The sequence below is a fragment of the Carya illinoinensis genome, chromosome 11 (assembly GCF_018687715.1).
Source record: "Carya illinoinensis cultivar Pawnee chromosome 11, C.illinoinensisPawnee_v1, whole genome shotgun sequence".
Lineage (NCBI taxonomy): Eukaryota > Viridiplantae > Streptophyta > Magnoliopsida > Fagales > Juglandaceae > Carya > Carya illinoinensis.
The window spans coordinates 23,843,809-23,915,897 of record NC_056762.1 but is presented as its reverse complement, the minus strand read 5'-3'; the positions used below and the strand labels follow the sequence as shown (position 1 = coordinate 23,915,897).

Sequence of the window (72,089 nt, the reverse complement as noted above, 5' to 3'; positions counted from 1 at the left end):
CATAGCTAAAAATCTCACTTAAAACAATTTAAACACTAAATCCATCCTTAATTTTGAATTAAGCATGGTAACATTTTTCTAAATTCAACCAAATTTCACTTCAACACTTAACATCAAGACTTGATATGAAAAATAAGATCCAAGGCAAGAAAGCTTACAATTTTCGTGGCCCTTAAAGCTCTCAAAACAACTTCACTCAAGAACTCTCAAGAACTTCAATCGATTTCACTCTATTGCTTACTAAGGGAGAGAAATGCTCTCAAGACTCAAGAGAACTCTTGGAGGAGAGGTTTGGAGAAATTATGAAGTGAGGTAGGTATTTATAGGCTTCAAGAGGGGAGGAGGACGTTGGTTTTGGCTACAAGGAATTGAATGTGAGTGGTGGAGGTGGGAGGTGGAGTGCTTGAGTGAAAAATGTCAAGGGTGACATCACTTGGTTCAGTTCAATAGTGGTCTAGAGTGTCATAACTCATTATGTAATAGGGATAGAATTTATAATTGGGTGCAAGGGTTGCTTGATTCAGATTTTTTAAACAAAAATTTACAAGACAAGCAAGTCATAGCCACGGTTTTGGGCTTCCTTCAAAGATGTTCAGATATTTTATCCTCTTTTGTCAAATCCTTTTGGTTTGATTTGGGGGATTTATGACCATCATTTCAAGGCTTTTTTAGGTGAGGAAGAGAGGCATGAGTAGCTGCCAAGTGATCATGTTTGAGCATAAAATGAACGGGGCGAAATGGGTGATGGTTTTTCTACCTCTATTTGTGTCAATCGGTTGGGCTGCTTTGGAGAGGAAATTGGCCATGTAAGCATTTGAGTACTTTGAATCATTTCCAAGAGAAAAAAATACAAGGGTGGTGCCCAGTGGGAGTGGCTGGTTTTGGTGCAGAAAAATCCTTGAAGAAGCTAAGGGCACTCAGTTTGATTCCAACTAGATTTCCAAAGGAAATGGTTGGATTTTGGTTTGGTTTCTTGGAGGTACTTTGCCCAATGCTAGAACTGAACTAGGAGGGTTAAGATGAGCTGTAAATGATGAAATTTCTCTTGAAAGAATGGTGTAAAAGGTGTGGGCTAGGGAGTGATTTGGTGCAATGTACATGAAGGTGCACCTAGGTGTTGATTGGTGGTGAGTTTAAGGATTGACATGGCTTTGCTTTTATTGACATGTATTGGGTTAAGGATTGACATGGCTTTGCTTTTATTGACATGTATTGGGTCAAGGTTAAACTTCTAAATTAGTCTGAGAATATTGCAAATAAATAATAAAAACCAAAATTTCAGATTATAAAAGTGAAAAAAATAAATTAAAGAAAAATTAAGCTAAAAACATGGTTTAGAGGTTACTAATCAAGTGTGAGATGATTAATGCTTCTTAACTAAATTTAGAAGCCTAACCATGGTCAAGTGGAAACCCTAGGGGCATGTGGCACATCTTTGGCTAGAGGGAAACTAATGGTATGGTGTATGTGGGCTCCAATTAGAAGAATGAAAGAAAAAACAAGGCGTTCAGCTTCAAGGGTTGGGCTTTGGTTGGGCCAAGAGTGCAAGCCTTGGTTGTGGGCTTTGGAGTGGACTATTATATGGATCTTATGTCTAGATTTGTGGGGCCTATCTATGGCCTCAAAGGCCAACTAGGTTGGGTCCTAAACTTTGGGTCTTCTCTCAATTGGGCCAAAGTCTTGAGTCTTCCTAAGTTAGGCCCAATGGCCTTACACTTACTAAGTTGAGCCTAATAGTTTGGTTCTAATAAGTTAGGCCATAGTATTGTGTCCAATAAGTGAGGACTAAAATCTTATGTCTTCAAACTTGGGCCTAAGGCCTTCACTCTTACTAAGTTAGGCCCAATGACTTTATGTCCTTTACACTGGGCCTACTTTCTAGTGTCCACCAAGAAAGGCTTAAAATTTTATATCTCCCAAATTGGGCCTAAGGCTTTTTAACATGTCATCCTTAGCCCATCACATCCTTATTGAATTAGAGCCCTAAAGTCTTATGTTCATCAAGTAGGGCATCAAGCCTTATATCCATCCAGTAGTGCCTGCAGTCTTATGTCCATCAAGTTGGACCTAAGGCCTTAGTGTCTCTCTTAAGCCTTTATACCCAAAATGCTTGGGCCTTAATAAACCAATCTCTTGGGCCTTCTTAAATCCATAAAAAATTTAACCCCAATTACTTAGCCCAATAAGGTGGCAAAATCTCCAATATGCCACTTTAACATTGGCCTCTTGGCACCTTTTCTCAAAAATAATTGAGCACTAAAAGATCTTTGACATAATACTACTAAACCAATCAAGATCCAAAAATTTGATTTTCCTCAAACTCAATATTGCACTAGAATCTTAATAATTCTAACTAAACCCAGAGTATATGGTCATCTTGCCAACTCAAAAATCTAAAAATGTTCTTATTCCCAATAGCCTAACTCCTAATTAATTAGGATTAAGGCTATTAAGGTCAAGGCCTTAGGAGCTTTTTAGGCGGGGTGGTACAACAACCCATGATAGTAAAATTATATTCTAAACAATACTTTGCTAATTGTTGAATATTACAACATAACAATTTTAATAATGTAAAAAAATATCATGCAAAAACCAAAATTTTGGGTAAAATGGAAGATAAATGTGCTTGACCTCTAGCAAATCTTCTTTTATATGTCTTGCGGATGTAATAAAGGAACTAGCTATCAATACAATGAAACATTTTTGTGTTACCATTGTAAATACACAACCATGGTATGTACTTTCTTTCTAAACTTCAGTTTACATCACTCGCTTAAAAAATTTAACATATTCTTTCTATGCATCCTAACAGATAACTATATTTCTGTTGCTAATAGTTGTCGAGCTACAGTGATATTTGGTGGAATTATAGAAGAAGCACTGGGTTATTCAACAATTGATTTTATAAATCATACTAGCGAGGTAACATATTATCATATTTTTTTAACTCTTTCAATTCAAATGATAGAATTATAAATCAAAGCATGAATTTTTATAATTACAAAAATATGCCTATTTAGAATCTTTTGAACCTTCAATCTTATACATTTAGATTTTTTATTTTTTTTACAAGACCATCTACCATTCTTGGAAAACATTGCAAAAGAAACCAAGCAAAAAGAGTGGATAATCTAGCTTGGCCTAGATATAGACCAAATGAAACAATAGCGCCATAAGAAATTTAATAACTTGTCAATTGATTCTACAAACAAATATGAAACATGCTGATCAGCTGGTAATATGGTACAATTTTCTAATGTTCACTTCATTTTCAAAACTTCTATCAAACTACATTTTGTAAACTTGTATCAAATTTCTTTAGCATGTAGAATTTAAAGTAGCCAATGTATTCTACTATTTATTAAATGTTGTTAGTATTTTTAAATATTTTACAATATCTGTATTTTTTTTAAAAACAGAATATTTATTCGATTATTTTCGATAGTATGAATTTGATTAAGTGGATATTCATAAATTTAGAAAGTGATATTTTAGGGTTAAGAGAATTTTAGGCTTTTGAGGAGTTAAAATAGGTGATTTAAGTATTTCAAATAATATTACGAAGTAACTGTTCAATTGGAGATTTACTCAAGTTGCATGAATTTTCTATAGGTGACAATTGATATTTCTCTATCGTTGTTGTAAGGAAATTCAAAGAAACTAAAAGGTACATGTAAGGAAGGTTATCTAAGTTTTAGAAACCATATATTGTGATCTCATGTTATCTGAGTTTTGTTAACTGGGAGAGACGTAGCTGTAAATGTTTTACAGATGTATTATACCATATTATTTTTATTGATAATAATATTTCATTTTTTGTGGTGGTGTTATTCTTGTTCCCTTATTGAAAATGATTTTATGGCCTTTTAACTCTTAGATCTTTTTTTTTTTTTTCAAGTAGGATATGAATGTCAACTGATCACTGAGTATTTTTTTTCATTTCCTTCTTTTAATTTTGTATTATTTTTTACACATTAATTTTTTTTTCATTTCCTACTTTCAGGAATTTTCAACACTAAGTTTATTATATACTTTTTTGGAGTGAATAGTAATCTCGATAAACGCACCAAATATAGTGTTTTCAAAATCACATGTGGAATGTCCAAATTAGGTTAAAGAAGTTTTATTTAACCACTTGGTAAGATCTTAGCCACACTTGATGTATAGTAGACACTTATCATCATAAGGAACATTTTATGGATTTGAAGGAATCAATATATGAGATCATGCCACCTAAGAAAACCCTATTCCATCCAACCAATGAAATTGTGTCAAACCAAAGAGGATTTACTAGGGTATAAATTCTAGGGTTTTACTAGGGTGTAAATCCTTTTTGGTTGGAATCCAACTGAGAACCTAAAAGCATGGTTGAAATCGAAATCCAAAACTGTTTTATCCAAATCTTACAGTTGACCTCAAAATCCTAACTGAATTGATTCCTTGCATTGTGTTTAATCACTTAATTAAATCACTTCTACATGCTATTAACCCTTAAAATTTATGTTATGACATTATTATCCAATCCTTTTAACCTTAAATATTTGATTGGGCCAAGAGAATTAAGATTTGGGCTTGATAGCAACCCAAACCCTCTTGAAACTGGAAATTGAGGCCTTTTTCGGTTTAGATCAATTAAGGCCTACGAATTTGACTAGCTTGGCATTGCGTCTTGGCTAAGTAGTTACACCCCCACATGGCTGATTAAATTTTTTTAAGAGGGCCTAGAAGGCACTTGAATTAAAAAGCTACAAGGCCACCTCACTCTTTCCATTCCACACTCCACTTAGAGGAAATATCTTGGGCTGATTTTTTTTTTTTTTAATTGGGTAAGAAAAACTATTACTCAAGTTTCGTTTTAGACTTATCATCTTCCATAACTTGTGCAAGAAGCCCTCCAGCCCACTTCCCAAGAAAAAAAATCTTCTTTCCACTTTTCTTTGAATGAACATAAAAGACACTCTCAGACAACTTTTCTTAGTTCTTTTACACGCCTGATTCGAAGCTTTTGTAAGTATTTTCTCACAAAGATTTCTAATGAATGTTGTTTCTTTTTTAGTGAAGTTTATATGGATACCTCATTTGTTCCATTTGAAGATCATTTGGTTGGTCAAAAGGTGTTTAAACCCTAGAAAGTTCATTATGGGTAATAAACTAGAGAGTATGTTATATTTGGGAGTTTTTGACAAAACTAATGGATAGGTCTTGGTCCAAAGATTTTATGAAGTATTATTATCATGTTTATATGATTTTTTTTTGAGGATTTGTTGCTTGAACAAAGCTTTTGGGGAAATATTGTTTTAAATCCAAAACCTAGAAACTGGAAAAGGGAAAAACAGTTTCTGTTTTGAGAAAGTTTAGATCTTTTGTGATTTAAACTTATTCCAATGGCTTTGATATTTTTATTTTATGATATTAAGTCCCTTATATATATGTTAGAATATTATTTTGAAAACATTTCATGTTATATTTAAAGATATGAATTTTTATGCAAGGAGATATGTGGATAGGTCGAAGAATTGATGTTCATATCTAAATCCATGTTTTGGTTGATTTTTAACCATGTGATCTTGAGTTTGAAGCTTGGATATATTTTATGACACATTTTTAAATCATGTGATGTCTTGGTTTAAAGATCACATCTTTATAAGTCATGGATCAAGTGGTTGATCAAAACTAGTTAAGAAACAAAATATGTTTTTGGACTTAGAGGGAAGCCGAAAACTTCAAGTGTTGTTTTGGTGATTTTGATGACTTTTGCTTGATGATTCAAAACACGGTTATTCTTATAAATATAATATGAATATGTTAGAAGTAAAATTTGGATTTTTTGAAATTTTTGGAGATATTTTGAAATAGATCAAACCTTGTTATTCAAGGGTTTGCATTTTTAGTTAAAACGTTTGGATTTTTTTACTAAAACATTTGGTGTTGAGGTTTTAAGAATGTTTTAAACTTAGGATAGGAAGATCTTTATTGCAAAAATGTGATTTGATCAGGAGTTCTCAAATTGGAAGAATTGCAACAAAATCAAGGGGAATAGCCTATACATGTTTCGTCCCTAAAAGGTTTACATGGTTGTGTTTAGTGTTAAATATTTCTGAATTGATATTTGTATTTAGGACAAAATTTACATAAATGTTGGTGACTTTTTGAGTTAGTGATTAAGTTTTTAACTTTTAAAATCACTACTTACAGTTCTTTGTGATCGTGTTTGAGCTTGCATGAAAATGTGGAAATGAAGGTAAGTTAGGTTTTAACTTACTATTAGTATACTCTGTATGTGTGATGAGTAAAGGAACTACAGTTTATCTATGTATGTTTTCATATATGTCATGTATTGTCACGTCATTATTTATTCATCTGTTACACAGACTTTATTCTATCACGAATTATTCATCTGTTACACAATATATTCTATCACGTATTACTATACATTGCAAGTATGTCATGTTATGTTATGTCATTTGTTACATGCATGTCATGTCATGTCATGTTCACTATTGCAAGTACGCCATATTATGAAATGTTGTCTGTTACATATTATGTCATGTTACAAAATATTTCTATCTCAAGTAAGTCATGTTTTTCGATTTGCGTTCATGTCATGTTATACTAGAATATTTAAATAGGTGTGAAATTTCCTTAGTTAACGAAATAATGTCAACTGGTAGCAGGCGGGGGGCAAACTAGCTGTTCATCGGAGTGCACTAGACACTAACGCAGATAGAGCTACATTTCATTTCAACAATTCATGTGGCCACAAAAAGTGTGGAGCATGAAGTATGGGGTCACAATTATTGTAGCGCATACACTACGTGAGACATAACAATTGTGACATGTAGAATACATGGGGCCACAACGACTATGGAGTATGTATTAATACACTCACAGCTAGTCCAGATACTTGTATTCTTATTTAGTAGTTGGCAAGGACACATGGCTCTTGGGGACACATGTAGCACCCACATATTCACATTTAATCAGTTAAGGAATAAGATTCCAAGTTCATATTAAGTTCAAGTTCATGTCGAGTTAAGTCTCAGATCAAGTTCATGTTATGTCAAGTCAAGTTTAGTTCACGTTTTAGTTTAATTTATGTCAAGTTATGCTATGTTGTAAGTCAAATTATTCTATGCTTACTTATGACTTTGATTATGCATTCATGCTTTTATTGCCATGCATACATCATTAACCTTTGTGGAAGTTTTCTGTTAACTTGTTGAGAGTTGTAATCAAATCTTATTGTGGTAGTCACAACTACCATTCATACCTGAATGGTAGACCTTGTTACAGGACTCGAAGGAGAATTGGGACTCGACCAACTAGATACGGTCGACTAAGCGATAGTGCGATGTCGATGATAGCATAGTAGTTAACATAGGTTACTACTTATACTTATGGATTTATATCTCCATTACTCTTTTGATCACAACCATTTTGAACTAGTGTTGTGATCATGGATGTTTAATATGCCTTTATGTTCGAAGTATATTTGAAGTATTTGGATATTTTCAATTTAGTACATAATATTGCTAAAGAAAAAAATCATTCGCTGTTTATATTGTATAATGCTAGATGCATATTAGGGACATTGCATCTTATATGTCATGAACAAGGTAAAATCTTGTGTTGCATGTCTCAAAACTATAAATGTCTGTCTGATCTCAAGTGGAATTTGGAGGCGTCACAAATTTTCTATTTCCCTTTCTCCACCCCCTCTTTTGGCAGTACAGACTAGGAATGTTAATACAAGACGAAAATTAGGTGAACTTCCCTAGTTTGTTTCCCTCAATATTCTTGAAAGGATCTCATCATTTCCAAATCTTGGAAATTCTACCAGTATAGTTTTGGATCTATTGACAGAATGGGGTAATGTTTTTCCCTACCTTAATTATTTATAATGATTCTGATAATTGTCACCATAAAACCAATTGTGTTTGTGTGCTAAGGCTACTGTATTGAATGGAGAAGAATTTTTGGATTTTCTTTAATCTTTTTTGGTTAGTGTATGTAGGTATTTCTTCTTGCATACCTCCTGTGTACTTGGGTTTTGACTATTCGTAGTAATAAATCTCTTATTAATTAAAAAAAACAAATTTTCAATATAAAACCCCTAGGGTTTGACTCAAGTGGTAAAGGCCTTGGGCTTGAAGGCATACTCCCTCAAATCTAAGGTTCCAATCGCTTTGGGTGAAAACAATCTCTAGGGGCCATTGTGTGACGCCCCCAAATCCCCACGCCCGAACACGGGAAAATCGAGACGTCTGGATGGTGACAACCCGGGTCACCATCCCATCGACGGGTGCCGAGTGTGTGCAAGGCAACAGATGTGTACAGAGAAACACGCAGCGGATAACGAAAGTCATAACTAAGTACCAGAATTTTTCTTAACGTAACACAAGCTGTTTAAAACATACATAAATAAAATATTACAAAACACAAATACAGTTTTAACAAATATAAAAGATAGCATCAGCAACCCGGCAGAGCCGCATCCTCAGGCTCAGCCTCCTCCTCTTCGTCCTCTAACTCTGCATCAAAAGCTACGGAACCACGAATGGTACCGCAGGTAAGTAAAACCCAAACACTACCAGATAAAAATACATAAAACTCAAACAAGATGCATGATACATGCCCAATGCACAAAGCCCATAAAATACAAGTTTTCCACACACGCCAAAAACCCATTTGGCCCAAAAACACATCCTTTCCGAAAAACACGCCAAAAGTCCATTTGGCCCAATATCTCGCCAGAAGTCCATCCGGCCCAATATCTCGCCAGAAGTCCATCCGGCCCACGCCAAAAGTCCCATTTGGCCTCATAAACCATTATCCAATTTTAACCGTATGCACCATGACCTCCCCTAGGGGTCATCCGCACACCCTGGCTCCAGTGTCACACCGTAGAGTACCACCACGCATGTGACACCTAACAAGCGATGCCCAGTTCCGCGCCCCGCACGTGCGTAGCCAAGCATCCTCTAGCCCTCGCCAGCGAAGGGCCACGGAGTCGGTGAGTAGGGCGATGCCCGGTTCCGCGCCCGGCGCGTTCGTAGCCAAGCATCCCCTAGCCCCGCTCCCGTCATCGCTCTCGACAACTCAGGGGACATCACTTAGTTTATTCCGCTCCCGAGTGACCAGAGGAGCTCCACCGAGATAATAACCAATCCCGGCTTGGGCTCATGATACACACGCACCAGTAAAACCACTCACGCCAATACACAGGCTTTTCACACAAATCCCACAAACACACGTGCATGCACCATGTAATGCCATAACAATGCATAATAAAATAATCCAACAATCATAAATCAAATAAACAGGCAACTCCGTCCTCCATCCATCCGACCCCCGAAACTCCTCGGACTCAGTCTGGAATCAACAACCAACAACAGTAAATAATTGAATGAGCAATATATATTAAAATATGAAAATAGAGTTTGGAAAATACTTACAGCGCTATATGGCAATTTTAGAAAACAAGCGGCGTCGCAAACGGCGCCGGAAAAGCAACGTCACAGTGAAAATTCACTGTGGCCGTGGGTTTGAAAAACTCACTTTTGAACGGGGACAAACTAGGACATGAGATTGATAGGGGGTGGTCTAGGGATGGTTGTGAAGCTATTGGAAGTGGTGGTTGGCCGTGGGTGGCGGCGGAATCGCCGGAAATGGCCGGATTACCCAAAACGGAAACTAAGCTCGTAGGAGCTGTTCCGGTGGTCGTTGGAGGCCGGAAATGGGTGGGTTAGGACGGCAAGGAGTCAGTGATGAAGTGGTGAAGAAATGGTGGCCGGAGGTGGAGCGACGGCGGCGGATCGGAGCCAAAACCATGCGGCTTTGTTGGGCTTTTTCCGGCCAAATGGCCGGCCGGTTGGGGGTGAGCTTGGGTGGGGTGGTGCACCGGAGGGAGGGGAAGAGAATGGGACCGGTGGGGGGCCGAACGGTGGCCGGACGGCGGCGGTCTGGGCTGTGGAAGGGACGCCGGCGTGAGGGAGAGGGAGGAGAGAGAGAGCTCGGGGGGGTCCGAACGCGGGGAGAGAGAAGAGAGAAAAAAGAAAAAAGAAAAAAAGAAAAAGAAAGGAAAAAGAAAAGAAGAAGGAAAAAGAAAGAGGAAAAAGAAAAAGAAAGGAAAAAGAAAAGAAGTGTAGGGAAAAGAGGAGATCTAATCCTCATCCGGAAAACAAAACTAAACTGCCAAAAAGAGATTAAAACCACAAAACAACTAAAAGAAATAAAACACAACATCAATTAAATTAAATTAAATTAAAAACCAATTTTAAAACGCAAATAATTTAAAATAAATAACTGATATATTAATTAAAATAAAAACAATTATTTCAGCGAAAATACACTCAAAAGCGGGTCATCACATCCTCCCCTCCTTAAAAACAATTTCGTCCTCGAAATTGCAAATCAACCCCCAATTTAAAGCAAGCCACATAAACGCTCATAAACCAACTGAGATCAAGGTTAAAATACATACCTTCATCATTCGAACAAATACGGGTACTGCTCCCTCATGTCCGCTGCTCGCTCCCAAGAGAAGTCTTGAGCTAACGGATCTCCCCAAGCCACTTTAACTAAAGGTATCGTCTTGGACCTCAACTGCTGCTCCTTCCAATCCAAAATCTACGACGGAACAACTTCGTAAGTGAGATCCGGTTGCAACTGAATACCTGCTGGGTCGATGAAACGTGGCTCTTGCTGTCCAAAACTCTTCTTCAGGGATGATACGTGGAAGACATCATGAACATCCCCAAAATAATCTGGCAAAGCAACCCTATAGGCGACGGACCCTACTCTCTCCAGAATCTGAAAAGGGCCGACGTACCTCGGATCTAGTTTCCTTTTCTTACCAAAACGCTTAACACCTCTCATGGGAGAGACTTTAAGATAAACCCAATCACCAACTTCAAAAGACAACTCTCTCCTCCGGGTGTCAGCGTAGCTTTTCTGGCAACTCTGAGCTGCCGCCATTTTGTCTCTGATGATCCGGACTTGGCTTTGCATTTCTTGAATTATTTTGGGTCCAATTATCCTACTCTCCCCAACTTCATCCCAACACAAGGGTGACCTACACTTTCTCCCATAAAGAGCTTCATAGGGAGCCATCTGAGCGGCAAATGATTTTCCCAACTCCCTTGGAATTCCAGGACACATGCTCGCAACATGTCTTCCAGGGTCTGAATGGTACGCTCTGACTGGCCGTCTGTCTGCGGATGATAAGCAGTACTGAACTTCAACTTAGTACCCAAAGCTGCCTGCAAACTCTTCCAAAACTGCGACGTAAACCTCGGGTCTCGATCCGACACTATACTCTTTGGTACGCCGTGTAGTCGCACTATCTCTTTGACATACAAACGGGTCAACTTACCCAAAGAGTCAGTGTTGTTAACAGGCATAAAATGAGCACTCTTCGTTAACCGGTCCACAATCACCCAAACAGAATTCTTCCCACTAGGCTTTCTCGGCAAACCCACAACAAAGTCCATTGTGATGTCATCCCATTTCCACTCAGGAATAGGGAGGGGTTGGAGCATACCTGCAGGTCTCTGATGCTCGGCCTTTACCTGACGGCACGTGTGGCATTTCTCCACATATAAGGCAACGTCCTTCTTCATTCCATCCCACCAGTAATTTTTCTTCAAATCTTGATACATCTTTGTACTGCCGGGATACATCTTAGCTTTAGGTTGAAGTAAACGCCTAACTCTTGCTTGACAAATTGCAAAATTTTTGATTGATTTTCCTGCCATCTTTGATGTTAAAAGAGTAAGATACTAGAGATGAAATCTAAATTCATAAAAGTTTGGTGAGTGATGATACTTCTCTTTCGGGTCGAGTCGATATTACCTAAACTATCATTTATTTTTCTTTTTGTTTGAGGACAAACAAAGTTGTAAGTTTGGGGGTATCTGATGACTTGCAAAATTTCATATTGCAGATTTTACAAGTTCGCTCGAGCGGAGGCTTTTGGCCGCTCGAGCGAATTCAGGCAGATTCAAACGCTCGACTGCCGCTCGACAGGGAGCTCGAGCGGGTTGCTGAAAAACGAAGATCGCTCGAGTGGAGACATTGGCCGCTCGAGCGAAATCAGGCAGAGTCGAACGCTCGATGTGCGCTTGATAGGACGCTCGAGCAAAATCAGGCAGCGTTGAACGCTCGACTCGCGCTCGACACCCCGCTCGAGCGAACATCGTATTTTGACAGATTTTAGGTTTTCCGCCGTGGGACCATATAAAAGCCATTTTTCACTCTAGAGCCGCGAGTTTGGACTGGAGAACACTCTTTGGGACAGAAAAACACAGCTAGAAGGATTCAATTCATTTGTTTTGGAGACGGAATTCCAATTATTGCACGTACGTTGGAATCATACACGAGCACGGACTAGAGAAAAGCGTTGAATCGTTCCTTTGAGCTTTTGACGACGAGTTGAGGCTGCAAAGAGGATTTTTCAGTGTTTATTTTCTTCTTCCCATCTTCTCAGAACAATTATGGTGAATTCGTTTATGTTGAATTTCATTTCTAGCATGAGCTAAATTTTCTTCATTCTGGGAAAATGATGTAACCTATTTCCGAAATATGCTTGATTGTCTATGCTAATTTAATGCAATTCTCTCTTTGTTTATCTGATTTATTCTGAATTTATTGCTTCTAATTAACTGGCCATTGATTAGATGATAAGTAATCTTGTGATTTGCTATCGAAAGAGGGAATCATAGGGTAGATCTTGGATATTTCAGCATAGGTAAGTATAGAGATCGAAAGACTTGTATGAACCTATGTAGTCATTAAATCATTGATCTTATTGCATTCTTGATTATTGAATTTGCATATTCTTGTGTGAATTGATAACCAAGAATCAATTCCAATTGACTATCGAAAGAGGCTTTTGGATGAATTAGAGATTTGCTAATAGACAAAAGAGGTTTAAGTTAAATTAGTTGGATGAGAAAAGCATAGTGAAGAATTAGGTGAAATCGATTTCTTAGAAGTTTTCATCCCCATTGAATTTGATCTTTGAACGTCAGTTTTATTTTCTTTGCTTATTTCTCTTTGAGTTGATCTAGTTTTATTTGCAACCACAAAAACCTTAGCGATTCCTCTAGATAAAATTGAGATTAGTATAATTTTGGTATTTGGCAAGAGTAAGGTACCAATCCCTGAGGACGATACTCTTCTTATTACTTTACTATAAAACTACGATACTGTGCACTTGCAGTTTTGCACCGGTCAATCATCATCACCACCACCACCATCATCATCATTATTATTAAAATTTTATTTAAAAATGTATTTAAACTCTTCATGTTCTCCTCATCTTCCAACAAGAGCCCCATGTGCGTTTCCCTCCTCTTTCATTAGGGTTTTGACTATTTATATATAAATATAAATAAGTATATATATATATATATCACATACAGTCATAAGAATATAAACTTCCACACAAATTCCACTCATGGCAGTTTAGCCAGTCCCATGTCACAATCTCTCCACTATCACACGTTCCACCCCTGTTAGTAATGCACGGCCTCCCCGTGAACTACCCCACTACAACCACTATATATATATATATATAGACCCGTACATTTTGCAATGTTCATCTCCTTCAAGCTCTATAGTTTCCACAACAACCGCCACCCCTTGCGTATGTTGCCTTACACCAGAACCCACAACCAACTCACGTGGCAATTCTGTCCACCGCAAGCTCCTCCCTGTAATGAGCCCACTTTAGTAAAGACGTATTCTAGGTAGTCACCCTCCAAGAATCTAGAATGGAAGAAGGGAAAGAGATGATCAGAGAGAGAAAGAAGAGAAGGAAGATAGAATAATTGAGCAAAATCCAGACTTGTCCTTATTCCCAACCCAAGGAGCTCTTTTATACTTTATTTCTTTTATCAAAACACATCATTTTTTTTTTAGAAAAGAATACGGTACCCTAATTTTATTAATAAACTCTCACTTATAGCGGAGGAATACCGTGAAAACAACCAGACACCTAAGAGTTAACAAATATGCAAAGAGACCAAACCTAGGTGTAAAAGATTACCTAAAGAAAGCAAATAAAAAATACAAATGTAACAAGTTCGCTAAACTACAAACAAAGCCAAGAAAATAAATTCCTTACAATCTTATTAACTATTTCGAAGATAAGGAAAATTTCCTTTAGCAAGTCTTATTAAACCTCTTATTAAAGAAGGATTTGCTGAAGATAAAAACCACACAAACCATTAGATCCATTAGCTCCCTTTTTTGCCAAACCATTCGCCATTGCATTTCTTTCTCTGAATGAGTGAGAAATTGAAAAATGAATCTCGTCTAACCTTTTTAAAATTTCTTCCCAAAAATACTTCAAGTACCATAAACAACAATGTTTCTTTCAGAGCCAAGTAATCACAAGCATAGAGTCAATTTGTATCTCAACGTTTCTAATACCCAACAATTCAATCTGCCTAAGAACATGAACTAGACCCATCGCTTCAGCAGCATTATTGATACCCAAACCCAAAGAAGTTGGAAAACAACAAAGAACCTCACCATATGAATTTTAGATGACCCCCCCAGAACCAAATTCTCCTGAATTCCCCAAGGAAGAACCATCTACATTAAGCTTTACTGAGCCTTCCATCAGACAAAGCCATCTCACTAATTTCTACACTCAATTCACTATAGGCTTAATCATAATCTGTAGGCTACGCAATGCGTCTTCATCTCTCTGAGAAGTGAACTGGCAACCTTGAGTTTAAGGGCAACACAAGTCAACTAGTGTTTAATCGAACACCATATAGATATAATAGATTCCATTCGATCTTCCATCCAAGCCTTCCACCATCTACACCACAACCTCCAAGTAATTAAAATTGGCAATAAACCAATTAACTAACCTTTTCTAGATGAAATTTTTGCACGTCGATGCCAGCATTCTACATGCTCTTTCCATGTGTTACCATGCAATCTCAGCAAGCTAACATGTAATGAACATAGAGACCAAACATGTTCTGCAAAATCACCTTCAGCCAGCACATGATTGAGGTCCTCAATGCTCTTCACAACCTCCATTCAAGCAACAATTACACTTTGATACTGAAGGAATCCCCACTCAACGAACTCGATCATCAATTGAAAGGCAATGATGCATGGCCTTCCACATAGTTACTGAGATTTTATTTGAAAGAGTCGGATGCCAGATCCATTTTGCCAGAGGAAAATCTGGAACATGAGTACGAATACACACCCAAGCACTCCTAGTAGAAAACTTTCCATTAGGATTCCCATATCAACACATCTGAACTTGTTTTTATACAACCCAATTTATCAATCATTTCCACTACCTTTTCATTACCAAGCAACCGAAAAAATAAATCCATATTCCACCCACTGTCAGATTTACATTCTTCCAATAAAAGATTCGGCAACTCGATGATTTGTTCATGAGAAACCAAAGGTCCATTCGTAGACCAGTTATCCTTCCAAAAGGAAATCTTATCATCCATAATTTTCCATCTTGCGTTCTTCATCACCAAAGGAATACATTTCAGAAGCATCCTCCAGAAATATGATTATCACCAACATACTTTTCAATGAAGAAAGTGGACCATAAAGAAGATTCATGGAGTAAATTCCAAGCCAACTTCATATGAAGAGAAGATTGTATGTCAAATAGGTTTCTAAGACCCAAGCCTCCTTCAATGGTCAGCTTAGAAAGCACTTGCCAGGTGCGCCATTCTTGTTTAGGCTTTCTGTTGATGCTTCCCTAGAAAAAGGAACTCATAACATTATGAAGTTTATTAATCACCAGTTTTGGAGTTTGCAAGACTAAACGACATTGAATGGGTATACTTTGAAGACCATGCTTTAATAAAAGAAGCCGAGCACCACTAGAAAGCAGTCGAGCTATCCATCCTTCTAGACGAGATCAAACCTTTCTTATAATATCAGCAAAGTGAATAGAAAGTAATGTCCATCCTTCCAAACGAGATCAAACCTTTTTTATAATATCATCAAAGTGAACAGAAAGTAATCTCCCTGAAACAAAAGGAGCTCCCAAATAATAAAAATGAAAAACCCCTTTGACTCACTGAACAGAAGAACGCCAAGGAGGCCTCACCCTCTGAAACCCAACTCTGTTTAGCAAATTGTACGAGTCGCTGCTCCTTTCTTTCAAGCTATCAATTTTGTATTCCTCATGTAATCGTTTCTCCAACCTATCAATTTTGTTTTCAAGTTTCACAATATGAACCTCTGTTTGGCCAGAAACAGTTAGATTTTCACTTGCTTCCCAACCCAAGCCTTCTGCACACAATCAAAAAAAGACTCATGCAAGACCCACATTTGCTAAAACTTGAATGATGGAAAACCATAATGCTCAATCTTTTGCTCCAGTGTTATCAACATTGGAGAATAGTCAGAGAAGGTGCCTGATAAATAGGACATTTGTGCATCCGAGTTTCCAAATCAGCGGAATTCATTAACACACGATCCAATCTTGCCCATTGTTGAGTAAAGTCAGAATGTCCATTACACCAAGAAAATGACTGACCAGAGAACTGCATCTCAAGCAAACTGCCTACATCCACCCTATAATTAAAGTCCTCCATTGCCAAAGCAAGTATCGGGTGCCCTCCGCGTCTCTTCTAGTCATGCCTGATAATATTGAAATTCCCAGCCACAATCCTCAGCATCTGAGAAGGATCAAACTAAACCAAATGTTGCGACTAAACTTTGACTCAAATTAATGAATCAAAAATCTAGTGCAGTTTTACCTGCAAGTATACAGGCGTTGTAGTATCTTACAAGATCGAATCCACAGGGAAAGTTGCTTAAAATTAAACTTGTTGAAAAAAAATGTGAAAAACTTCACAAAGAGAAAATAAGAGGATGATATGTACAATGGATGGAAAAGTGCAATGAAAATCAAAATTTACTGGTCGTGAACCAGATTCATGTTTGTTGGATTTAAGTGCAGCGATGAAATGTAAGGAATTAAAATGCAAGAAAGTAAATTAAAATTGCTGAAATTAATAGACTGAAATTTAAAGGAGAAAGAAAAATAAATGACATTGATTTAAATAGAGGAATTAAAGGTGCAAGGAGAAATAAATGACAGTAATTTAAATAGACAGAAATTAAAGGTGAAAGGAAAAATAAAAGACATTAAACTGAAATTAAATAAAAAACAGGAATTGTAAGGAATAAACTTGATGTTTGGAAATCGAGACTGCGTTCTCCAATCCAAAGATCTGAACTTCCAGATAAAATGATTTCTCAAATAAAATGAACTCTCCAAATAAAATGAACCCTAAAATAAATTGAACTTTCAAATAAAATACACACCAAATTGAAATTCAACTCGAAATAAAATAAACACTCAAAGAAATTATTCCCTAGAGGAACTCAAAGAAACTGAGATTACAGAAAATAAATTAAGAAAACAAAAACTGAAACTAAACAGAAAACAAAAACTGAAACTTGCTGCTCGAGAACAACTCTTCAAAGTCTGAAAGAAATAAGAAAGATAAGAAACTTCAAGCTAAGCTACCCGAATGAAAGAGAAAAGAAAAGATTTTAGCCCCTAAACTAAGCTACTGCCCGACTCCCCCCTTTGACGAAAAACTCTCCATTCCTTTTATAGCCGTGGTGATCTTCTGCTGCAGGTTATCCGAATGTTCTGCTTGTGTGCATGTGTAATGTGTTGGTCTGCATGTGCTGCATGGTTGGCTGTCAAAGCATGTCCGAAAGTGTTATGCATCTGCATGTGCTTCTGTTTTTGGCTGGTCCGAATACAGCTTTCTGCATCTGCATGTGCTTCTGTGTTGCAACGTGCATGTGATGTCTACTGCATATGTGTATTGCCGAGTGAGTTTCTGCAGGTTATGTTCCTGCTGCACATGTGTGAGTGTTCCTGCATGGTCCGAATGATCTGCTGTCTGCTGTGTGAGCTGGTGTCTTCAACGTGCTTCTATGCAAAAGCTAAAACCGAATCTGCTGTTCCAGCTCATCCGTCCATCGTGCTGCCTGCTGCTTCCAAACAGTGTCCAAACGAAAAGCCAATAGCTGTCCATCTCCCCACCACTCGGCTGCATCTACCATCAACCACCTTCTTTTCTTTAATGACCACGTTCAGCTTCCACAGCTTCCACTCATCACTCTCCCACGTTCAGTCCACTCATTACTCTCCCTCTCTACTCACTTTTTCTCCTTTCCGTGCCTTTCCTTTTTTTACTTTGTCGTCCCACCGTAAATGTTGACAGGGTTGTTGAAATGTAAATGTGCCTCTCGGATGTGCCTCTCGGATGCTGGCTGTCTTCTTTTACTTTTTATTTGTTTTACTTTCCGAATTCTCCTTCACTCCACGTTTCCACCAGCTACTTTCATTTCTCTTCTTTCTTCCAGCTCAACTTTGCTTTCTCTTTTATTTATTCCATGGGATAAGCTCAACAATTCTTTTCAACAGCCACCTTGATTCCGTAAAAATGCTTTGTGTGTTCCACTAATGTTGGTCCCGCGTGTATCTATAAACAACCACTGAAAAGTCATCTTGTCTTGGATCCCATGTGAATTTTATTCAAGCTGAAAATAAGTAGATAAAAATAACACTCAAACATAAATTAAAATAAAAAAATAGATTATCAAAAATATGTTATATATGTGAGGAAATATTGCCCCATTAAATCATAGTTATAAAATTAAGCATAAACATGATATTAATCAATTAAAAATCGCAACTCGTATTTATGCTTATTAACTATTTTTCCATCTAAAACCAATAATAATGTCATGATGAATTTAAAATACCTTGGTTTTAAATAGCTAAAATATGCAATATTTCAGCTCAATCACACCCCCCAACTAGCATTTTGCTAATCCTTGAGCAAAATAGTGAAAATTAATTGAGATGAACATTGCATAAATCTCAAAATTCAAACAAAAACAATCAAACATAATTCTGAATTCTCACAAAATAATTGATTCATGACTACTCAACACCATGAGTTGTATCCACAAGGAAAGTCTCAGTAATTGTTCACATAGAATTGGGACAAATGTATCAGAACTCGAATATGTGTGTGTGGCTAAACCTCTGTATGTTCCTCACTAATAAACATGATTTATCATAGGATTTTTCAACCTTAAGATTAATCATTATTGATTCTAACTACCTCAAAGCCTAAGGGACTAGCAGTTTTCACGCCAACTCTGTTTAAAGGTTGAACATTCAACCCCCAAAGTATTGGGTAACTGTTTCTAGCCCTTTATTTAGGAAAACTTACACGATCTTTTTCTTTTTAATATAAGGCTCGGTAGTCCTGCAGTTTACTTCTCCTGTTTTAAATCAATGAACATTAATGAGGAACACTACAAGTGTAAGCATGTGCAAAATGTTCTTTCAAAACTTGCCCTTCATTCTATATAAATCATACTAATTCTCATTTTTGTAAATATCGCATCCCGGTGTTTCAAGTCACTCCTCAACAAGATATGAGGCATCATAAGTCATGTTCTATGCTTAAGGTTGAAAATAAATCTTCACAAAATAATTCCGCTCAACTACTCCACCAAGATACTCAAATCTAACAAACATGCTAGAAGTGTGTGTTAATGCACCTCACAAATTTTATTTTATTTATTTATTATTATTATTATTATTATTTTTAAAGGATTTTAACACATTTTTAACAGAAAACCCTCCCCCCAACTAAATGTGACATTGTCCTCAATGTTCAGCAATGAATATTCGATGATGTATGTTATACAGACATGAATTTGAGCAAGATAAACACTGTAGAACATATATTGAGACGAAAATGATTAAACAGAGAGGAAACAAATTCACCTGAGATATTCGAGCGTACACAAGGAGTAGATTTCTGTCAAAGTTAAAAACACAAAAAGCAAAAGAAAGAAAAACAAAACAAACAATGCAAAACAAGCAAGAAAGTAAATTTTTTTTTTTTTACTTTTACATAAACTTGAGGTTTTTAGCCTCAAGTTTGAGACGCTCATGTTCTTCATACAACATCAGGTCATCCTTAGCCATGGGAACTGGCAAGCGGAATGAAGAATCTAAAAGAGACTTCATCTGTCTATTCTTCTGCCGTTCGATTCCTTCCCTTATGTGAGCCTCTTGAGCAATTCGTTGAAGTACAACGATTTGTTCTTTAAGCCTTTCAACCTCATGGTTTTTGGCTTGTACCCGCTGGGAAAAAGCAACAATGGAGGATGAGTAGCGAGTCCCAAGGCTCACCAGGTCGTAAATAGCATCGGAGTCTGACCTATTAGCCATACTATTATTTTCAAGTTGCAACACGGCACTAATAGTAGCTGCTGAAAGAACAGGAGGTTGAGATGTAGAAGGCCTCATGGATTGATCTAGAGGAGTGCTAGAGGAATGAGCCATTGACAGAAGAATAGAAAGCTTAAAATAAAAATGTTGAAAGAATGCAGATGAGTTTATAGAGATGAGAATGAAAACTTGATGCGGATTTGATGAAGTTCAGGACCGATTTTATAGAGATAGCGCAAAGAACCAGACGAGCTATCATCCAAGTCAAAAAGTAATGTGATTTCGGTGAAATGACAACTCGGAGCCTCAAATCCCGTTTTTCAACAACATCATGTGATTTCTTTTCAAATCTCCAGCCGCTCCTTGTCAGATCACGGACGGATCCAATCATTTTGTTTTTCAAGTTTCAAATCTCCAGCCACACTTGTCAGGTCACTGGATCCAATTATTATTATTTTTTTCAACTATCTACAGTCACACTTGTCGGATCACGGACGGATCCAATTATTATTTTCAACTCTCTACAGTATCTACTAACGCACCGTTTTCTTCAATCCACTCCCCCCAACTAGTGAGAGACATAATCCTCAATGAATTGAACGAAAGAAAACAAAGTGCACAGAACTAAGCAAGCAAAACAAACAATCAATATGAAATATAAAATCAAAGCAAACGAACAAATAAAAACAAAGCAAGTAAAGAAAACTGTAAAGAAGGAAAAGCAAATCAAGACACTTCCCTGGGATTTACAATGTACGGCCCACTCCATCGGGATTTGCAAAATTTTTGAAATTGTTTTCTTAGCTCGGAGAGAAACCGACGTTTATTTTGGGTGGACCATTTAGAAGGTATTCGCTCAGTTTCTTGAAATGGTAAAGAAAAATCTGCAAAACAATCAAAAAATTTAAAATCATCTTCATTATCAGAGAAAGGAGAATTTGAGCAAATAAACTTTGTTGGTGTCAAACTCTCCACAGCATTCAAACCACTTGTGTCATCAAAATTTGCTGGCATCTTGCAAGCGTTGAAAACGTTTAACTCAAGTGCCATGTTCCCAAAGGTAAGTTTCACAACTCCACTTTTGCCAGCTGCCAATCTCTGAGGATAGGGTACCACAGGTTGGTATCCCTTACTAATTTCAGCATCTGCACTCACAGGTTCCTTCTGTTCTGGTTTTGCTGCCTCTGGTTCTTTTTCAGCTTCATCCGTTTCTGCTGCATCTTTAGGCGTAGGAGCAATTACCTCTGTGTCTATGGTTATCTCAGGTCGGGAAATTTCCTTCCCACTTCTCAAGGTAAGAACAGCTTTTGTTGTCTCAACAACGTCTCCTGAGACATTATGCACTTGATGTTGTTGTTGTCTGTATACTTGAGGATTCGGTTGAGGCTGTGCAGGAAATTTTCCCTTTTCTTGAGCATGTAATGCAGAGGTCAAGTCGCTGATAGAACTTCTCATCTCAGAAATGGCCTGCATTGTCTGAGCTTGTCCCTGCATAAAAGCCTGTAATGTTTCCTCAAGGGTTTCCTTATGTGGTGCAGATGATGAAGGCTGAGGACCTTGTGCCGCTGCATGAGGCTGAAATCCAGGAGGAGCTACATAAGGATAGCTCTGAGGATTTTGATATGACGGATACTGATGCTGAGGAGCACCTTGATTAAATGGCTGCTGCTGAGGTGGTGGGGACCAACCAGGCTGATCAAAAATCTAGTGCAGTTTTACCTGCAAGTATACAGGCGTTGTAGTATCTTACAGGATCGAATCCACAGGGAAAGTTGCTTAAAATTAAACTTGTTGAAAAAAAATGTGAAAAACTTCACAAAGAGAAAATAAGAGGATGATATGTATAATGGATGGAAAAGTGCAATGAAAATCAAAATTTACTGGTCGTGAACCAGATTCATGTTTGTTGGATTTAAGTGCAGCGATGAAATGTAAGGAATTAAAATGCAAGAAAGTAAATTAAAATTGCTGAAATTAATAGACTGAAATTTAAAGGAGAAAGAAAAATAAATGACATTGATTTAAATAGAGGAATTAAAGGTGCAAGGAGAAATAAATGACAGTAATTTAAATAGACAGAAATTAAAGGTGAAAGGAAAAATAAAAGACATTAAACTGAAATTAAATAAAAAACAGGAATTGTAAGGAATAAACTTGATGTTTGGAAATCGAGACTGCGTTCTCCAATCCAAAGATCTGAACTTCTAGATAAAATGATTTCTCAAATAAAATGAACTCTCCAAATAAAATGAACCCTAAAATAAATTGAACTTTCAAATAAAATACACACCAAATTGAAATTCAACTCGAAATAAAATAAACACTCAAAGAAATTATTCCCTAGAGGAACTCAAAGAAACTGAGCTTACAGAAAATAAATTAAGAAAACAAAAATTGAAACTAAACAGAAAATAAGTTAAGAAAACAAAAACTGAAACTTGCTGCTCGAGAACAACTCTTCAAAGTCTGAAAGAAATAAGAAAGATAAGAAACTTCAAGCTAAGCTACCCGAATGAAAGAGAAAAGAAAAGATTTTAGCCCCTAAACTAAGCTACTGCCCGACTCCCCCCTTTAACGAAAAACTCTCCATTCCTTTTATAGCCGTGGTGATCTTCTGCTGCAGGTTATCCGAATGTTCTGCTTGTGTGCATGTGTAATGTGTTGGTCTGCATGTGCTGCATGGTTGGCTGTCAAAGCATGTCCGAAAGTGTTCTGCATCTGCATGTGCTTCTGTTTTTGGCTGGTCCGAATACAGCTTTCTGCATCTGCATGTGCTTCTGTGTTGTAACGTGCATGTGATGTCTACTGCATATGTGTATTGCCGAGTGAGTTTCTGCAGGTTATGTTCCTGCTGCACATGTGTGAGTGTTCCTGCATGGTCCGAATGATCTGCTGTCTGCTGTGTGAGCTGGTGTCTTCAACGTGCTTCTATGCAAAAGCTAAAACCGAATCTGCTGTTCCAGCTCATCCGTCCATCGTGCTGCCTGCTGCTTCCAAACAGTGTCCAAACGAAAAGCCAATAGCTGTCCATCTCCCCACCACTCGGCTGCATCTACCATCAACCACCTTCTTTTCTTTAATGACCACGTTCAGCTTCCACAGCTTCCACTCATCACTCTCCCACGTTCAGTCCACTCATTACTCTCCCTCTCTACTCACTTTTTCTCCTTTCCGTGCCTTTCCTTTTTTTACTTTGTCGTCCCACCGTAAATGTTGACAGGGTTGTTGAAATGTAAATGTGTCTCTCGGATGTGCCTCTCGGATGCTGGCTGTCTTCTTTTACTTTTTATTTGTTTTACTTTCCGAATTCTCCTTCACTCCACGTTTCCACCAGCTGCTTTCATTTCTCTTCTTTCTTCCAGCTCAACTTTGCTTTCTCTTTTATTTATTCCATGGGATAAGCTCAACAATTCTTTTCAACAGCCACCTTGATTCCGTAAAAATGCTTTGTGTGTTCCACTAATGTTGGTCCCGCGTGTATCTATAAACAACCACTGAAAAGTCATCTTGTCTTGGATCTCATGTGAATTTTATTCAAGCTGAAAATAAGTAGATAAAAATAACACTCAAACATAAATTAAAATAAAAAAATAAAAAAAATAGATTATCAAAAATATGTTATATATGTGAGGAAATATTGCCCCATTAAATCATAGTTATAAAATTAAGCATAAACAAGATATTAATCAATTAAAAATCGCAACTCGTATTTATGCTTATTAACTATTTTTCCACCTAAAACCAATAATAATGTCATGATGAATTTAAAATACCTTGGTTTTAAATAGCTAAAATATGCAATATTTCAGCTCAGTCACCAAACTAGTCCATAGCCTTTGAGGTCTAGATAATAACACTTCACATAGACAAAAGAGAATAAAATCTCTCGCATATTCACCATCATTTTAACTTAGATAAGTTGGTCCCCTATATTTTCAACAAAAAGATTAATTCTTAATCCCAAAAGAGCCACAACTTCCCCCCAGCAGATGCATTAGAACAACAATCAACAAAACCCAATTTATCCTTCCATAATACTAGTTGAGAGTGAACAACCTTGGGCTCAGCAATTGCAAGAATTTTCAAACGAAACTTCATAATTAATTTCTTTAAAGGTTGACTAGAGGTCCCTATACCCTGAGTATTCCAAAATAAATGAGATGACATCAAAAATTCAATCTAGAGGGTTTGCTTACAACCCTTTTAGAACCCCTCACCTCTGATTCTTTCATCTTTCTTTTGGTCTCCTTTTGTACATCTAAATTTGAATGCCTAACCTTGTTATTTGCCAGGTGTTCAAGTCTTCCATGTGTTTTAGATTCTGAGCAAGTTTCCACCTCAAATTCATCCTCCCATCTAGTATCTGATTGACCATACTCAGGGAGACAACGCATCATCCTACACAGAAGATTCAAAGCACATATAAGAAACTGCTATGTTATCCTGCACCCCCACAATCACAGCAGGACTTTCAAAAGCAAAAACATTTCCGTCAATTCACTGAGGCATTACATTTCCATCATCCAAACATAAGACTTTAGTAGAAGTCTGATTCACAGGAGATGGAGGCTCTACCCGATTTGCCACCACATCAAAACTTGGTGAAGTGAAACCCACTAGATTATTTCTTTTTTTAGTCTCTGGTATGTTCGAAGCCATTTCTTTTCCTTTATCTTCCACAACAAGCATCACCACATCTTGGGCCTACACAATTTTTAGGGTTTCATTCTGCAATAACAATCTCATCTCCCCCTGCTTGCTTGACTCATCAACGTGAATCACATATTTCATTACAGGTTTATTCTTTCAAACCCAGCCCTGATCAGTCTTAGCACCATCTTTACGCAATTTTTTATCACCATCCCAATGTTTTACTTCCCATTTACATATACGTGCATCATGATCTTGCACCCACATCTTGGGCCTACTGGCATATTGCACGCAGTGTTTCAAATTCAATCTCCTAACAAAGATTTTGAGGGTTCTGAGGAGTACCAATCCATACCGCCTTCAAGGGTTCCTTTGACACATCTATCTCAATGCAAACTAGCGCCCCATCTGTCCAAGTTGCGTATCTGGTAAAGTTATTCCTCTTGAGAAATCTTCGGATAGGCATTATAATACTACGTAAGAAGGATTCGTGAAAGAAGTTTGGCGGTAGTCTTGGAAGATTAATCCAAACTAGCACACGAATAGGTTCCTAATCTTCATGAAAATAGGTAGTCCACTGAAATGCCCTATAATGAACGCCATTGATTTCACAATTCTCTCTTTCTAAAGCCTTCACCAAATTTGCTTCAGAAGTCATATGAAGGAAGAAGTTTCATGGCCGACTCATTGAGGAAACCACAAGTTGCTTAAGGAGACCCCATCTTGAATGAATAAACGATCTAATAGCATCCAAAGATGGCCTTTGACGTAGAAATTTCAAGACCAAAGAGAATTGAAACGATAGTGAAAATCAGTCTATCTCATGCTTTGAAAACACCACACAAACCTCCCCCTCCATCGTCTTATGAGCACGAAAAGAAATAGCAACCTCTGGCAACGATTGTGGGGGCATCAAGAACCATATCTGCAAAGGAGTGTTGACAAGGGGCGGACACCGAATTGGCCATAGGGCCGTTGGTGGCTGCCATCTAAACCCTAATTTTTATCGTTCCCTAAGGGCATTGAATGAATGTTCGCTTGTATTGTTTATGTGTGTTGCTAAGATTCAAATTAAACACATCATTTTGTTCTTTACAACATACATGTTATAAACTTGTAAAAATGATATCGTTATTTCAATCACTACTAATTCAAACAATTGCGTATCATCTATTCCATATACAAGCATTCTTCATACTAAACCAAATGACTATGTTTTCCACTCTAATCTTAACCAACAAAATTGACATTCAACCCCTTCCTTCCTACCAAGAATACCTCCTAATCAACTGCTCAACCACTTCATAGCTATCAACAACTCCTCCCAAACACATGACACTCCCACATCCTTTGTTTTTCCTTTTTGAAACAGAAAAAGCCAAGACCTCCATGGAGCTGAGTCCACGTAGCCCCAACTGGTCAACCGACTGTGGAAGCTTTTACTTGAGGGGGTGCTCTTGGCCACAATCGGCAGCCACCACATCTCAAAGAACGTCGCCCCAGGTGCCCTTAACCACCATATTCTCTCTCTCTCTCTCTCTCTCTCTCTCTCTCTCTCTCTCTCTCTCTCTCTCTCTCTCTCTCTCTCTCTCTCTCTCTCTCTCTCTCTCTCTCTCCCCTAGCCAGTTGCCCAGCAGCCACTGCATTTTGGGAAACCACCGCACGTAGCCAACCCCCTCGATATCGCCTTCCCCAACATAGTAAGTGCCGTTAGACGTATCCCATCACCCTAGATCCACCATGTATCCTCCATCTTGAAGCCTCTGTTTCCAATGAGTTGGTGCTTGGCTGCATCTCCTCCATCTCGACGTTCCGACACTGTCAACCTCCAAGCACCACCATGAATACTGGCACAGTCAGCTAAAGCTCCATCATGCCCTACCTTCTTCCGCACATGCCCTCTGTTTCCTTTAGTGCTTTGCTACACACTGCCCTTTTCTCTCTTCTATGCATCCTACTTTCAAGTGAAAGGAACACTACAGAAAAAAAACAAACTTAGCGGCGTTGGTTATACGTCGGCAAGTATCCAACAAAACGCCACTAATTAATTAGTGGCGTTTTTCTAACGGCGTAATTGTCCATCGGTAGTGGAGGTTTGCTATTTTCATTGTTCCGGCGTTTGCGCAAACGCCGGTATTTGTATCAATAGTGGCATTTCTTGAAACGCCACCACAATACCTACATTAACAGCGTTTCTTGAAACGCCGCCAATTTATCGTTGCCATCCCTGGCATATACTAGCGGCATTACCATAAACGCCGCTTCTACTACATTATCGACGCATCATATAAATTGGCGGCATTTATTTAAATGCCACTAATAGTACATTGGCGGCAGCACATTGAATTTGTTAACGGCGTTTATATGATCGCCACCACTTTTTAAAATAGCAGCGTTACAATAAATGCCGCTACTAGTAATTTGGCAAATTTATTAATGGCATTTATTTAAATGCGGCCCCATTACGTTGCCAACACATCATATAAATTAATGGCATTTATTTAAATGTCACTAATAGTACATTGGCCGCATATTGAATTTATTAACGGCGTTTATCTAAACGCCACCATGAGTTTTTTTTTATGTATGGAGGCTTATTGTAAACGCTGCCACTAATTCATTGCCGACACATTTTTTAAATTAACAACATCAATATAAACGCCATTCTAAACGCCGCCACTAGTTTGTTGCTATTGCATTTTTTAAATTAACGATATCAATATAAACGCCACTACAAATACATTGCCCTCGCATTGGATTAATTAACAACATTTAGAAATGCACCAATAATATGATATATCACAATTAAAAAATATAAAATATAAATTAATAATAAATATGATATAATGGGCCATTATTCATATAATAAAAAAAATTACAAATCAAATCACATGAAAGTTTTTTTTCATGGAATATTATTCTTCTTCACATTGTGTTTGTCATTAGTTTTGAGACCATTTCTTTCATGGGTAGTCCTTCACATTTATCCAATAGTTCTTTAAAATTGTTATGCAATCGTTGAGCCTGGAAAAGATCAGAAAAATCATACTATATTAATAAAAAGTAATATATGTTAAAGGAATAATAGATGAAGTGGCAAATGTGATTGGAAATGAAGCAGATATATATGTGTGTGTGTGTGTGTGTTAAAGGTTCTAAAGAGTAATATATGTTAAAAGAAATAAAGAGTAATATTTTCCAAATGAAATGAAGCAAATATTGTGCTGCAAAAAGAAAATAAAAAATCAGTACAACGTGCACATTACTTAAAACACCAGATTCACTAATATGTTCTTAGTTGAATAAGCTAGCTAGGATGTAAGGAAAACTCTCACCTCCACTTGAAGAGTACGTAGGTCACATCTTACATGATACAAATACAGGGAAACTTCTTCAAATTGAGTAGAAACACCAATATGCTTTGCTCAGTTGCTCAGTTGGACTCATTTCAAATTCAGTAGCAAATCTTAGTTATTCAAAACTTCACCTCTAAATGCTTCATGATACATATACAAGAGAACTACTCCAGATGCCAAATCACAAGTTCGCCATGCAGGGCTAAAAGTTCTAAAAATATATTTTCAAATTCTAAAAATATATGTATTCAAGTTGTTGCATAAACTAAAAGTTTAGATTTACATCTAAAAAAATAGGATTAATCTTAAACAAAGTAGTTTGACCCCAAAAACTTCCGAAATCCAAAAACATCATTTTCTAAAACTCACATTGTCTTTCTAAAAATCATTTGGGCTCTGATAGAAATCCCTCTTCCTTCAACAGAAAGATCCCTATGGTGCAGAGGAACCTGCAAAAACCCAATTACCAGATCATAAACTCCAAGCCAAAACGATCATTAACACCAAAACTGTGTAAATTCTACTGTAATAATGTTGATACTTGCCTTCTTGAAGGAGATTCTTTCTGGTGAGATATTACTTTTTTATAATATTACCAAAATAGTCCATTATAACCAAAACAGTCCACTATTGCCAAAACAGTCCAAATAATTAGAAATACAGTCTACTAATGTATCCCAAAACAGTCCAAAAATTACCAAAATAGTCCACTATTACCAAAACAGTCCACAATCCTACCAAAACAGTCTAGAAATTTACAAAACAGCCTATTAATCAGTAGATTAATTTAGTTTGCAAACCAACTGAAAAAGCACATGCATTGAAAGAGAATAAGAATAACAGTTCATGTAGCCAGCGTTTATACTGTATAACAGTTCATTGGCAAAAGTTTCTCCAAATGCAACAAATTCTATATCCAGTTTGCAATCATCAAAAAATATACTGTATATAGCTGAGTACTGTAAATGTCATTTAAATTCTTAAGAAGATGTTTCCATAATTTATGTGCAGAGTTTATGTCCATAATTTATTTAACTGTAATAATTTATGTGCATAGTTGATTCAAGTGTAAAAAATACATTTTCAGGGTCCCTAGTCAGTTGTCTGGCATATGGTTGATAAGGTTAAGAACCTTGGTCCATTCAGATGTAGGTGTCTCTATCGGATCCTCTGCATCCATTCCTTGGGTAAGTGTTAATATTTTTACTTTCTAATTCTGGACCCATTGGATTGGACTAGGAGATATTTAAGGTAGTTTTGTATTTCTACAATTACTATCTATCCAATGGATAGCAAATAGGCAATGGTAAGGTTTTGAAGGAGCTAATCTGGGAATAGTTAGAATGAATAAAATTGTGTGTGAGTTAATGATGGATTCATGAAAACTATTGGGCAAGGAATTCTCTAATCTAGTAAAGTGCAAGGCAATTTTATTACGACTTTGTTATCTTATTTGGCCTCTTTCCTTGTTTCAGGCACAAGGACTGCAAATGTGTGTCAAAGAGATTGTATTCTCTTTTACCTACCCCAGGCTTGATATGGAGGTTAGCATAATAAGCAGTAAAACAGGGTCCCTATACATTTTCAGACCCTAAAACCAGAAATTTTCAGCAACAAGTGAGGGTGGACATGTCAAGGTGCCAGCTCCAAATAAAAAAAGATGCCAACTCCAAATAAAAAAAAAAAAAAAAAAAAAAAAAAAAAAAAAAAGGCAAGACCCAGGCTTGAGAGAAACACAAAATTCAATTTCTTCAACTTATGAGGCTCTGCATGTACAAATGCCCAATGCAATAATTATGAAGTTTTGGTCCCTAGCTATGATGTTGCCTTCTGCAATTATATATGAATTGTCTCTTCTATATATATATAGGGATGACTCACCCACCACTGGCTGATAGTAATGATGTATGGGCGCTTGCTTTAAGTCCATTTTCAGACATGCAGATCATTCACTCATCAAAGTAATGAAACAATAAATGCTTTAAATTCTATATATTGGGTTTTGATCTTTCTAAATTGCATGTAGAGAGTATACAACCAGAAATTTTCTCACCATTGAAGACAGATTTTGAGCAGTAATGCTACTGTGCTGTAAACATAAAGACAAGGGTAAAGGGGCCAAGAAGCAAGGTTCCATTATAGTGGACGATCAGATGTGGGGTAATAGATGTGTTTGGAGAAGGGGGATGCATAACAACGGCTTCAATAGAGAGGAGGGAAAGAAGTGTGAGGAAGAGAGACTTACCTTGCTAAGCACAGGGACGACGACAACCGCTGGAGAGATTTGGGGTTGCTGTTGAAGGACGGCGACGGGTTGAAGAAGACCCAGGCTTCGGGAGAGAAAGAAAAGAAAGAAGAAAAGTAAATAGAAGTTGTGGGAGGGAAATTTAAATTTCCTCAAAATTTGAGTGCAGAGTAAAGGCGCCAACTATAGTTTTCACTTTTCATTAGTTTTCTAGTCTTTCTCTTTTGTTATTTTCTTTTTAGCCGCCTCTTTCTTTCTAATTTGTTAACTAATATAATATTTTTTTATATTATATATAATTATATTATATAATATATATAACAATATTTTATTATATATATTATATATAAGATAATATTATTATAATTTTATGTTAATGTAAAAAAATATATAATAATGTTATTATAATCTTAAATATGAATAATTATTTGATCATATGGTTTAAATATAATATATATTAATAACATTTTATGGCTTAATAGATTCTCAATATATTCATTTTGATAATTATATTAGTAAATTAGTAATACTAATATACATTAGTATATAATGTATATTAATTACAATTTATACTTTATGGTCTTATACTAACACTATTACTATTAGTAATACACTTTAAGTCTATATATAAATTACTATATAAATCACTATATTATTAATTATAATACTATATCACTTATGATACTATTAACTATAGTGATATAGTAATACTAATACTATTAATGATATAAGCATATCATCAACACAAACTTTTCAACACTGAGCAATATTGCCAATCAAATTGTAGGCGCCTAGCCAAAGAACAAGGCTAACATCGCTTGTAGATCGAATGATCAAGAAATTGCTTAAGATCATCGATAGCAAACATATAGAACTTGACCACTAGACCTAAAACAAACTTTTAACTCTTAGTTTTAAATAATAGAACGTAGTTAGATTAATGTACGTAGAATTGACGTTGAAATAACATGAATATATACAACTTAACCAGTAAACCTTAAAATAACTTTAGCTTCAAGTTATAATGTATAAAATGTAATTCACTCAAATTTACTTGAACCATTTATTTGTCCAAAACTAAATTAAGCCAGCCTTTTATGAGGAAATAAACCCTTAAAATAAAGCCCACTAAGCTCTACTTATAGAAAATAAAGAAGATTCTTAAATTTTTTCTAAGTACAAATTTAATTATTAAATTGTAAGCTATCTTTTGAATTTGAAAACCTCTAGGCCTAGCAAAGTGGCATTGTAGGTTGGTAGCGTTTAAAATTGTCGAAAATTTATCAATTATACACTAGTAAATTTAGGGGTGAAAACGGACCAGCCATCTAGTCGGTTCGTTTGGTCCGGTCGGCCTGATCCAATTATTTTTTTATTTTTTTATACTTTGTTTTCAAATATATTAATAAAAAATTTATTTAAATTACTAAATTAAAATTAAGTGAATTATTAATGTAGCTTATGTAACTAATTCTTGATAAAAGTATTTTATATAGTCAATGATAATAAATTAGAAGAAAATTATATCATTACTCATATAAATACTATATAAAAATAATATATTAAATTATTAAAAATATTTCTTTAAAAATATATATAGAGTTCGATCCATTCGATTCCGTCCAGTCCAAAATTTGCAGCCCTCAGGACTAGACCGAATGTCAATTGGTCCACACATTTTAGGACCAAATTGGTGAGACGCCCCCAAATCCCACGCACGAACACGGGAAAATCGAGACGTCCGGATGATGATATCACGGGTCATCATCCTATCGACGTGTGCCAAGTGTGTGAAAAGATGACGAATATGCACGAGAAAAAACGCAGCGAAAAGCCAGTCAATAACTAAGTATCAGAATTTTTCTTGTTTAATACAAAGCTATTCAAAACATACATAAATAAATATTACAAGACACAATTATAATTTTAAACTAAATACAAAACATAACATCAGGACCCCGGCGGAGCCGCATCCTCGGGCTCAGCCTCCTCCTCCTCAACCTCGATCTCTGCACCAAAATCTACGGTACCAAAAATGGTGTCGCAGGTAAGTAAACTCCAAACACCACTAGATAAAAACATATAAAACTCAAACAATATGCATGAAATAAAAACCAATGCACATGCGCCATAAAACATGATTTTTATACGCACGCCAAAAACCCATTTGGCCCACAAAAACATATCCTTAAAACCAAGCCTCGCCATTATCCCAGATAATGGCCCAAACCACCATTTTCCCAGCAAAATGGATCAAAAACCTTAGAAACCAAGCATCGCCATTTTCCCAGAAAATGGCCCACATCCGAAAACCATAAAAACAATCCGGTTATGCATGCACCATGATCTCCCATAGGGATCACTCGCATACCCTAGCTCTGTGCCACACCGCAGGTAATGACTACGCATGTGACACCTAAACGAGCGATGCCCAGACTTGCGCCTCGCGCGTACCTGGCCAGGCCATCCTCTAGTCCCCGCCACTCTAGGGACCACGGAGTCGACACGACAGCGTTACCGTATCGTGCGATCCAGTCGTCGCCCTGCGACAACCCAGGGGATGTCACTCAGTTTTATCTACTCTCGAGTGACCAGAGGAGCTCCACCGAGATAATAACCCATCCCGGCTTGGGCTCGTGTAACACACGCACCCAAAAAACATTTACGCCAATAAAACAGGATTTTCCCGATTAAAACAATATGCACATAAACACAATATGCAACTCATGTCCCATAGCACAAATAATCAAGCAAACACAAACAAGCAAAACCAAGCACTCCGTCCTCAATCCATCCGACCTCCGAACTCCTCGGACTCAGTCCGGAATCAGCCAACCAACAACAATTAATTATTGAAAGAGAAAAATATATTTAAATCTAAAAGTAGGGTTTGGAAAATACTTACAGCGCTATACTGTATTTTTAGAAAGCTTGCGGCGTTGCAAACGGCGGAAGGAAAGCAACGTAACAGTGAAAATTCACTGTGGCCGTGGGTTGTAAAATACCCACTTTTGAACGGGGACAAACCAAGGCTTGTGATTGATAGAGAATGGTCTAAGGATGATTATGAAGCTAGTGGAAGTGAAGTTTGGCCGTGGGTGGCGGCGAAAACAGTGGTTGATGGCCGGATTTCCCAAAATGGAAAGCTAGCTCGTGGGAGCTGTTCCAGTGGCTATTAGAGGCTGGAAATGGGTGGGTTAGGATGGCAAGGAACCAGTGATGAATTGGTGAAGAGGTGGTGGCTGGAGGTGGAGCGACGGCGGCGGATCGGGGCAAAAACCGTGGGGCTTGTTGGGCGTTTTCCGGCCAAACGGCTGGCCGGATGGGGCTGGGGTTCGGTGGGGTGGTGCACTGGCAGGAGGGGGTTCGACCGGCGGGGGCAGTGTCGACCACGGTGGCCGGACGGAGGTGGGTCGGGGCTGAGCTGAAACCGGCGTGGGAGAGGAGAGAGAGAGACGAACGGGTGGGGGGGTTACGCGCGGGAAGAAAAAAAAAGAAAAGGAAGAAGAAAAAGAAAAAGAAAGAAAAAAGAAAAAAGAAAGAAAAGAGAAAAAGGGAAAAAGGAAAAAGGGAAAAGAAAAGATGTAGGAAAGAAATGAGATCCAATCCTCACTCCAGAAAACAAAACAAATCCACCGAAAACGAGATTAAAAACCGTAAAAGGAATAAATAAATAAAACACAACATCCAACAAATAAGAACCAATTTTAAAATGCAATAATTTAAAATAAATAAACCAATATATTAATTAAATTAAAAACAACCCTTCAGCGAAAATACACGCAAAAGCTGGTCATCACAATTGGTCCCAACTTCGGTCTGGATTAATCGGTCCGGACCGACTATTGAACACCCTTAAGTAAATTAGTAGCTTTTCAATGTTTATATTATTATACCGGTAATAATATATAGCTTTGGTGGCTTTTATTTTATTTTATTTTTTTTTTATTTTTTTATCAATTCTCAAAATTTAAACTTCAGTGCAATTTTATATATCTTTGAATCTTTATCAGTTTTAAACTTCATTATATGATTTACATTGTTTTTTCAAATTTAAAGAAAAAGAGATTTCGAACAAAACTTCGACCATGCATGTCTCAAACTCCATCTAAAACTCACTCAATAGAAGAACTCTTCCAATTGGATTAAAAACTTTCAGATGAATAATCCTTCTATATATATATCCCCACATAACCCCAGGTATATCATGCTGTTTTATCTTCCCTGTTAGCATAGCTAGGGTTGCCGAATGTTTTCACCACACAAAAATCAGGCATTACATTCCCACCACTATGTTCCTCTATCACGGCCTCCATACATGTAGTGACCACCACCACGCACATTCCTCCACCGATCGATTGAACATCCTCTGTTTTGGACCCTTAAAATAGAGCACTCCATAGCAGTGCAAACCAAGAGCCAGGGCCCACGCCGCTGCCAGAAGCTACAATAGAGGGCGCCGGAGAACAACACTCCACCATCAAACACCCTCGTACGTAAGACTCTCTAACTCGGTTTCTGCCTCCCTAGTCTCACGTTATACTGATCTCTATCTATTTACTCTTAACAATTAAGAAAATCATGTTCGATTTAGTCAACTTCGATTTAGTCACCTTCAATCTGGTAATGATCAAGCAAGCCCGATCCTACCAATAGATTGATATTAACCTTCAATCTGAACATGATGTTACTCGATTTAGTCAACGACAAGAACACTACTGATGAAGACTTTACCTTGATGCAGAGGCCGTGTAGCGTGTTGCTATGATTGCTGAAGCAGAGGGTTTTAGTAAAATTGAAGCAACTCACTTGGAGAGGACTCTCCCTCAGTTACTTATGGATTTTTAAGGTATTATGGGAAATGCATTATATGGGTCTTATTCTCTTCGGCTTCTCTCTTACCTACTCAGATATTTGCTTAATCTTTTTATGAAAATTGTAGAATCAAAGTGAGCTGCTTGAGAAAGTTTTTCTATCTTGGTTCTCAGATTTTGATAAAAAAAAAAAAATCAGAAACTTCTGATTGGGATATTTCTTAACTGAAAATCAAGTTCTGCAGTTGAAAGTCAAATTATTAGCAACATATTTCAATATAAATTATTTGTGTGAGACAGAACTTACAAGAGCAATTGAGTAAAATGAAACTGTTAAACATACTAATTATATGGTAAAATTTAGTTTGAGACCAATCACTAAACCATACCACCAATTTGACCCTCCTTGTTTACAAAAGTGTGAGTGTGGTCCTTCACAAGTATATTTTTATCAGCACCCACCTATGTTCAAGCAGAGATAAGAAAATTTATTAGAGACCACATATTTAGAAGCCCTTTCATCAAGATGAAGACATATTTAGCAAGCATATTTTCAGATAAACAGCCTACTTAGCAAGCATATTTTCAGATAAACATGAGATTTGGTCAAGTTTTGTAGATTTATTCATAAACATGGAGAGGACTAGCTAGCTATGATTTTTTCTTTGCTTATGGTTTTTTGGTTTTTAAGCAGAGATATGATGTTAAAAAGTTAAAAGTTTGAATTCTTTGTGGAAAAAAAAAAAGGAAACAGCGTTTGAACTCTTGCTTGAATTCAAACAATATATACACATATATATAATTGATAAAGTGAAACCATCACATTGGCTTTTCATGAACTGGGTTGTAAAATAGTGGGTCCATTGTTTTAAAAAGTTAAAACAATGGCTTAATACACTGGTGTTAGCATTTTAATAGTTAATAGCCAACCTCTAAAGCACACTTGGCTCTGAGAAATCAGAGAAAGGGAAAAAACAAAAAACAAAAGATGCTTCTTGATCCTAGGCAATCAAAAAGCCCGGTAGATTATGATTTTAATGGAATGAAACTTGCTTTCCACAAGTCAAGAGCCTGAGGTATTTTTTGAATCATCCAACAGTTGTGAGTAACAAAAAGAACAAGGTATTTTTTGCAGTCCACAGATGATACAAAGTTTGGTTGTTAGGTGAACCGATTGCATCTTCCCATCTCATTTAAGGTCAATTTCTGCACTGCAGTTTGCTTATTGGTCACTTTATCAATTATGTACATGTATATATATTTTTAGCATAGATATTTTGAATTCTTTGTAGATTGGAGATTTCAGAATTCCATGGGTGCAGCAAATCCAAATGAAGAGGGCCCAAAACTTGAAGATTCCAGCTCTCCACATGATGAAACCAAAGTCTACTGCCCCGAGAGGACCATGACCAAAACAGTGTCTCCAAAATCAAAACGATTCATATATTGTAATATTTTATTTTATAATGCAATGTATAAATACAAAATAATGCAGTGAATTATATTGCGTGTTGCATACATTTTTACATGATGAATATTGTATATATTTTCTTTTGCAAGCATTTAGTTAAAATGGTAATTAGTTTCTAACTTTAGTTATTTTTTACATAAAGTTTTCTATTTTGATATATTTTTATTATTATGGACCATGTTCAATGCATTATGTTTTTTAATATGATTTTTTGAAATATATGCTCGTAATTTTTTTTTTAAATTAAGCTTTTCAAGATTAATTTTTATTTTTTTGCAAAAATTTAATAATATATAGGCTTTTCTATTTATTAAAAAAAAGAAAAAGAAAAAGAGAAAACCTGGGTTCAGTGCGGAACCCAGATTCCGGGTTTTAAAGAATCTGGATTCATCCGAGTTCCAACCCGGGTCATAACCCAGCTAATCTGGGCCAGACCTGGTCCAGGTTTGAAATCCGGTTTCCGGGTTGGTCATACCCGGGTACCCGGTCCAGAACCCAGATTAACAACCCTACTCTTCTATAATTCTATTGAACCTCCCTCCCTCTAGAATTGGAATGCAATATATGACATTTACCGGTAAGACATCTCAGAAATTCAACTAATTAAGATTTTGTGGATATTTTTGTACCATTTAAATAAGTTTTTATTATTATTTATTTTACTACCAATAAATTTATAATAGCTTTCACTACTGACGTTATATATTCTTATCAGTGTCACAATATATACACCAGTGCATTTATCAATTACCGGTGTTTCATTGATCAATTTTTGGCATTTCGTAAATGCCGCCAATGCTATATAATTATTACTGGCATAACACTATAAATGCCGGAAAAGTACTTATGTATCGGTGTAAAATTAATCAATGGCCGACATTTCTTCAAACGATATAAACACCGAAAAATTCAACACCTTATCAGCGTAAACCCTATCAATTGTCGGGGTTTTGTGAAATGCCACTGAATCTATATATTATTACTGACGGTATATTATAAATGCCGATAAACACGGTTAATATAACGACATATAATCAATGAATTATTGGCGTTTGTTTAAACGCCACAAACAACATATATTATTACCGGCGTAATAATATAAATGCCGGAAAACTACTAATTTACCGGCGCATCATTACTATCTTTGCAGCGTTGTTATAAACGCCGCCAAAGCTATATATTATTACCGGCGTAATAATTTAAATGTCGGGAATCTCAATAATTTCCCGGCGGAAACATTAAGCGTTGGTAAATTTATATATCTACCGGCACATAAACAAACGCCGCACATATAAACGCCGCCAATTTTACTTTTTTTTTTGTAGTGGAAGGCTTATATATTCCATAACCTAGTGTTTTGCATAAGGGTAGACCTTCTTATTTTAATTACATTTATATCCTAGTGTAATCTCTCGACTTTTCATCTCTAATGGTTTTGACCTTTTGTGTTTTCATAAGCATTTTCTTCCTTTTTAATCTTCTAGAAATGCACCCACACATTAAAGACTTTTACACAAATGCCCTTTAATACCTTGCCTTATAGGTTTTTGCATACAATACATTGAAGATTATTTTTAGTGTTATTATGTTTCTGCCCTTGGCAAGCCATGGCAGATTATGTCTCGTACTTGTGCTAAACTTGGTTTGTAATTGTATTTATGTTAAGTTTACGTTGAAAGGATACTAATTTAGACTTGTATCTTATCTTCAACTTAAATTTTATGTTGAGCTTAATTGGTTTTATATATTTTTAATATAACTTGTATTTGAGTTGTAGAGCTCGTTTAGATATTTGGAATATCTCAGAATATCTGTAAATAGTAATAAAATAGTTTAAGTTAAGAAGTTTTATTGGGTTCTGGGAAATCAGAAAAAAAGTTTAATAAAAATATTATTAAGTTAAGAATTGTTAGACTATAATTTTTATTTTGAAATTAGAAAAAGATGTATTATTTTTTATGTTTTGTTTGAGAGTTCGAGAAATTGGAGATTATGGCTATGGTGCGATGTAACCACGAGGATGAAGATGACGGTTATATTGTGTTTACTTTTTATTGTTTCAATGTAATATTATTTGATGGCTATGCTATTAACAGAGATGATGAGATGGCCAGCCTAGCTAGAAGGTTTTATTGTGTTTACATCTTAGCATGCCGGCTATTTCTTGAAATTTAGCTACCATCTCAGGAAGTGCATCCCAGTGGAAAAAAGGACATTAAAAACTACTCCCTTTTTCTTTTTTTCTTCGTTTTATTTTATTAAATAAATTCTTTTTGTTAAAGCTCTATTATTTGAATCAACGTAAAAAATAATAATCTGCATAGTGGGTAGCTTTTGACCAAACTTATGGAAGTATTTACAATGTCTATCAGATTTCTTTGGAAAAAGTATACTGTTAAGATTTTGTTACATCATTTGTATATTTTATGTCTACCTTAAAGATGAAATTGAATATATAGACAGTGTTATTTGAAGAAGAAAAATGATAGTATGATGATGCAACGTGTATAAAATAAATCATAATTAATACTTTGGCTTTCCCATTGAAAATAAGAAAAAAAATTGGGAGAGAGAATTAATTAGAGATGAAGTATGTTTTATTTGGGTATAAATTATATAAAATATTCCTACGGTTATATTTGGATCTCTATTAAGTCTCGTTTGGATGTTAAACTTAATTGAGATAAATTGAGTTATTTATAAATATTAGTGAGTTGAGATAGTAGAGTGAGTTTTGTGAAGCCTATCTAAGATGAGTTTAAATATATTTAAATGTTAAGATGAGTTTAGATTTATTTATGTGAAGTTGAAAAAGATTATGGATCCTGCATGTAAAGAGCTATTAAATTGAAAAAAATTATGAGTCGGCATGTAAAGAAATTTTGAGTTCATAAGAGTAGAGATTTGAGAGTTGAGTATTTGAATTTTAGACTCAACTTAAAATTTAACTAAACTAAGTTGATATCAATTCAGTCCAATTTCTTAAAATATGTCTTCTTTGCTTGTTTTTAAGCTTCTGTTTGCATGTTTCTGAATTCTCCCTTAGATTTCCAAATCCCACTTCAAATATGTTGAAATTTCAATGTTCTTTGTCATCAATAACATGCCGAGACTGTTGCTAGATAATGGGGTTAACACTAACAGGACCAAGGCACGGGCTTTGCTACATATAGTCGCCAGATGCAGTTGGCGTGCAGTCGGCTGTACGGAATGAATAAAAAAAATTATAAAAAAAATTTTTTATATTCAATGGGACCTACATGAATTATAAAAAGTTATAAAAATAATTTTTTTTTTTCATGTAGGTCCCGTATTAATTTTTTTTTTACAGCTGACTGCACGCCGACTACATCTGCCGACTGCAAAAAGTATTTCTCACCAAGGCACTAGCTGCCAAGAGGTAAAAGACAGAAAAGTTGGCAATGAATTCCCAAACATATCATTCTATTAATAGCGGCATAACAGATAACCATGCGCGCATTGATTTTTGTTCAAGAAATGGTCCCGAGTATTCCACAAATGGTCACGAGGGGTACTCAATATTAAGAGCATTAAAGCAAATATCTCAATGGATTACCTAAATATCGTGTGCATTGGATTATTTTAATATTATTTTTTTATTATTAGGACAAAATATCCTATGTAGTGGATTATGCAACGTGTATGAACAGTTAATTTATGCTACAGTAAATGCAAAATAAAAATCATCTATGCCGTGCATTGCATTTCTTTTCTTGATAGAATATGATTAACCATGTATTTACTTAGAATATTATTACTAATTAATATATTATTGGTAGAATGGTAAAATATAATAAAAATAAATTAATTAAAAATAATATTTTTTTATTATATAAAAAATAAATAGATAATCCTACATGAGGATTGGATGATAATGGAATAGGTAAAGACATTTTCATGTCACAAAAGTTAAAACTTGGATTAACTTTAAAATAATAATCTATTGAGAATTGAGATTGCTTTAAAGTATTGGTTTCTCTCATATAATTAGAATATGTATCTTTAAGTCAAAATAATAATAAAATAATAATTTTTTATTATTAATTTTTTTCCCAAAATTAATTATATATATATTGCAATTAGCACCCACTACATACATTTGGCATTAACAATAAAAATATAATTCTAAATATAATTTCCTTCTCCCTAAGTGGGAGAAAAAGGTGCCTATCTCTCACCTCAACACATGACCTTTCCTGGTCACCCCTCAGGTCCTATAAATGCTAGACTACCATTTCTTTGCCTCCCAGTTGTAATTAGCCTCCTCGTCCATTTTCTTCTACAACTTTGTCTGCATGCTTCTTAATTAGAGCTTTGGTTTTGGTCTCTTTCTTTCATTATCTTACCCTTTATTAAGAAACCTTGCCAATAAGATATGGGGCTTGCGGTACTAGAAAACCACGTTGGTATTCTTTGTGTGATTTGCATGGTACTGCTCTTGCCTATTCTATGTGCCTCTCATGACATTTTTACTTACTCGTCAAGAGCAACCTACTACGGTAGTGGTAACAGCCATAAGACTCCAAGTAAGTCTGCATATACACTTTTAGATATTATCTGGCAACCAATTTAGAGTTATTCATAACTATGCATTACAAGTTATTATGTGCATGCATGTTGAAAGAATTATTTGCTCAACTATTTTAAACAACATTTTTTCTCTACCAAATACTAATTAATACCATTAATTAGCAATGTGTAAAAATTATTCAGTTTATATATCATCTACATACAGTTGAGCTCATGAAATGGTGATCATATAGGTGGAGCATGTGGGTTTGGGGAATTCGGAAGGACTGTCAATGATGGCAGCGTGACTGGAGTCTCTAAGCTGTATAAGAATGCAACTGGTTGTGGTGCATGCTATCAGGTTAAATTACAAGCCTCTTTTTGGACACATCAAATACATTGCTGATGTAGAAGCTTGTTACATCAACTTATCGAAGAAAATATTAATATTTTAAATTTTAAATAAATATAATGGGTCCCATAATAAGTAGTATTTTACGTACTCACTAAACTAATAAATAATATAATGCATGGTATTGCATGAATAATTAAGTGGATAAGTGTTGTGAATAAAGCATAGCACAGTAGGTAGCTAGCTAGCGTGGTCTACCCAAACCTGTTTGAGCTTGCTTTAACTTGAAACACCCTTCCTACCATATGAAACTCAAGGACAATGATTGTGCCCTATATAATTTGCTTTACTCAATCTCCATAATAAAAATAATATAGCATGTATGATTAGTGGGTTTGTTGATGATGACGCACTCTTCAGGTTAGGTGCACAACATCACAATATTGCAGTGAGGGTGGAGTGAACGTGGTGGTGACAGACTACAGTGAAGGTGACAACACTGACTTCGTACTAAGCTCCCGAGCCTACAAAAGATTGGCACACCCTGGAACCAAAGGGGCCAAGGAGTTGTTTGCTCGTGACGTGATCGACGTAGAATACCGAAGGGTCTCGTGCCGCTATCCTGGTTACAACCTTATGTTCAAGGTCCATGAGAAAAGCAAATATCCTAATTATCTAGCTATAGTGCCTATATATGTAGCCGGGAAAAATGACATCACAGCCATCGAATTGTGTCAGGTACATTCATATAATTCTTCGAGTAATGCTATATATATTTATGAAACTCCAAGCCTTTGAGAGTTTGGAGCAAGGCTCCAAAAAAAGCATATTTTTTAATGACTTTTACTTTTTTATTAAAGAGTTTATATCGCTAATTGCATGCTCTAAATTTGCACAAATAAGTTTTTATTAAAAGATATGTATTGAACAAATGAGATGACGATCATTATTATAAACTAATGGATGAGCTGGCCTCTTTGTTCATTTGATGGTGCATGCAGAAAGATAGCAAACAATGGAGGGGCATGCATAAAGCCTTCGGGGCAGTGTGGGACATGTCTAATGAGGTACCAAGTGGTCCAATAAAATTAAGGTTTAAAGTGAGGGGCAGCGGTTGGATGGAATCCAAAAATAATCTACCTGCTTTGTGGAAATCTGGGGTTGCTTATGACTCAGAAATTCAGCTCTAAATTAATTAGGAAGCTCTTTCAATTTTAATAATATTTTGATGTTTTATTAGAAAGAAGTATGATAATTGCATGGGTTACTATGTAATTGATTATTATTTTCTATCTAGTTACTAGGGTATTGTATTGTATAGTATGCTATGCTTTGTGAAGTGTTCTTGGTCATGTTGCAATATAAATAATAGGCCAGGTTAATGTTGTACTTCGGGGTTAGTGATCAGAGATCATGAGTATGAATAATATAAGGAGTGAAGTTACAAATAATTGTCTTTATAATTCTTTCCTTTGGATTCTGAGTTTTGCTCTTCATATAGATATTATATATGTCTTTAATTTTTTAAAGGAATGTAACATCATCATTCGAATTATTGATATAATATGATTTAATTTGCAATATTTAAACTTATAAATTTTTCTTATAAATTAAATCTTATCAGATCAATAATGTTGTGAACACCTACTTATAAATAAAACTTTTTTAATCAAAAGAAAAAACTAAGCATAACAAACAAAAATCCTTCTTTTAGACGTCACTTTTCCCTATTTTGGTTGTATGCGCGCATGCCTACCGGGAGGCCGACATCCAACTACACGAAAATAACTCGTATACGAATGATCCCGGGCAATAGTTTGTCTATAATTACGGAAAACAGGATGAACGCACTTCCATATTGGAGGAATCAAAGCGACAAATAATTGATGTGAAATTCATTATAGAATAACCTCTCTGACTTCAATATAGTTTCAAGATAGGATATAATTTTATTGTAATGTTGTGTGCAATCAAGATTAATTCTTTAACATATAATATCAAAAGGAAAAGGCTAGTTTTCCCGTTGGGGCTCCCGTCGGAACTTTTTTAGTTTTTTTTAATGATTAAATAAATATTTTTAATGAAGTTTTGAATTTTTTTTTAAATATTTGAAAATGTTAAAACATACATCTAAAAAAAAAAAAGAGATGAAATGTACAAGCAGGAGCGCCCAACGGTGGCTGTAGAGTCACCCTTATGAAAATTCATGATTTTCAACTTTTGCTACCATTGTTATTGGGTTTCCTTAAATACTTTTCAAAAAACAAATAAACCACTCTTTTAATAAATAATTTTAGACTTTTTGTATCTGGTTTTGTCACAAAAACTAGGCTAGTGATTAGATGATTTTCCTTGAGAGCTGAAAAATTGTTTTGGTGAGTAAAATCTCTAATTTCTTTTTGGCTAAACTTGAACGATTATGTCTCCTAATTTGCATTGTTTCACATTTTGCTCCTTCCGATGAATTTGTATGTAATATCTAAATTCTTTTTTATTTTTTGTGAAAGAGTTGGGGCCACATGTCCAAGAGTGACCCCTCCCCAATTTTTTCAACAACTCTCACTTATAACAGAGGAAACCGTGGAACAATCAAACACTTGGGGGGTTACAAGATGAGCATTAAAAACACCCAAATCCCAAGTGTAAAAAGGACCTTATACTCTATAACCAAGGACCAACAACAAGCATAAAAGACCAAAAGGACAGCAATACAACACAGGACACTACCTTCCGAGGGCGTAAAGGCCCATTTTGTAAACTTTTAATATCCCTTTCAGCTTGTAAGGAACATCATTGAAGTTCTCCCATGTTCCAGAGTTTTGATCCTAAGCCCAGTGAGCTAGAAAATCCATCCCTGCATTACCTTCTCTAAAGACATGCATAATCTTAATTTCCAATGTAGAGAGAATGCCTTGTATCCTGTCTCAATAATCTTCAAGGTACCATATGCTACATCTTCCTTTTATCAACCAATTAATGACTAACAAAGAATCCACTTCAATCTCTACTTTTTGAATTGCCAAGTCCTTGCAATGCTGTAAACCATAATATAAAGGTAGTAGTTCAGCTTCATTATTGGTCCCAACATCCATCTCGTTTGCAAAAGCCCGAGTCAGACAACCCTTATCATCTCTAAGTAAACCACCTGTGCCCATCCGACCCGAGTTACCCAAAGAACTCCCATCCACATTAAGTTTAACTCACCCTGCACTTGGCTTGTTCCATTTCACAAAATAATGTCTCGGACTATTAACTACTTTCATTGGGATACATAGATTTTGTAAAACTTTTTCATCCCCATCATTAAACATTTTGCTAGCACGGAATCTTAAACCAACCCAAGCTATTGCAGCTTTTATCGACCCACAAGCTATCCCCATTATTCAATTTTCCTTCCATGCGGCCTTTGCACCTCCAAATCCAAAGGGACCAAGTTATAATAATAGGAACAAGGCCAAATAGAGTACCTTTTTGAGTTGTATGAGATGCCTTTCAAAACGATATCTCCATATTCACTTTCTAGGATCTCCTCTAGTTATACGGCATACCCATAAGAATAGAGGCATGTCTCCATATAGCCAAAGCAATCGTCCTTGTGGCGAGGACATGGTCTTGATGTTCCATACACCCCTGCTCACAGCACTCACATCTGGAAGCCAGTGGGATTCCCAAATTTCATGAGCATCAACACTAAGGCTATAATCAAAAGCCTTCCAGATAGTAACCGGATATTTCTTACGTAGAGTTGAATGCCATATCCAAGAAGCCTATTCAGACTTCGACATACAAACACGAATACTATCCCAAGCTGACTTAGATGAGAAATTCCCATTCAAAGTTAGTTTCCAAATCAGCACATCTGCACCTTGTATATGTGTCCCTAGACAATTTTGAATTTCTTCCATTTTTGTCTCCCCCACCAATTCTTTTAACAAATCCACATCCCATCCATTTTGAATTATGCATTCCCTCTAAAGACAGATGTGCAATAATCTCGCAAGACTCCACCATAGGGCCAGATTTTAACCAGGGGTCCCGCCAAAAGGAAACTTGTCCATCCTTAACCCACCACCAAGTGTTATTAAGGATCTTCGGATCCATAGCCACGATACAATTCAAGAGATACAAGCCTTTACTATTATCCACCAAAGTCACAGGCTTGCCCTTACAGTATTTAATCTTGAAGAAATTTGTCCATAGAGAATCTCTGGTCAAAAAATTCCAAGCAACCTTCATGAATAATGAGGATTGAACTTCCTCAAACTTTCTTAAATCCAGATCCCCGTCCTGGGTCGGCAAACAAACATTCTACCAAGCCACCCATTTACGCTTCTGTTTACCATACGAAGCACCCCAAAAGAAATTACTCATAATCCTATTTTGAGATGATACCACTTTCTTGAGAGCATGTAACACCGAAAGCAAATGAACCGCAATGCTCGATACAACATGTCGCAATAAACGAAGACTAGCACCAGTCGATAAGAACCTATTTTGTCACCCCTTTAGTCGACCAAGAATATGATTCAGCAACTCCACAAAGTAAGACAACTTTAGCAGTCCACTAGAAAAAGGAACACCCAAGTATTTGACCAGAAAGAGGCCTTCCAAAAAAGTGGTCAACTATAGCAAATTTCTTTTCCGAGCAGTATTAACATATTTGAGGAAAAATATAGATGACTTTTCCTTACTTACCACCTGACCAAACTAGTTTTCATACAATGTAAACACATCACAAATGGATTGAAGAGAAGCTCTATAACCATTTGTAAATACCACAATATCATTAGCATAAAGTAGGTGGGAGACAAGGGAAGTGCCATAGGGATAGGAGAACGGGACAATTTTTCCCATCTCAAAATTATGTTTTAACAAACGGGATAAAGTCTCTTCAACAAGAGTGAACAAATATGGGGATAACGAGTCTCCTTGGCGTAGACCACAACAACTCCGAAAGAACCCTTTAGTCGACCCATTCATAACCATAGAGAACTATGGAGTCGAAATATACTGCCTGATCAAATCACAGAAATGGGTAGAGAAACCAAAAGATGTCATGACATACAGTAAGAAGTCCCAATCAAGACTATAATACTCCTTGGCCATGTCTACTTTAAAAAGAATGTTTCCCCCACAAACGTTTTTGTTTATCATCTGAATCATTTCTTGGGCCAAGGTAAGAATGCCCCTTGTTCAGGGGAGATAATTTTGCTCAGGATGGGAGACATCATTCGAACCAGAATTTTGGAAAACACCGTATAAATGACAGAACACAAGCTTATAGGCCAAAATTAATCAAAACCTGTAGGTTGTTGCATTTTTGGAATGAGAACGATCTAGGAAGCTAAGTAGAATCTTGGCATTGGAACCCCATTATACAAGTATGTAAGTGCTGCCACCACATCGGCTTCAACAATATCCCAACAAGCTCTATAGAATCCAAAGCCAAACCCATAAGAGCCAAGACTACCATATACCGGAATAGAAAACATCGCATCTTTTACCGTTTGGATTGAAGGGAGTTTAAGGAGGCAATCATTCTCCTCCTCTAAAATAGTGTACAGTCCTAGATATATGATAATTGGTGTTTTCTCACATGGGATTTGTAGGATTTGGTTGGCCATTGCTTAATTATTGTCTCTTGAGCAGATAACTTGGAATTTCCCTACCTTAAATATTTATAATGATTCTGAGAATTGTCAATATAAAACCAATAGTGTTTGTGGGCTAAGGCTATTGTATTGAATAGAGAAGAATTTCTGGATTTGCTTTAGTCTTTTTTAGTTACTATTTGTAGGTATTGCCTCTTGCATACCTCTTGTATACTTGAGCTTTACCTATTCTTGATAATAAATCTGTTGGAGTATAACCTCTCATATCGACAAAATGGAATATGTTATTTCAGTTATTTTTCTATTATTACTTCAAGTGTATATAAACACTAGCTTACTCATTGTAAATCATCAGTTTTATTCATGAAAGGTTTTCATTTCATCTCAAATCCCCTTGGATGCAAACAATTTCTAGAGGCCATCGGACTAGAGGATTCTTTTCTTGAATTACTCAATGTGCAATTGCAGAAAACTCCTTGCCGAGGCCTGTGCACCCCCGGGATTAGTCGAGAAGATGTACCTGGACACCTGGTGCCAAGAAAAAAAAAATTCAATATAATCTTCATTTAATTATAATGATATTTGTAGTTCTTTTTTAATTATAATAATCACTTCGAACCATATGATGGTAGTTTTTTAGGATTTATGATTAAGATATAAGATCAATGGTTATGTTATAGGTTAATGAGTACCCAACCACGGTGGGCTTGTCTCCTCATTTAGACACCCATTCTGCATTTGAAGGATTTATATTCATCCTTTCATTGGTAGGGCCTTGCATAATAGAGTTCAGGCAATATGCTAAATGTGCTTAGCTTCCTAACCATACCTCAAGTGCCCATAACCACCATATTCTCAGTTCTCTCTCTCTCTCTCTCTCCCTAGCCAGCTATGCAACCGCCACTACATCTCAGGAAACCATCATAGGTAGCCAGCCCCCTCGACGTCGCCTTCCCAACACAGAAGGTGTCGTCGAACTCTTCCTGTCGCCCTAGATCTGCCATGTATCCTCCATCTCAAAGCCTCTATTGCCAACGTGTTTTTCTCTAGTCACTGTGGTCCTCGGCTACTTCTCCTCCATCTCAAAGGTTCAACATCGTTGACCTCCAAGCACCACCATGAATATCGAGATAGTCACCTAAGCTCCGTCATGCCTTGCCTTCTTCTGCATGGTGCCCTCTATTTCCTTTGGCAAGCCTCTGCTGTACATTGCCATTTTCTCTCTCATATGCATTTTGCTCTCAAGTGAAAATGAGTCTTAGATATTCATAACCTAGTGTTTTACATAATAGTAGACTTTATTATTTTAATTACATTTATATCCAAGTGTAATATCCGACTTTTCATCTCTAATGGTTTTGATCTTTTGTGTTTTCATAAGCATTTTCTTCTATTTTAATCTTCCAAAAATGCACCCACACATTAAATACTATTACACAAATGCCCTTTAATATCTTGCCATATAGTACATTGAAGATTATTTTTAGTGTTACTATGTTGCTGCCCTTGGGATGTAAGCCATGGCAGATTATGTCTTATACTTGCCCTGAACTTGGTTTTTAATTGTATTTATGTTTTGAGTTAAGTTTATGTTAAAAGGATACTAATTTAGACTTGTATCTTATCTTCAACTTAAATTTTATGTTGAGAAGCTTGGTTTTATATATTTATAATTTAACTTGTATTTGAGCTTTAGGTCTCGTTTAGATACTTAGAGTTAGAATATCTCAAAATATCTATGAATATTAGTGAAATAGTTTGAGTTAAGATGTTTTATTAGGTTTTGAAAAATGAGAGAAAAAGTTTAATAAAAATATTATAAAATTAAAAAATTATTTAAATATTATTTTTATTTTGAAATTAGAAAAAGTTGTATTTTTTTATTTTGAAGTTTAAAAAAGTAGTAATGATTTAGTAATGATTAGATAAAAAAGTTGAAAATTTGAAATTGATTTTTTTTTTTTAACTGATGTTTGGAAAGGAAATATCTGAAAATACTTGTGTTCCCAAATGCATCCTTAGAATCTTAGTTTTGGTAAAATAAATTTCTCGGTTTCAATTTCTAACAAGGCCCCACTATCCCCCTCTCCATATACAAATGAGGAATTGTTTATGTAGTTCCGTGTAAGTATCTCTAATTTGATTCGTGCTACTGACAGACTTTGGCAACTTAGCATTTAGATATATGTTTTTAAGCATGAGCCGGTGTACCACCTGACACAGTTGTTATTTAATTTAATTCAAGGCTAATCTCCTTGCAAAGCATGTTGGAGAATCGCCTGAGCAGATTGAAGATGACATCAAGCGCCCAAAATATTTTAGTCCCTGTGAAGCAATGGAATGCGGCATCATTAATGATAAGGTGTCTCTAGAAAGAAAGGTCTATTTGTTTTTTATTTTTCGTTTGAAAGTTTGGGAAAATAATAATTAGGTTGAAAATGTTTATATTTGAATTATGTTTATATTTATTTCCAAACAAGCCTTTAGTTTTAGGTAAGTCCTGATATATATATATATATATAATATAAATTAAATAAATAATAAATAATAGTAAATCGCGTTTATTAGTGCAATGTGACCAAGAGAGATGAAGATGATGGCTATGGTGGAAGTGAGTTATAGTGTGTCTACTTTTTATTGTTTGAATATAATATCGTTTGTATTTACAATGTCTATTAGATTTCTTTGGAAAAAGTATACTGTTAAGATTTTGTTACATCATTTGTGTATTTCATGTCTATCTTGAAGATGAAATTGAATATATAGAAAGTCTGATGATACAATGTGTATACAATAAATCATAATTAATACTCTCTTTTTCTTTTTCTTTTCCTCTTTCTCTTTCTCTTTTATTATTATTTTTTTCTCTCTCTCTTTGTTTTATTTTATTAAATAAGAAAGTTTTGTATACGAAAAAAATTCATGGACCAACATATTTTGTTAATGTGCGCATAATAATCTGCACATTTGTATTGTATGTGTATACTTTTTAAATTGTATATGGAAAGTGCTATTTGTATTGTATAATTAATGCTTTGAATAATTAATAGGGCCAAGTACGTCCTTTTATTAATGCGCGTTGATTTTTATTCCTAGTCATCTACCATTTTCTACAACTTGCCAGTACAATAATATTATTCCAGAAATGGTCTCGAGGGGTACTCAATATTAAGAGCATTAGAGTAAATATCTCAATATCGTGTCCAATGGATTGTTTTAATATTATTTTTTTATTATTAGGACAAAATATCCTATATAGTAGTTAATTTATGCTACAGTAAATGCAAAATAAAAATCATCTATGTTGTGCATTGCATTTCTTTTCTGGGTAGAATATGATTACTAATTAATATATAATTGGTAGAATGGTAAAATATGATAAAAATAAATAAATTAAAAATATTATTTTTTTATTATATAGAAAATAAATAGATAATCTGATTGGATGTGAATGGAATAGGTTAAGACATTTTCATGTCACAAAAGTTAAAACTTGGGTTAATTTTAAAATGATAATCCATTGAGAATTGAGATTGCTCTAAAGCATTGGTTTCTCTAAATACAAATGCAAAATCACAGGTTTTAGAGATTGTCTTTGCCATTCAAGAAGAACTCTCATATTAGATTATGGATCTTTGAATCAAAATAATAATAAAATATTATTTTGTTATTATTATTTTTCCTAAAATTAATTATATATATTGTGCAATTAGTACCCACTACATACAATTGGCATTAATAATACAAATCCTATAAATGCTAAGTGGGAGAAAAAGTTGCCTCTCTCACTTCAACACAAGACCTGTCCTGGTCTCCCCTCAAATCCTATAAATGCTAGAATACGATTTCTTTACTTCCCAGTTCTAATTAGCCTCCTCGTCCATTTTCTTCTGCAACTCTGTGTGCATGTTTCGTAATTAGAGCTTTAGTTTTGGTCTCTTTCTCCCATTATCTTACCCTTCCATTAAGATATGGGGCTTGCAGTCCTTGAAAACCAAGTTGGTATTCTTTGTGTGATCTGCATGGTACTGCTCTTGCCTGCTTTATGCACCTCTGATCAAGACATGTCTACTTATTCATCAAGAGCAACCTACTATGGTAGTCATAATAGCCATCAAACTCCAAGTAAGTATGCAGATACACTTTTAGATATTATTCGATCGGCTACCAATTTGGAGTTATTCATAACCATGCATTACAAGTTATTATGTCCATGCATGCTGAAAGAATTATTTGCTCAGCTTTCTGAACAACTTTCTTTCTCTACCAAATACTAATTAATACCAATAATTAAAATTAAATGGGTAAAATTATTCGGTTTATATTTCATTTGTGTATTGTTGAGCTCATGAAATGGTGATCATATAGGTGGATCTTGTGGGTATGGTGAATTTGGAAGGACTGTCAATAATGGTGGCGTGACTGGAGTCTCTAAACTATATAGGAATGCAACTGGTTGTGGTGCATGCTACCAGGTAAAATTACAAGCCTCTTTTTTGACACATCAAATACACTGCTGATGTAGAAACTTGCCACATCAATTTATCAAAGAAAATATTAATATTTTGACTTTTTAATAAATATAATGAGTCCCATAATAAGTAATATTTTACGTACTCACTAAACTTATAAATAATATTATGCATGGTATTGCATAAATAATTAAGTGGATAAGTGTTGTGAATAAAGCATAGCACGCTAACTAGCATGGTCTACCCCAACCAGTTTGAGCTTGCTTTAACTCAAAACACTCTTCCTATCATATGAAGCTTAAGGACACTAATTGTGTTAGATTTCACTTATGGAAATGTGACCTATATAACTTGCTTTACTCGATCTGCATAATAATAATGATAATAATATAGCATGTATGATTACTTTGTTTGATGATGATGTACTCTTCAGGTTAGGTGCACATCATCACAATATTGCAGTGAGGATGGAGTGAATGTGGTGGTGACTGACTATAGTGAGGGTGACAAAATTGACTTCATACTCAGCTCCCGAGCCTATGGAAGATTGGCACACCCTGGTTCCAAAGGGGCCAAGGAGTTGTTTGCTCGTGGCGTTATTGACGTAGAATACCGAAGGGTCTCGTGCCGCTACCCTGGTTACAACCTTATGTACAAGGTCCATGAGAAAAGCAAATATCCTAATTATCTAGCTCTAGTGATTCTATATGCAGCCGGGAAAAATGACATCACGGCCATCGAATTGTGTGAGGTACATTCATATAACTCTTCGAGTAATGCTATATGAATTTGCAAAACTCCAAGCCTTTGAGAGTTTGGAGCAAGCCTCCAAAAAAAGTTGATTTTTTAATGACCTTTACTTTTTTTATTAAAGAGTTTATATGGCTAATTGCACGCTCTAAATTTGCACAAATAAGTTTTTATTTAAAGATATGTATTGAACAAACAAGAAGATGGTCATTACTATAAACTAATGGATGGGTTGGTCTCTTTGTTCATATGATGGTGCATGCAGAAGAATTGCAAACAATGGAAGGGCATGCATAAAGCCTTCGGGGCAGTGTGGGACATGTCTAATGGAGTACCAAGTGGTCCAATAAAACTAAGGTTTCAAGTGAGTGGTAGCGGTTGGGTTGAATCCAAAACTGATCTACCTGCTTCATGGAAATCTGGGGTTGCTTATGACTCAGACATTCAACTCAAAACAAATTAGAAAGCTCTTTTGATTTTAATAATATTTTGATGTTTTATTGGAAAGAAGTATAATCATTGCATGGGTTACTATGTCATTGATTATTAGTTTCTCTCTAGTTACTAGGGTATTGTATTGTATTGTATGCTTTGTCAGCAGAAGTGCTCTTGGTCATGTTCCAATATAAATAATAGGCCAGGTTAATGTTGTACTTTGGGGTTAGTGATCAGAGATCATGAGTATGAATAATATAAGGAGTAAGTTACAAATAATTGTCCTTATAACTTTTTCCTTTCGATTCTGGATTTTGGATTTTGCTCTTCGTATGGATATTGTATATATTTTTAATTTTTTTAAAGAGTGTAACATCATAATTTGAATTATTGATACAATATGATTTGATTTTCAATATTTAAACTTATAAAGTTTTCTTATAAATTAAATATTATCACATCAGTAATGGAAAATGCTAATATGTCACCTGAGTTTGCTCCTTAATTTTGACCACTTATGTATTCAAATTATTTTATTTAACGATTAAGAAAGTGACTTTTAATGTATTGATGTATTTTTTTATTTCTTAAAAATATTTAAATATGTTTAAAATATGAAAAAAAGGAAGAAAAAATAAAAAATAAAATTTGTGCTAGGCGGCATGCCCAATAGTCATTACTAGGGAGTTGCCTAGCATCACTCCATTAGTAATATTGTCAAGTGTGTGTCCTAATTTATGCTGACTTCTAAATAAAATTTTTTAATCCAAACAAAAATCCTTCGCCCGCAATCAGGTCGATTCTAATTTTCACCCCTGTTCAGTACCAATGCTATTACTTTTTAGAAAAGTCTAGTTGCAAGCACACTTGTGCACTAATATGTGTACCAATTTGTTGTGATTAATCAAAAAGTAGATTTTATTGAAAAAACTGGTAATTTAAACTTTTAAGTATGAAAGAATCAATATTGGTACGCAGATTAGTACACGACTTTGCTTGTATGTAGCAAAACTCTTACTTTTTCAGAAAATCTATTCAACCTCTGGTCGCTTCATTGCACACCACCCTCCTTTGACGTGGCAAACCCGATTCGTCGCTCACATCGGTTCTTCTCCCTCACCCCTCACCCTTCACAATGCGAGTGTGTTCAGCAACCCCATTAGTTGCTTTCTCTGCTTTGTGTTAGATTAGATAAGATATACAAACTCCCAGTTTCATATATGGAGTTAAGGTTTCTTTTCCTTTCCTATGGGTACGAGGTTGAACGGTGACATCCAACCAGCAGAGGAGGACAGGAAGGCAGTCGATAGCTTCAATTTACAGACCTATTGGATCGCATCCGGTTACCTCACTCACAATCACACAATCTCGTTGTTAGATATGCCTTGACCTCTAAGAAGAAAAAGAGCTTCTAGCAGCCCGAGCTTCTCTACCTTGCTAGGTTTAATCCCACACACACCCATTCGTTTCTGTACACCTTCTTCCATTTTCATCTATTGAATTCAAATTAACCATTTTTGTATAATCCTCGATGATTATCACCTTTTATCGCATTGAAATTGGCCACTCTATCATATAGAAATGTGTTTCTTTGTGTATGTACATGCTATATATGTTTGCAATATGAAGTTCGTCAAATTAATGGGGTAAATCCTAAAGATTTGGGTGTTTTTTTTGCTTGTTTCTATTTGTAAAATATACTTTTTCTACAAAAACGATTTTGCAGTGGTGGTTGTCTTTCTCGATGGGGCTGAGGGACTATCACTTTTGCAAATCAATCTTTTGCAACTGTTTGGATTTACTTATTTTTTCGGTTTCACTTTTGGGTATCTGGACCCTTAAAAGCATTTATTTTTTTTTTTATTTTTTTCATTTTTTTTGTAAAATGAAAATATTCTACATACATGCCTTTCGGATTAGGTCACAAATGAGGAACCAACCCGAAGTCAAGTTGCCTTACACTCTAGCTTGTATGATTAATCTTCTATGAAACTGATCTATTTATTGAAGAATCTTGGCTTTTCCTTGTCAAGAATGGTTATTCCTCAATCATGTGTCCCAAGATTTCCTACAATTTATCTTTTTGTTCTTTTATAATATATTAACTGCTTGGACTATTAGCTTATGGTCCCTACAATGGAGCTAACACATCTGTATGAGGACATTGTTAAACAATAGACATAGATGCATATTTTAGATTGTAAACATTAATTACTCTTGATATGAAAGCTGAAACCATTAAAGAAAATTATAATGTCAATCGATATCAATTTAATTTAGCTACCAATTAAATAGCATGGAATATCTATGTCCGCTAAATAGCTAGCAAGAGCACATGACAAAATTTTTTTCTTCTGATCTGTTTTTTCTGGGATTTTGGATGGATAGTGCTCGGGGTATACCAAAAGAAATTAATTTTATTAACTTTAAAATAGGTAGTTTGTATTCATTTTATTAATTTTATTAACTCATGATGCAGTTAATCTTATTAATTTATGAATGATACTTGCTGAAGTGAAGATTTTAAGTGGAAATGCCTAAGGAATCTTGGAATGCCGTCCTTTCTGCCTTAACTATAAGAAATCCATGTAAAATGAGGAAAATATTATTTGTAAAGTATTTGTTGTATCTCTACTGCTACTTCGAAAAATGTTCCTGTTAATATTTTTGGGCTTATTTTTGTAATATTTTAATTTCTTGTCCATTTGCTTGGAGAAAATCATATGCTAATTGAGTTATTATATATTGAGTGTAGGTTCTGAACAATTTTGTTTCCTTCCTGGAACTAGGTTTTGACTGCTCCAGTTTTTATATAGATTTAGGCAATTTTAATTTGGAGCTGGGCTGGAAATTATCTTCACTGTCATGTTGCAGTGCATAGGGATGGCATATTGGAGCAATGAGTGTCAATAATGAAATGATGAATAGAATCTACCAGTAAAACTAAGTTTGTTTGTATCATATTTAGTACTTTTGGATCGGGGATTCCAAGTTTTTAGTTTTTAATGTCACGCTGATTTTAATTTCTTATAATGTATGTTTAGTGCTTTTGGATATTGGATGTTGAATGAAATGATGACTTGATCCTGGATACTCACTGTATAATTTTGGTATCATTGTATTTTTGTTTCTTTTGTGAATGGTATATGAAATGATGCTGCAGGTCATATTGGGCTGCTATGTGTCTCAGGATTGTGCTTCCTACTGCATGCTATGTGTCTCAGGTTTGTGCTTGATGTACTCTCAGGTGAAACATCGATGACAAAAATATGCAAGAATGGCCATAATTCTTAAGATATTAAATGTGTAACTTAAAAATGGTCCACCTCAAGTGTAACCTGGGATGGAATATTTGATGTAATTTGTATGCACATTCACTAGAGACCTCAAACCTCCTTTCAACAATTGGATTAAATTACAACTTCTACATACACATTAAATAGTTCACAATAAATCACCAATATGTGAACTTCTACATACACACAGTTAATTCTATTACAACATCAAATGACTAACATTTTTCTTTGAACCAACAAGTGGATATAAGTAATGCCAAAAAAATTAACCTTGACATTGAAATTGTAAGAACATAAATAGTCTTCTCCAGTTTCCTCTTGTGCCTCCTAGCCTCTATTTCTAATTGATGTCGAGGGGTTTGAATATCCACTGCTGATTCTATCTTTTCAATTTCAATTTTTAATTTATCAAGTGACTGTTGTAGTCGTTTCATTGTCTTTTTGCCATAGTTTGGTATTTCCAAGTCATACCAACAAAAACACTTGCAAGGATGCCCAACCTACAACATCGACACGTCACATATTAATAGATCGGAAACAATACAAAATATGCTAATCTTTCAAACCCAAAATATTTAAAATAGCCAAATAGAAATTCTTGAAGAATGTCTGATATGTGCATATATGTTGGCAATTTTTCCCTCCTTACATGTTACAAACAAACAATGCAAAGAACCCAATAAAAGCAAGACATGGGAAATCTGTTATTGCAATGTGAGTGAATCCCAGTGCATTTCATAATTAATCAATTGTAACTTCTAATTAGGAGTGTCAATTTTCAATTGTGCTCTATTGTTTTCATCAATTTTCAACTCCATGAATGACTCTTTGAGGCCACATAAATTCATGGATTTCTACTCTTAACTTTTCAATATGACCAGGACAGAATGAAAAATGTTTTTCCATTTCAAACCATGTATATTATAAACAAAAGTTTAAGTTCAAACCATCTCAAACAACAAAATAGAAATCCATTTATCTAAATAATACTATAGAAGCCCATTTCAACCATGGATTTCAAGTAAAAGTTCAATTTCAAATCATCCCAAACAACAAAGCAGAAATCCATTTCTCTAAATAAGAGTACGAAAGCGCATTTCAACCATGGATTTCTCACAAAAGTTCAATAAGAAACCATTTCAAACGACAAAACAGAAATCAATCTCTCTAAATAAGAGTATAGAAACCCATTTCAAACAGAATATTCATTTCCAAGCATGCCACAAGCTATAAATAAATTATCACTTTCCTAGAGCAATAAAGGGCGGAAGGGCAAAATTGAATAGTAGTAAGAAAAATTATCACTTTCCTAGAGCAACTAAATATCCGGAATTGGAAACAAAATGCTTATACTATTTACAAATCAATTAAGGGTTCAATTCATAACTAAGATTTGTCCCAATTGTCTCAAGGAGTAAACCCATTGCCCTTGGCCCTTGCGTCTCCACCCTATTCTGCTAAGTGCGATATTGCTACTGCAAATTCCACACACTATTCATCTTTTCCCACACTCTCCCTCTTTCGGAATATCATTCTCCTCCCAGCTAGGCAAACTAATGAAAGCGGTTTACAGCAGTTGCCTACATAAAGGATACGGAAATGAAAATACAGAAACACACTAGATACCAGATGCTAGGAAATGGAAACATAATGGAAAGAAAGAGAGAAAAACACAAACCATTCTTTTGGAATAGACCACTGTCGGTGGCTAGAAATGGCGTCGTTCAAGAGATGAGCAGTATGAAGCAACACTGCTGGCTGTGCGATGAAGCCATACATAAGAGAACTGAGCTGGGGGGCAGAATGCTAGGGAGAGGGTGAGGACGTGGGGGGTGGTGGGTGGGGGGAAATGCAAATGTTGATTTATGAAAGTTGAAACATATAGCAAGACTGATTTAGGATTCTAAACTCAAGTTTTATTTTAAAAAAAAGAAAAATTAAATCCACGTATGCTTGGTGTGCAGAGGTTGAGCTACAGTAGAAAGTTGTGTAGAAGTTCTCTTACTTTTTTGTGCCAAGCAAAATCAATATCACCGTCCTCCTTAAACCTCTTCAGTGTAAGTCCCTCCAGGCTCCCACTTCATTTTTGCATTGATTCTTCGCACGACTTCCCTGTTCCCACCACCAGTGTGTTGGATCTTTTGACAATATTGGAATCTTTCTTTCTTGCTTTAGGTTTTCTTTTTCAATTGGCTGTAACGATATCCTTCACTTCCATGGGATTGCCAAGATTTGGGCGTCCGAAGGGGTTTGAAGGTGATTCGAGTCCCAACCTTTATGTGGCCAACTGTGGGCCGGTGGTGGCACTTTCTTACGACTCCATTACCTCAGTTTTCAGTGCCTTTGGGGAACTCATAGGTGTCTTTGCAGCTGACGACAGCGGTGCCCATGTTATTGTTTCTTATCATGATGAGAGTTCCGCCACAATTGCATTGGAAGCATTTGATGGACAATCTTGTCCTAACCTTGGACGCCTTTCGTTGTACATCTGGTATTCAATACTTCAACCCACTTCATAGGTATGTTATGGAACTAGCAGGCTCAGTCAATATATATGTTGGGGAGAAACTTCTTGTGAATTTTTATTTAAGTTTGTGAAACTTGTTTTGGTTTTGTATCTGTTTTTGTTGCAAGAACTAGGCTAGTGATTAGATGGTTTTCTTTTGAGAGATGAAAAATTATTTTGGTGACTAAAATCTCTCCTGGTGACTAAAATTATTAGGCTAAACTTGAACGATTATGTCTCCTGATTTGCTCAAAAGGCTGTTTCTAGGTTCATTGTCTGTGATCTTGAATTGTTTTACTTTTTGCTCCTTAAGATGAATTTTTATGTAATGACTAAATTCATACTAAAGCTACTGTACAGTACTAGATGTGATAATTGGTGTTTTCTCACATGGGATTTGTAAGACTTGGTTATTGCTCTTCAGCGGGTAACTGGGAATTTGTCTTAAATAAACTTGATATTTGAATTCATTGTTGAAATCTGGACAAGTAGCTAGGAACATTGTGTATTTATCGGGAGCCTTTTATAGGTATGGTAATGAGTTCATTCAGGTACGAGTAGATTGTCAATGTCTCAATGGAACTCATTATCTCTTATCGTACACAAGCCGTAGTATCCATTATGTATTTGTCTCTTATAGATTGATAAAGTTGCTTGCCTTTAGGGGCAGGTTAATGACTCAGTTTTAGTATCATTGATGGCTTATGAGTTGAACATTCTAAGTCTTTAATTATTGCAAGACTTTGTAAGCATCAAAGAAGAGGAGGTTAGGTCATTGTTTTCTATTGCAAGACTTTATTGTTGCATTATTCATTCTTCTGCACTTAAGCTTCTAATACTGTCTGAGTAAATGTTGCATCATCGTTTGCATGAAAGTTTTTGACTTTCACTATATTCTTTATGTTACATTTCTTTAGGTTAGTCTTCTTACGTCTGGTAGGGAGAGTTTGTCTCTCAAGGGTGAGACTAACAGTTATTCTAGCACACGGTTATGGAGGAAGAGGAACTATCAAAGAGATCTGGGAGAGACTGCATTTGTTGTAGGAGGAAAGCAAGGTGTTCCAAGACTCTAATGAAGGAACTTTGGATAGCTCCTCACATTGGAAGTACTGTATCATAGGAGGCATAATGTCGGATACGGGAATTAGTAGTGAAGCTTTTCGTGTTACTATGTCTCAAGTGTGGAAAATAGAGGAATGGGTGCAATTCAAGGATCTCAATAACCACAAAGTCTTGATAGCATTCCAATATCTAACTGACAAGGAGAAAGTTCTTCAGGGTAGACCGTGGTTTTTGATCGTAACATTCTATCCCTTCAGGAAGTTGATGAAAAAATGCCACTGAGCTTAGTTAGTTTTAACTTTGAACCCTTTTGGGTTCAGTTGCATGGGCTTCCTTTCGCAGCAATGACTGTGGAAGTTGGTACCCAGCTGGGTGCCTCCATTAGGGAAGTAATCCGAGTTGACGCAGACTCTAAAGGCAGGGCTTGGGGTAAATGTATGAGGGTGAGAGTGGCTGTGAACTTGAACAAACCGTTTCTTAGGGGGAAGTGGTTGAAGCTGGATAACTAGACACACTGGATTTCATGCAAGTATGAGAGGCTCCAAAACATATGCTTCACATGTGGCATATTATCTCATAAGGGACGCAACTGTAGTAAACCAAAGGGGGTAAGTTCAGAGGAAGGAAAGTCACGAGAGCAGTTTGGTTCGTGGATTAGAGCTCAACCTGTGAATTCCTCCATCTTTGACTTCCGTAAATATGGTGGTTCTAGTGAGTTTAACCAACAGAAGGGGTGGCACAAAGAAGAAGAGGGCGCCGCAGTTAATGCTGATACGAAAGGTGGAAAGGAGTGCAATTGGGTGAATGATCTCGAGCCAATCAAGGATCCTCCAAAAGGGAAGACTGCTGTTCTACCCTCTAAGGTAGGTGAGGTTGATGGGGAAAACACGAGACCTTGTACTAAGGATGGGACACCCCTTCCTGGGCAGGCCTCGAACTTGGAAGGCCAGGGAGTAAAGTCAAAGGCTCTTTTCAATGCAAGATCTTAGGAAGATATTGAAATGGTGGCTACTTGATGGGACATTTTCCTTATGGAAATAATGAGTAATAAGGCTTCTGAGGCACTTATGGAAATAGTGAGTACTAAGGCTTCTGAGGCAAACCTGCATAAGAATGATTTATACACTCTTGGCAAGGGCACCTTGGGAAAAGTTAAGAATTCTGAATATGTTGTCCAAAGCTCTTCTAGGAGCACTATTAATAGGAGGGGGTCTACATGGAAAAGGAAGGCTAGAGAGGTAAGTCCTCAAGTTACTAGAGCAAGAAAGGCATATTCTAAAAAGAGGGGTACTAGTGACAATAGCTATGAAGGGAGGTGACTCTGCTGAGGAAAAAGTCAAGGTTGGATGAAGTCAATGCAGAATACAAATCCAATACTCAATTGGTAGAGAAGCAGCCCCACCAAAGGCCATGATAGGCCTTAGTTGGAACTGTAGGGGGCTTGGGAACCCCCGTATAGTTGGAGAGCTTCATTTGCTGGTGAAAACTGACTGGCCCAAGTTTATTTTCTTAATGGAAATAAAATGTGGTAGGAAAAAGGTGGAAGAGGTGAGGACAAGGGTGGGTTTTGACTACAGTATTGTGGTTGAGAACAGGGGTTTGAGTGAAGGCCTAGCCTTCATGTGGCGTAGTGAGGATAATTTTATTCTTCAATCATATTCTCAGCACCATATCTCTATGCTTTTGCAACTGGTACATAGTAATGAACAAGTACTTTTGACTGGTTTTTATCGCTCACCAGAAACAGCTTATAGAAAAGATAGTTGGAAACTTTTGAGACTTTTGAAACCAAGGGAGGGACTAGCATGGCTATGCTATGGAGATTTTAATGCGATATTGCACCAACATGAGAAACATGGGAGTGCTAAGAGACCTTACCACCAAATGGAAGAATTTAGGAGCAACATGGTTATTTGTGGCTTAAGTGACATGGGGTTTGAAGGCAATAAGTTCACGTGGTGCAACAATAGAGAGGGGCACATTCTCTAACTGCTTTACCAAAGAAAGATTAGACCGTGCATTGGGAAATTTGGAACTGACTTTGAGCTTCTCTGACTGTTGTTTCCAGGCTCTTGCAGCACATTATTTAGATCATAGCCCACTTGTGATGCATCTTAGGAAGGGAGGGAGAAGGTATGGCAGCAAGGGGTGGAAGGGAGAGAATATTCATATATGAAGCCTCCTGGAAATTGCACGAAGACTACTCTAAAATCATAGCCAACTATTGGTCCTCTCAAATGCAGCAAAGAGGATCCCACCTATGGTGGTCTCAGCAATGCCTGGGAAAGTGTAAAGAAGACTTAGTGAAGCAGAGCAGTACCATCCTTAAGTAACACAGGAAAGTTATCCAACCAAAGATGGCTCAATTGGCTAATTTGCAGGAAGTCAACACAGGAACCAATACTAGAATTATCAAGGAAACTCATCTGGAAATTGAAAAATTACTTGAAGAGGATAATGTTAAATGGAAACAAAGGGCAAAGCAAGCTTGGCTCAAAGATGGAGATAGTAATTCTAAGTTCTTCCACAGGTGTGCCAACCAGAGGAGGAAAACTAATGAGATCAATTGCTTGGCTAGAGATGATGGTAACCTGACCAGGGACTTGGAGGAAATTTCTGAGTGCTTTGGGAAATACTACCAATCCCTTTTCTTTCAAGTAATCATGTGGGGATTAATGGGTGCCTAGCCAGGCTAGACAGAAAAGTGGGTAGGGACATGAATAGCTTGCTTGATGCAAAATTCTTGGCAGGGGAGGTAAAAGAAGCCTTATTTTAGATGAATCCTTTGGGCTCTCCTGGACCCAATGGATTTCCTGCTGAATTCTACCAAGTACATTGGGACATTGTTGGTGATAAGGTAACTCAAGCTGTGCTAGAAGTTCTCAATTCAAGGGGGGATATTAGTTGTATTAACAACACTTTTATAGTCCTCATTCCCAAAGTAAAGGGCCTTAAAACTGTAATGAAGTTTAGACCCATCTCTTTGTGCAATTTCTTATACAAAGTGGTGTCAAAAGTCCTATCCAATAGACTAAAGAAGATCCTCCCTCAAATTATCTCCCCAACACAAAGTGATTTTGTCCCCGGGAGATTGATCCTTGATAATGTAATAGTGGCATTTGAAACCATGCATTCCATGTCCATTAAAGGAGGGAGACAGTAAGGTCATATGGCAATTAAGCTTGACATGAGTAAAGCACATGATAGGGTTGAATGAGATTTCCTACGAGCTGTTATGGTTAAAATGGGATTTTCTGAGAAGTGGATCAGGTTGGTTATGGGTTGTGTGTCAACTGTGTCTTATTCTCTGCTCCTTAATGGGTCCTCCCAAGGTTTTTTTAAACCCTTTAGAGGCCTTAGACAAGGGACCCCCTCTCCCCAAATCTATTCCTCTTGGTAGCTGAAGTGCTTAGTAACCTCCTTAATCATGCTGAAAGGAATAAAAGAATTCATGGTTATCCTATAGGCAGGGGCCAGGTCATCATTAACCACTTATTTTTTGCAGATGATAGCTTATTGTTTCGTAGAGCACAAGCTAAGGAATGGGCCACTATCAACTCTCTACTCAGTTGTTATGAAGGGGCCTCGGGTCAGAAGATTAACAAAGATAAAACTGCAATCTACTTCAGTGCCAATACTAGACCAGAAACAAAAGAGTACATCCTGAGGATTGCTAGCACAAGAGCTACTACATGCTATGAGAGGTATCTTGGTCTACCTGCTTTGGTGGGAAGATCAAGGTACAATGCCTTCAAAAGCATTCTTGATAAAGTGAGAAGCAGGGTGAGCAACTGGAAGACAAAGTTCCTTTCACAGGCAGGGAAGGAGATTCTACTCAAAGCAGTCATTCAGGCTCTCCCTACATATTGTATGGGAGTTTTCAAACTTCCCAAGGTGTTGTTGAAGGAAATTGATAGAGTGATGCACCAATTCTGGTGGGGCCAACAAGACAAAGTGAATAAAGTGCATTAGGTCTCTTGGGGTCAAATGGGAAAGTCTAAGGAATCAAGAGGCTTGGGCTTCAGAGAGTTCGAGAGCTTCAATACACCCCTGCTGGCTAAGCAAGCTTGGCGCATCATCCAGTTTCCTGCATCTTTAGCTTCCCAAATACTCAAGGTAAAATACTTCAGAAGCTCTAATTTTCTTCAGGCCAAACTGGGGGCTCGACCATCACTTATTTGGAGAAGCATTTGGGCTTCAAGAGCTCTCATTGTGAAAGGGTCTATATGGAGAATTGGCAATGGTAAGGAGACCAGAATTTGGAAGGACAGATAGTTACCTCAACCTTCATCCTTTATGGTTCAAGGCCATGGGCAAGACTTTGATGAGGAAGCTAAGGTAGCTGAACTGATAAATGAACATACCAAGCAGTGGTATAGAGAGAAGATTTTAAGAATGCTTGGTCCTGAAAATGCTGCTATCATTCAGAGGATTCATGTGAGCTCATCTGGGGCAAAGGATAGACTTATGTGGCTAGGCACTAAGGATGGAGGATTCTCAATGAAAAGTGCATATCATTTGCAGAAGGAACTCATAACAAATCAGAGGGGTCAGTCATCAAGTGGAGCACTAAATTTTAAAAACTGGACTTGTTTCTGGAAACTTAAGGTTCTTAATGCAGTTAAGGTTTTTGTATGAAGAGCCTGCTTAGAGTCCTTGCCAACTATGCTGAATCTCTTCAAGAAGAAGATAGTGAACTGTCCTTTATTCTAAATCTGTTGCACTTCAGAAGAGACAATTGGCCATATATTGTGGAATTGTCCCTCAGTCATGGATGTGTGGAGCAATGGGCCGATAACACTACAAAAAAGCTCTGTGAGGGCAGAGAGATTCATGGAGATAGTGGAATGGTTAAAGGACCAATGTGATTTACAAACAATTGAGGTTTTTCTATGACAGCAAGGGTTATCTGGCAGAGAAGAAACAAGTTTGTTTTTGAGGGATCATTCTTACATCCAAAAGCACTAGCACAGAATGTTGCTCATCAACTTGATGACTTCAAAGTGGCTCAGATCGTTCCTATATCAACTTCCCGGATGCACACTAATCATGCCTCAAGTTGGATCCCACCTCCTGAGGGAGTAGTAAAGATAAATTGGGATGCAGCATTGAGTGAAGCCCATGGTAGGGTGGGAATTGGATTGGTAGCTCGAGATCAAGTAGGTGGTATAGTAGCTACTAAAAAGGTGGCTAAGGATGGTTGTGTTATTCCCCTACTTGCAGAGGCAATTGGAGGACTTCAAGCTGCTATGTTTGCATCTGAATTGAACCTGTCTTTAGTGATCTTGGAGGGTGACTCTCTTCAGATAGTCCAAGTACTTAATCTCCACAAAGAAAGATGGGATAGTGTAGGATTGGTTATGTCAGATACTAGAGATCTACTTGCTTAGTTTGTACAAGTCCATACGCACAATCAAAAAGCACATTGTCTAGCTAAGGAAGCCTTAGAACTTCCTGAGGGGTCATCTACAATGGTCATTCAGCCCAATTGTAATATGTTTCCTTCTTTATCTTTAAGTTGAATAAAATGGTATCTTTCCTTTAAAAAGAAAAAATGTTACATTTCTTTATTTTTCAGGAATTGCTTGCTGCCGTTGATGCTAGGCCTTGGAAAAGTCTCACCAAAAGAAGGGTTCAGCATTATGGCTATGAATCTTGCTACGAAGTATGTCACATGATATAGAAAAACTAGCTCCTCCTGTCACTTTGATGCGCGCGTGCACACACACATTATATATGCGTGCATATGTTTATATAAAAGTACATCCGAGTTGATATGTATGCAAGTCAGCATATTTTTTGGGCTAGACTTTGTGGGGCTGTGGTATAAAAAAACAAATTAGTTTGCATTGCTAGATTATGGAATTATCACTGCTATAGTAGCTATAAAGCATTTCTTGGCTTCATTTTTCATTTTCTTTTTCTTTTTTCCTCTATGTTCATTTCTTGTTTTCTATTTTTTTGGCTGCAAGAACTTGTGGAAGTTTATGGACAATGTGGCTATACCTAATATGAGAAATGATTATAGTTTGTAGTGTTGTTCTTATGATTAAGTTTCAGGATCTTGCTACAAATGCTGCCTCCATCCATTATTTTCTTTTCAGCATATTGTTGATCTGAGTTTTTATTTTATGTTTCTTGTAGTTTTTCTATACTGTCTGGGTATGATAACTTGAGTGTTCTAGGCTTTGTTAAAGTAACTGACATTCTTCTATGCACTTCTTACTTACCAAATTTGCATTTATTACTTACCAAATTCAAACACATTGAATAATAATTTAGCCTTCTTGAAATCCAGAATAAGCCACAAGAACTTCTCACATCAACATGTGGTACTGCTCTCTCGTTGTTGTATATGCGTGTTTATGGCTTCTTAGTATTCTTTCAAATGTATTCTATGACCAATAATTGTAGTAGATTTTACATGATGGTCACTAAGGAAGAGAAGGTCTTATATTGGTGCAAAATAGAATTATGAACTAGACAATCGTGTTTGAATGAGAACTAGAGAAGTTATTGCTAGTAGGGGAATTCCAAATTGGTTTACATGTGGGGTCTGCTATTTGTAGATTGGATGTGTTTTCTCTGGCATTTATGGGAAGTCAAATTTCTTGGCCTCTTTTATTTATTCATTTATTTTTTGATAAGTAATAAGTTATTTTATTGATATAAAGATAGGCAAAGCCAAGGTACACTAGAAGTGTACAAGTGCATACACCTATTTAGGAACTAGCAACAGTTACAGGGACCAATAAGTTTCTTGGCCTCTTAAGGAAGCAGTAGGACCTCAGACACCAATTGCAAATGGGGTTGGTACTTCTGTACAGGGTCCATTTTTAGTTGAAGATGGTGGTCCCTCCAGGGTCTTGTGTAGTTAGGAAGAAACAGTCAAGCCACTTTTAAAAGACACAAACGGGGTAACAGAAGGTTGTGTTTTCCCTACCTTTTCTATGTCTCCTTAGGGAGTAGTAGCTGATGGAGTACATACACACAATGTTGATGGAGGGGAGGAACCTGTAATGGTGACCGAAATAATGGACAACAACCATATAGGTGTTGAGCAACCATTTTGCAGGAATGGAATTATCGGTTTATCGTTGGTGCCATGTCTGAAGGAAAGTTTAAAGTTGGGAGTGCAGTTGGGTACTGTGTCTGAGGATAATGTCGTTCTCCTAGTTTCTCTTCTTCCAGTAAACGATATAATGGGTTCTCCATTAGATTAGGTTTTGAATAAAATTAACAGGTGTCAACAAATCCTAGGGCTTTCACATGGAGAATATGAATGTCAATTGATCACTGAGTATTTTTTTTCGTTTCCTTATTTTAATTTTCTATTTCCCTTTCTCCACCCCTCTCTTTTCGTAGTACATACTAGGAATATTAATACGAAATAGAAATTAGTTGAACTTCCCTCCTCATTCGCTTTCCTCACTCTTGAAAGGATCTCACCATTTCTGTATCATGATGATTCTTCCAATATAGTTTTGGATCAATTGACGTTATGTGGTAATGCTTTTCCCTACCTTCAATATTTATAATGATTCTGATAATTGTCAATATAAAACCAATTGTGTTTGTGGGCTAAGGCTATTGTACTGAATGAAGAAGAATTTCTAGATTTGCTTTAGTCTTTTTTAGTTAGTGTATGTAGGTATTTCCTCTTGCATACCTTCTGTACTCTAGCTTTGCCCATTCTTGGTAATAAATCTCTTATTAATTATAAAAAAAAATAAAAATTGTCAATATTAAACTCCTAGGGGTTGACTCAAGTGGTAAAGGCCTTAGGCTTGGGGGTATACTCCTCCCACAGTTTAAGGTTCAAATCTCCTTATGTGCAAACAATCTTTAGGGGCTATTAGACTAGGGGATTTTCTTTTTGAATTATCCGAGGTGCACTAATGGAACTCCTTGCTGTTCTAGGGGCCATTAGTCGAAACGCTATTCTTGGTCACCCAGTGCCAATGAAAAATAATTTCAATATAATATCCTTTTAATTATAATGGTATTTGTAGTTCTTTTTAATTATAATAATCCCTCATAACTATGTGATGGTAGATTTTTAGGATTTATGATTAAGATGTAAGATCAATGGTTATGTTACAGGTTAATGAGTACCCAACTGGGGTGGGCTTGTCTCCTCATGTAGACACCCATTCTGCATTTGAATGATTGATATTTAGCCTTTCATTGGTAGGGCTTTGCATAATGGAGTTCTGGCAATATGCTAAATGTGCTTGGCTTCCTAACCACACCTCAAGCCCCAGTATGAAAATGACAAAAGTTTCTTAAGGAGGGCAATCTATCTTCACCCACAATCCATGCTTCTATTATTTGGGGAGGCTTGTTATGCTTGGCATCATTACATTCCACACCACAAGGTTATTATATTGACCTTGGGTCATCTACTTGTTGTATACTAAAATTTGAAATTGTTGTGCACTTATGAAAAAAAAAAATCTTCAAATTGTAGTTGGTTAATTTATTTATTCTCTTGATGAATGATAATGTGAGATATAGTGATAATTGGGCCATTACATAGACACATTAATACGTAAGAATATGAGAAAAACACTGAGGTATTTTGTTCGGAGGTAACCTTCCAATCATTTTATTCCATGTCCCTCATCTGATGGGTCGATTCAAGGGCACATTGAAGATAGATTAATTTCATAACAAGGTGGGACACATCTACCATATGGAATATGATTCCTTTGTGTTTAATGTTGTGCATTTGGCTGGAAAGGAACGAGAGATGATTTGAAGACAAAGCATTCTCTCAAAGAGCTTCAAATTTTTTTCTTTTGTATCGTGTGTTTGTGGGCTAGGATTTTTGCTTCTAGAGTGTAGTAAGTATTTCCTTTGTATACTTCGTGTGAATTTGAGTTGTGCCTATTCTTGGTAATAAAATCTCTTATTAATTATAAAAGAAATATCTATTGAATTATAATAATGAAATAGTTTATTTTTAAGTCACAATTATAAAGTTTAGCCAGATTTGATTGAGTCTTTTGCTTGCCATTTGAGCTTTTATAATTTGTTTATAATGAAATGTTTTTTTTTTTTTTGCTTATTTAATGACATGAGTTCTCATATGTTTCTAATTCAATTATGTGTAAATTCTTATTTTGTGATTTTGTAATTACTTTTGTATCATAGTACCAGAGCCAAGTAAAAGAAATGTTGCTATTTCAACTCTAAGAGCCATTTCGTGAGAGTACCCTGTCTCTCCCCACGCCCACTTTGTAAGGTACCTACACCTATGCTTTTTGGGTGGCCCTGAATGCCCTCCCTTCCATCCCTCGCCCTCCTTCCCCTTCCCTTTTCCTTACCTCTCTTCCCACTTTCCCTTCTCTTCAACCCATCTTTTTATTGCTTTTTCTTCTTCCCATTTTCTCTGCATCAGATCCATCCCTTGCCAGTTTCATTGATCTTGTGCCTCCTTAGGCTTGATCCCAACCTTTTCTCTACGGGATGGAGTCTTTATATGTGCATCCTTGCCCCATGCTTGGCCATCAACACTTGTGGAACTCCTGCATCATCTCAACAGTAATTTTGTTAATGATTTGTGCATTTTCTTCCCCTTGCCAACAAGATTTACCATCAACAATACATCTGAGTGGCTGCTTGGTAGTGTTTTAATGAGCCCTTGCCACTCATTGGAAGACCGTAGTAGTTTTTTGTTGGCCCTCTTAAAGTGCAACAACGCTCCCATGTAGAGAAAAGGATGCCCTAGTATACCTTGTCTGTAGCCTCCTCTAGCAATATCGTCTTTTGTCTCTTGTGGTTACTACCATTGGTATCACTGCTGCTCTAGCTGGCCCCTCGCCTTAGCTTCTGAGAAGTTTTATTGATTTGATCCTTTGGCCCATGTTTCAAAATTTTATTTTGAGCTATAGGCCCAACTATTTTGCTGCATTGGTTATGGGTTCTATTGAGGCGCAGAATGCACCCCCTTGTGAGCATTTTTTTGTAAAGTTAATATAGTTTGTAATTACTCAGAAGAAACTATTGGATCAGATTGAATAACTACCTCTCTCTCTCTCTCTCTCTCTCTCTCTCTCTCTCTCTCTCTCTCTCTCTCTCTCTCTATTGGCTTTTTATACACTTGATGGCAAGCCGTTAATCTTTTGTTTACAGATTGATTTGGTAAAGGACAGCGTGATCAAGAGGGGCTGAAGGAGGGTGTCTTTCAATTTTCGTAAGATGTTTGGAATTACTTTTCAACCCATTCGCTGCCAAATGAATTGACCTATATATTTTGGAAAGATCTTTGCTACTTATCATTCCCACACACCACATACCACACTTTTTTATATTTATTTTTAATTTTATTCTTCTTAAACTAATTGAATTCTTCTACTCATCATCTATATACTATACATTTGATAATTGAAAAAAAAGTGTAGCGTGTGGGGATGATGAATAGAATTCTTATTTTGAAAAATGATTTATGGAGGCCTAGAGCATGAAATTACCCCCTGCAGGCCTTTTGGAAGAAAAAAGTGGGACCCACCTAAAAAATCCATTTTTTATGGTGAATCTCATTTTTTTAAAAGGTCTATACGAGACTTACATGCCCTAAACTTGTACCTACCATTACTTTTAACCCATTTGATTGCATTGTATAGGCTAATTTTCTTTCAATTTTTTGTTCCCGTTTTCTCTTGTATGAACTAATTACTTTTACTTTTTCCAGGTTAGAATGGGTCCTAGCAAATGTGAATTTTCCTTCATTACGATTCCTAGAGAGAAGAGAACTGGTTGGAAATTGATGGCTTGCAAAATTTCATATTGTAGATTTTACAAGTTCGCTCGAGCGGAGGCTTTTGGCTGCTCGAGCGAATTCAGGCAGATTCAAACGCTCGACTGCCGCTCGACAGGGAGCTCGAGCGGGTTGCTGAAAAACGAAGATCGCTCGAGCAGAGACATTGGCCGCTCGAGCGAAATCAGGCAGAGTCGAACGCTCAATGTGCGCTCGATAGGATGCTCGAGCAAAATAGGCAGAATCGAACGCTCGACTTGCGCTCGACACCCCGCTCGAGCGAACATCGTATTTTGACAGATTTTAGGTTTTCCGCCGTGGGACCATATAAAAGCCATTTTTCACTCTAGAGCCGCGAGTTTTGACTGGAGAACACTCTTTGGGAGAGAAAAACATAGCTAGAGGGATTCAAATCATTTGTTTTGGAGACAAAATTCCAATTTATTGCACGTACGTTGGATTCATACACGAGCACGGACAGGAGAAAAGCGTTGAATCGATCCCTTGAGCTTTTGACAACGAGTTGAGGCTGCAAGGAGGATTTTTCAGTGTTTATTTTCTTCTTCCCATCTTCTCAGAACAATTATGGTGAATTCGTTTATGTTGAATTCTATTTCTAGCATGAGCTAAATTTTCTTTATTCTAGGAAAACGATGTAACCTATTTCCGAACTATGCTTGTTTGTCCATGCTAATTTAATGCAATTCTCTCTTTGTTTATCTGATTTATTCTGAGTTTAATGCTTCTAATTAACTGGCCATTGATTAGATGATTATTAATCTTGTGATTTGCTATCGAAAGAGGGAATCATAGGGTAGATCTTGGATATTTCAGCATAGGTAAGTATAGAGATCGAAAGACTTGTATGAACCTGTGTAGTAATTAAATCATTGGTGTTATTGCGTTCTTGATTATTTAATTTGCATACTCTTGTGTGAATTGATAAACTAGAATCACTTCCAATTGACTATCGAAAGAGGCTTTTGGATGAATTAGAGATTTGCTAATAGACAAAAGAGGTTTAAGTTAAATTAGCTGGATGAGAAAAGCATAGTGAAGAATTATGGTGAAATCGATTTCCTAGAAGTTTTCTTCCCTATTGAATTTGATCTTTGAAAGTCAGTTTTATTTTCTTTGCTTATTTCTCTTTGAGTTGATCTAGTTTTATTTGCAACTACAAAAACCTTAGCGATTGCTCTAGATAAAATTGAGATTAGTATAATTTTGGTATTTGGCAAGAGTAAGGTACCAATCCCTGAGGGCGATACTCTTCTTACCACTTTATTATAAAACTACGATACTGTGCACTTGCAATGTTGCACCGGTCAAGTTTTTGGCGCCGTTGCCGGGGATTGGTTTATTCTTATTCTTTTCGTCAATATCGATACAAAGTAATCTTGGTTTTAATTTAGAATTTTGTTTTAATTTGTTCTACAGGTGTGTTTTTGACATTGGATGCGCCGTACTAGATCTCGTGACATTATTCCTGTTG

General features: G+C 36.3%; 3 protein-coding genes across 3 annotated transcripts; 2 read left to right on the top strand and 1 right to left on the bottom strand.

Annotated features, from left to right (window-relative positions):
* Nucleotides 1-27,734: 27,734 nt before the first annotated feature.
* On the bottom strand, nt 27,735-31,598 carry LOC122282312. Its single transcript, XM_043094270.1, has 4 exons — nt 31,590-31,598; nt 30,536-30,718; nt 28,660-28,739; nt 27,735-27,958 (listed from the first exon to the last, which is right to left on the bottom strand). The coding sequence occupies exons 1-4, from the start codon at nt 31,596-31,598 to the stop codon at nt 27,898-27,900; spliced, it is 333 nt and encodes a 110-aa protein (XP_042950204.1). The 3' UTR covers nt 27,735-27,897.
* Nucleotides 31,599-41,138: 9,540 nt separating this feature from the next.
* LOC122280445 (expansin-like B1) lies at nt 41,139-43,086 on the top strand. Its single transcript, XM_043091345.1, has 4 exons — nt 41,139-41,367; nt 41,605-41,711; nt 42,123-42,440; nt 42,704-43,086. The coding sequence occupies exons 1-4, from the start codon at nt 41,217-41,219 to the stop codon at nt 42,890-42,892; spliced, it is 765 nt and encodes a 254-aa protein (XP_042947279.1). The 5' UTR covers nt 41,139-41,216; the 3' UTR covers nt 42,893-43,086.
* An 8,104-nt stretch (nt 43,087-51,190) lies between these two features.
* On the top strand, nt 51,191-53,230 carry LOC122282905 (expansin-like B1). Its single transcript, XM_043094970.1, has 4 exons — nt 51,191-51,439; nt 51,683-51,789; nt 52,220-52,537; nt 52,802-53,230. Exons 1-4 carry the CDS (start codon nt 51,286-51,288, stop codon nt 52,997-52,999), a joined length of 777 nt encoding a protein of 258 aa, XP_042950904.1. The 5' UTR covers nt 51,191-51,285; the 3' UTR covers nt 53,000-53,230.
* Nucleotides 53,231-72,089: the final 18,859 nt, after the last annotated feature.

Bases quoted from the DNA above. Each gene is read 5' to 3' on its own strand.
- LOC122282312 (XM_043094270.1), bottom strand. The intron at 28,740-30,535 runs GTAAGTCTCTCT...GGGTTTTTGCAG, and splicing joins TCGTCCCTGTGCTTAGCAAG to GTTCCTCTGCACCATAGGGA. The intron at 27,959-28,659 runs GTGAGTTTTAGA...GATCTTTTCCAG, and splicing joins ATGATTTTTAGAAAGACAAT to GCTCAACGATTGCATAACAA.
- LOC122280445 (XM_043091345.1), top strand. From the start codon at position 41,217: ATGGGGCTTGCGGTACTAGAAAACCACGTTGGTATTCTTTGTGTGATT. The intron at 41,368-41,604 runs GTAAGTCTGCAT...GTGATCATATAG, and splicing joins TAACAGCCATAAGACTCCAA to GTGGAGCATGTGGGTTTGGG. The intron at 41,712-42,122 runs GTTAAATTACAA...CGCACTCTTCAG, and splicing joins GTTGTGGTGCATGCTATCAG to GTTAGGTGCACAACATCACA.
- LOC122282905 (XM_043094970.1), top strand. From the start codon at position 51,286: ATGGGGCTTGCAGTCCTTGAAAACCAAGTTGGTATTCTTTGTGTGATC. The intron at 51,440-51,682 runs GTAAGTATGCAG...GTGATCATATAG, and splicing joins TAATAGCCATCAAACTCCAA to GTGGATCTTGTGGGTATGGT. The intron at 51,790-52,219 runs GTAAAATTACAA...TGTACTCTTCAG, and splicing joins GTTGTGGTGCATGCTACCAG to GTTAGGTGCACATCATCACA.